General features: G+C 53.7%; 4 protein-coding genes across 6 annotated transcripts in view; 3 read left to right on the forward strand and 1 right to left on the reverse strand.

Annotated features, from left to right (window-relative positions):
* Positions 1-480, forward strand: part of Adssl1 (adenylosuccinate synthase like 1) — a 21933-nt gene extending 21453 nt beyond the window's left edge. Inside the window, exon 13 of the mRNA XM_021179118.2 lies at positions 82-480. Coding sequence (XP_021034777.1) covers positions 82-134 — 53 coding nt within the window. The 3' untranslated portion in view covers positions 135-480. The remainder of the gene's footprint in view (positions 1-81) is intronic.
* A 3329-nt stretch (positions 481-3809) lies between these two features.
* Positions 3810-8112, forward strand: Siva1 (SIVA1 apoptosis inducing factor). Its single transcript, XM_021179119.1, has 4 exons — positions 3810-4059; positions 5759-5953; positions 6771-6927; positions 7947-8112. Exons 1-4 carry the CDS (start codon positions 3942-3944, stop codon positions 8002-8004), a joined length of 528 nt encoding a protein of 175 aa, XP_021034778.1. The 5' UTR covers positions 3810-3941; the 3' UTR covers positions 8005-8112.
* A 4894-nt stretch (positions 8113-13006) lies between these two features.
* On the reverse strand, positions 13007-34060 carry Akt1 (AKT serine/threonine kinase 1). 3 transcript variants are annotated; one of them, XM_029484761.1, is made up of 14 exons: positions 33903-34060; positions 30710-30848; positions 22005-22133; positions 19044-19155; positions 18624-18771; positions 18041-18172; positions 17893-17958; positions 17123-17191; positions 16724-16849; positions 16522-16650; positions 16232-16446; positions 15957-16044; positions 14297-14399; positions 13007-13962 (listed from the first exon to the last, which is right to left on the reverse strand). In XM_029484761.1, the coding sequence occupies exons 2-14, from the start codon at positions 30753-30755 to the stop codon at positions 13883-13885; spliced, it is 1443 nt and encodes a 480-aa protein (XP_029340621.1). In that variant the 5' UTR covers positions 30756-30848; positions 33903-34060; the 3' UTR covers positions 13007-13882. The 3 variants fall into 3 exon arrangements, with proteins under 3 accessions (XP_029340621.1, XP_021034877.1, XP_021034879.1); XM_021179218.1 differs by lacking the exon at positions 33903-34060 and adding an exon at positions 33181-33457; XM_021179220.1 differs by lacking the exon at positions 33903-34060 and adding an exon at positions 33181-33457 and having other exon boundaries at positions 13012-13912.
* Positions 34061-37959: 3899 nt separating this feature from the next.
* Positions 37960-41934, forward strand: Zbtb42 (zinc finger and BTB domain containing 42). Its single transcript, XM_021179665.2, has 2 exons — positions 37960-38084; positions 38514-41934. Exon 2 carries the CDS (start codon positions 38531-38533, stop codon positions 39791-39793), a length of 1263 nt encoding a protein of 420 aa, XP_021035324.1. The 5' UTR covers positions 37960-38084; positions 38514-38530; the 3' UTR covers positions 39794-41934.
* The last annotated feature ends 27230 nt before the right edge of the window (positions 41935-69164 follow it).

The following is a 69164-nucleotide window of genomic DNA, read 5'->3' on the forward strand; positions in this document are numbered from 1 at the left end:
CGACTCCACCAGACTAGCATTCATGTTCATGGCCTCTCTCCTGCACTCATGGCCTCTCTTCTTTGCTTTGTTGCCTTTCAGTCAAATGGGTCGGCGTTGGGAAGTCCAGAGAGTCCATGATCCAGCTTTTTTAGATGCCAAGTAGAAGCCGGCAGGCCACACCGCAGTGTGCCACCGTGAGTGACAGCCGCAGCCGAGACCCTCAGCAGTACCACCAACATCTTCAACGAAACAGTCTGAAGCTATTTTCCATACTTTTATTTTTCTATGTATGTTTTCAGCTTGAAATTGTTGAACCCTACAACAATGTTACATGTGTGAAATCAACACTGTGTACATTTTAAAAAATCTGCTTTTAAAATGAGCCTAAGTGCTCATAACAGAGGCCTTCACTGACTGATTGTCACATGGTATGTGTTCAGTTGGAGCCATGTCATAATAAACATAGCCAGGGGCCACTGAGCCACCGAGAGGTCATTACACCTGTCTTGACTTCATCCTTGTTACTTTTAATCACGAATAACGACCTTTGCCAATGACCATGGTCTACCTGATGCCCTCCCAGAAAACAAAACCTCAGCAGCTGTCTGAGGAGTGTTGCCGCCAGCACAGGACCCATGAGAGAAAAATCAGAAGCAGACAGAACCAGACTGCACAAAGTGCAGCTTCCTCGGGGCTTATATACAGTGAAGCAGGAACCCATTTCCCAGGGTGAGAGAAAAAGGCTCACACAAAGTCAGACAAAAGTGGCTCCAGGTCATCTGAAAGGTGCCTGCCTTCAAAACAAAACACAATGATTGTCCAATCAGGCATTGGTGTGTGTGTCTTCACAATGTGGTGGCTGAGTGACACCATCCTCCAGAGCCTGAGAGAGTACCAGCATTTCCTGGTGGGCAATGTGCATGTTTGTTTGTTTGTTTGTTTGTTTTGAGACAGGGTTTCTCTGTGTAGCCCTAACTGTCCTGGAACTCACTCTGTAGACCAGGCTGGCCTCAAACTCAGAAATCTGCCTGCCTCTGCCTCTCAAGTGCTGGGATTAAAGGTGTGCGTCACCACGCCCAGCTGCTCAGCTGGACTCTTACATTTTTGGTGTCAGGGAGCTACGGTGTTATGCTTGCTCAGAAAACAATATCCAGCAAGCATATGCAAGACAGATTTGTATATTACAGGATTCCCAGAAGTGAGCATCTAAGCACACACATTTCTAGAGCTGCCAGGGTGTCCTTCTTGCCTCCAGGGACAGAGCAGCCCAGAGAGCCCCTCATCATCCTAGTCAGACACACTTGGTCACTGTCCCCAGGAGCTTCTCCAGACTGAACGAGACATGTCTTACTAGTACTGCCTCTGCTCCATGCTCGCTGCGACATCAAGAGGCCTCGAATGATGTGCCAGCATTTGGGGTCCATTAGGCCATCCCCACTCTGGAGACATATTGTGTTTTCACCTCCATGACAAAACATCTAAAAAAAAAAAAAAGGAAAGGATTTATTTTGGATCACTGTTTCACAGATTTTAGTCCATGGCCAGGCTGGCTCTGTTATTCGGGGTCTGTGGTGAGGCAGAAGCATCGTGGTGGGAGGTATGCCATCAGGAAGGAAGGAGAGAGACAGGACAGAGATGTGGTAAGGGACACTGTCAGACACACTCTCAGTGCGAGTGCGGCGTTTCCTCCAACCAGGTCTCACGTAGAAGCTGATTACCCAGGAACTCACTGACAGATTAACCCATTGAAGCTATGCCAGTGTCTTAGTTAGGGTCTTACTGCTGTGAACAGGCACCATGACCAAAGCAACTCTTTTTTCTTTTCTTTTTTTTTTCTCTTTCTTTCTTTCTTTCTTTTCTTTTTTTTTACATCTTTTCTTTTCTTTTCTTTTTTTCTTTTTTGGTTGTTTTCAAGACAGGGTTTCCCTGTGTAGCCCTGGCTGTCCTGTAGACCAGGCTGACCTCGAACTCAGAAATGTACCTGCTTCTGCCTCCCAAAGGCTGGGATTAAAAGCATGTGCCACCACCGCCCAGTCAACCACCAAGGCAACTCTTATAAAGATAACATTTAATTGGGGCTGGCTTCCAGGTTCAGAGGTTCAGTCCATTATTATCAAAGCAGGAACATGGCAGCGTCCAGGCAGGCATGGTGCAGGCAGAGCTGAGAGTTCTACATCTTCATTCAAAGGCAGAGAGGAGAAGATTGGCTTCTAGACAGTTAGGACTAGGGTAATAAAGCCCACACCCACAGTGACACACCTACTCGGACAAGGCCACACCTCCTAGTAGTGCCTCTCCCTGGGCCCAGCATATACAAACCACAGCCATCCTGACCTATTACCCTTCAAGCATGACGTCATCTGAGGACGGAGCCTTCAACACTTCACATTCATACTAGAACGGGAGTCAGGCCCAGTGGAACCCCATGGCGCGTGTACAGACTGCACTAGGAAGTGGGGATTCTGGGAGGAAAAAGTCCATTATCTTAACATGAACAACAGCCTTCTTAGTGGTGGTTCCTGAGCCAGTTCACTGGATTTAAGCCATGCAGTAGGGGGCAAACGCATGACTCCACACAGAGGTATCGTCCATTCTGTACAGTTCTACAACCGGGGGAAACCACCATTTGGGGGTGGGGGTGGGGAAGCACAGCAGTCAGTAGTCACTGGACCCTTGTTCTATTTAGAATTGTGCTCCCTCTTCATGTCGAAGGCCTAACTCCCAAGAGTCAGAGTGTAATTGTATCTGGATACAGTTTTTTGTTCGGTGTTTTGAGACTGGGTCTCTCTACCTAGCCCAGGCTGGCCTCCAACTCACAGAGATCAGCCTGCCTCTGCTTTCTGAGAGCTGGGATTAAAGGTGTGAGCCAACACACAGGGCTGGTGGATATAGTCTTAAAGAGTTAAAACAGGGTCCTTAGGGCAGAACTTAATTCAAAGTACTGGGTGTTATTATAAGATGAGGACACACACCCATCCAGTAAGAACAGGCAAGTTTTTATTTGTAGATTCTGGAAGACAAAAGCCTGCAGAGAATCCGACACTTTGATCTGAGACTTCCATTCTACAAAGTCTGGAGAATTAACGGGTGCTGTGTGTACACTCCGGGTCTCCTGTACTCCAAGATGAGCACAAAACTTAATGCACCCGAATAACTGACGTTCCGATTGTGTAGAAATAGAAGAACTGAGAAAACCCTCAGCATCACTGTTTTGCCTGTTCAACATGTTAGAAGACACCACAATATTTTTAAATCCTGACCAGCGGACCCGCAGGTGACGCCATAAACCCTCAGGCTCCCTGCCCAAGATCAGACCTCAGGGACACAAGAGGAACTCGTAGGGGAAGATGGGTGCCCCGATCCACTAAGATCAGGAGCTGGGATAAAGCCGCCACCCTACTGTTTGATACTGATATCTCACCTACCACCTATCACCGTTGCTTAGCGACAACAAAGCCTTGTGGCTTTTCTCGCGCTGAGCCCCGCCCTCGATCTCGTGCTGGTATGCAGAGTCCCTTAGCACACCAGGCCTGCCCACAATGTAGCCTCCCGCTAATCCCGCGCCCCACCCCAGAGCCCCGCCTCTTAGCTCCCGGCCTATCCTGAGCTGTGACATAAAGTAGCCCCGCCCCAACACAACCCCCCTCGGCCTATCCCGTGCCACGCCTTGCGCAGACCTCACCCCGCCGCGCCAGCGCCCTTGGCCTTTTCCCGCGCCCCTGCATTCCAGCCACTGCCTCCCTCAGCCTATCCCTCGCCGCTAACTGCGTAAGTCCCGCCCCCGATGTCTCTCCGGCCTATCCCGCGCAGCGGCCCGTTTGAGGCGAGCCCCCAGCCTTTCTCCGGCCTATCGGGCGCCGCGCCCTCGTCGGCTCGGGCCTCCGCCGCGGTCCGTGGGCGCCGTGACGTGTGTTCGGCGCGCTGCGCGCCGCTGAGGGCTGTGTCTGGTACCCGCTACCATGCCCAAGCGGAGCTGCCCGTTCGCAGACGCAGCCCCGCTCCAACTCAAAGTTCACGTGGGCCTGAAAGAGCTGAGCCACGGTGTGTTCGCCGAGCGTTACTCACGCGAGGTCTTCGGTGAGTGTGGACTTCCGTGGGTAGAGCGCGCCACGCCGCGCGGGGCAGCGGGAGACCCCGGGAGCGTCGCGAGCTCACGGTGGACGCTGCTTCAGGCGGCTCCTGGAGAAATCCGAGTCGGACCCGAGTCCTGCCGAGCGGACTAGCCTGGCGCGGGACCGGCGGGGGGACTGGGCTCGAGTGGGCGTGTGGCGTACGCTGCCCTGGGCCCTCGCAAGTGGCCTTTGTAGCGGATGGATGTTGCTGAGCATTGCCTTGCAGTGATGGCTTTCTGGGGCAGGTGTAACGCAGTGTACCGGAGCTTGGCGCAGTTTGCGGCTGTATAACTTTGAGCGGTGCCGCTGCGCCTTTGGAATGTGCGGGAAAACAAACTCCCTACGCAGCCTCGGTATTTGTCCTTTCCCTCTCTGTGCTCTGGGAACGCAAACTCAAGTGCTGAGACGCAGGGGCGATGCATGAAGCGAAAGGACTGAGCTGCAAAGAGTGTGCCCCCCCCCACGCCCCCCAGTCTAGACATGGCCGGGCGTCGTGGCTTGTTTTTTTTGACGCCAGCACTCAGAAGGGAAAGGCATGGGCTTTATAGTGAGATGTCTTAAAACAGCAATAACAGAATGCAAACACGGCCGCAATGCAAATGCAGCCGGTTAAAGTGCAGTCTATGCAAGCCTGGACGTGAGTCAGTTCCCAAGAACATACAGTAGGAGAGAATTCCTGAAAGTTGACTTCCAACCACACTCATAGTAACTAAATAGCCAAGTAAATTAATTTTTTTTTTTAATGTAAGCATGCAGTTGAAAAGAAGGCCTAAGTGTTCATTGGAACCTAACAGCCTGGCTCCACCCTTCTGAGGGCTTGTGTGTTGGAGCACTTGCCAGGCCACTCAGCCAGCCAGTCAGGAAGGGGTGCAGGGCTCTAGCGAGTTGTATAGTACACACAGTTCACCAAAACCCCAGCCCACACTCTGGACTCTGCTGGACCAGGAGTCCTTAAGGAGAATATTGCTCTCATCATGGAATTCTTCCCATTTCTTGTTTTTCAGACAGGCTTTCACCGTGTATCTTAGCCTGGCTTTGAACTTGAGTAATTCTGTCTTAAAGTGGGAGGCAACTGAGCTGGGAATAGCCACTCTTTTTGAATTTCTGTTTGCATCCAGTGTCACAGAGAGGTCCCTGGGTCGTGGGAGTATTTCTAGAACTCACAACAGTGTTTCCCTTTAGGGCTCCCTGGGCCTGAAGCCGGAAGGGAAGCAATCCACTATTATAGGTGTGAGCAGCCAGTTACCCAGGGTTGGTGGGTGGCAGGGCTGGAACATTCTGGGAGGTCTTTGTCAGGGGGTTGTTGTCATTGTCCCTTTAGTAAAGTTGTTCACTGGCCTGGCAATGGTTGTAGGTGCTGTTCTAAACCCGTGTCTGTTTTCTGCCTCCTTGGGACACTTGCCTTTGAGAATGAATGGTTCTGAGCCAGAGCTTTCTCTGGCACTGAGACAGGAGGAGGGCTAGGAGTGCAAAGAGGGCACCAACCCGGTGAAGTGAATAGCTGTGGCTGCTGACAATAGAATGATGGGAGGAGCACCAGAGTGGAGCACAGCCTGGTGGCTGGGAACAGGCAAAGGGGGCTCCAAGCCTTGTGGGCCATAGGATATCTGTGCAGCCGCTTTGCGGTTCGGAGAGTTATCTCAAGGAAGGATCTTCCTCCCCAGAAAGAACCAAGCAGCTCCTTTTCCAAGGGGCTTGGGCCTATAGAGATCACATATCGAGCGAAGATTGTTCCGTGAACCACCTGCGGGAGTCACTGAAGTCTGGTGTGGTGGGAGCCCCTCAACCTGAGAGGGGACAGATGTTGATTGGACCTGATGGCCGACTGACACGGTACCAAGCTCAGGCCTCAGAAGGTGGTGAGTGGCCGCTAGTGGGGCTGACTTGCTATTACACCTAGGGTAGATGGTGACAGTGTTCTGTTCAAGAGCCTTGACTACCTGGGCAAACAGGATCTACTTAGAGCAGTGGTTCTTAGCCTGTGGGTCACAACTCTTTGACAAATCTCTGTCTCTAAAAATATTTATGTTGCGAGATTCATGACAGTAGCAAAATTAGTTATGAAGTAGCAATGAAAATACTTTTATGGTTTCGGGTCACCACAACATGAGGAACTGTATATATTAAGGGGTCACAGACTTAGGAAGGTGGAGAACCACTGACTTAGAGCCTGGTAAGTGGAGCAAATGTTGCTGGGCAGTCTGCCCCTCACAGACATCCAGAGTGGAAGTCACCAGGTTCTAACTGTCATCTCAGAAGCTCTCCTGGCGTCCCATCTGCAGTAAGAAGATGCCAGTCCATTCCCTGTTGAGGGCTGGTTCTCGTGTGACTTGTGAAAAACAGGACTCTGCTTCAGCCCTGAAGCTTGTTGGGCCCCAGAGCAGCCCAGAAGCCTCTGGGCTGACCAGTGAAACAGTAAACCCCGTCTTGAGACCCAGACAGATACGGGGTTCTGATAGAGTACTCCAGGGAAGAGCGAGCCCGGCCATACTAGCAACAGGCAGGTGATCTGTCCTGGAGTCCTGTGACCAGTCCTGGGAATGCCTCGTTGTGAACCTTTAGTGCTCCAGGGGGTGATAGATAGGTTGCCAAAAGGACTCAGTTGCAGGGGAAGCAGGGTGCCTGTCACCCTCTTGTTCTTCCAGTGCTGACAGCCTCGGTGTTTTCTCCTCACAGGCCTTCCCAGGACAGCGCCCATCGCTTGTTCATCGTGCATGAGATCTGTGGATGGGAAAGCGGTCTGCAGCCAGTACGAGCAGGCCCTGTGTGGGCAGTGTGTATACACCTGCTGGGGCTGCGGTGCTTTGGCCTGTGTGCTGTGTGGCCTTGCAGAGTGAGTGCTTTGATCTGTGGGGGTGCAGACATCACGGTCCCTCTCCCTGTGAGGGCACAGGTGCTGGGTGGGTGACTCAGGGATCCTTTTGCAAGAAGTACATGCTTCCCAGTTGTCTGTGGCCTACTTAAAGCAGCTCCCTGGCTTACACAGCCTTGTGTCTGGTCTTCTGAGTCCTTATTAGGGCTCCAACAGTCCACACTGTTGTCTAGTTTCAGTTTCTGTCCAGTGTGCGTATCATTTGAGGATTGCCTCACACACGTCACTGGGTGTATGTGTGTACATTCAGGTCATGCCTGCCCCTGTGTGTTAACTGTGTATTAGCAGAATGGAATGGATGCTGCTTACCCATTGGCTGCAGCCAGATGAGTCAGCTACTTAGAAGTGCTCAGTGAGTGGGTGGACAGTGTAGAGCCCTGTCCCTTTGTTCCACACTGTAAGGACTTGTTCTACCAAATGAGTATGGGATCAGCACAGTGGACCTGGATAAGCTCAGCCCCAACATTCTCTAAAGCTAATGCGTCAGATGGAAAGCCACACTTCATATGGCGAATCCTCGCCACCAGGGTGCTCTTCAGTGGTTTGGAGAGATCAGGAGTGCTTGCAAGGGTACTCTGGGGAGAGTCTCAGGAACCTTAGGGCTGGTTCATGCTAAGGTGGGAGGGAGAGTTTCCCAGGCTGCCTCCAGGCTTGTGGTGACTGCTGTAGGTCCTCAGGTTTGTGTCAGTGGCCCTCTTGTTGCTATGTCTTCATGTCACTCCTGTGTGTCTCTTATGACATCTCACCCGTCTGGTAAACCACAAAGGACTGGAACCAAGATGCAAGACCCACAGGATGTTTGCATGCTAGGCCTCCTTCCAGAGACAGTGGTGTCCCCAAACTGACCCTGAAATGCCTATCACCTGAGTCTGTCTTCAAACAAGTTCCCATTCTGATGTGTGATGCGATTAGGGCTTCAGTGAGTGGGGATGCATTCAGCTACTTAGGTATCTTCTCTCTCTCTCCCACCAATTGTGCAGCTATGCCGATGATGGTGAGAAGACACTGTGCACCAGCTGTGCTATGTTTGAAGCCTGAGGTGGCCACAGACAGTACAAGATGTTCACACTAAAGAGAGAGAAGGTGGCTTTTTATATGTTATGTTTTATACCTAGTAACAANTGAATAAACCTCTTTATATTTGCACAAGGACTCCTTCCCTTCCATCTGTTAACCGTTCTTAGGGTGGCAGTGATGGCTGCAGGGGCAAGCCCTCGCAGCTGCTCAGCTGTCTTGGCATTGAGACCCCTGCTTATTACCCACATCTGACAGGCAAGCCAGACCCAGCAAGTTCCTTCCTGTCCTCCCTCATCTGTAAGAGGAAGAAGCAGCTGGACTCCAGGAGTCAGGCTGCAGAATGGTCACCTGCGTACTAGACCAGCTCAGGCACTGAATTGCCACTGTCAGTCACATAGCCAGCCATCAATACCTACACTGCTGGGTTCCAGGTGATTTAATGAGCCCTTGTCCTCTAGGGGTTTGGCCCTGTGGAATGTCCTGTGTGGCAGTCCTCACCATATCTTCAGAGGTAGTTTATGCAGGGCTCTAAGGAGTACACAGGAGGTAACATGGCCTGGAAGATAATGGTGGGCCAGTCACTGCAGCCACCTGGGTCTCCTACTTACAAGTGGTTGGCTGGGTAGATAGGGCAGAGGTCTCCTTGTCCTGACCTCTACGGTTGGTTCCCATACACATCGACGAGGTGCTGTCCTAGATAGGGTTGGTTTAAGTTTCCCTATACGACTGAAAAGTTGGCCCAGAGGCCCTACGTGGGCAGGAGGCTAGAGAGGGCTGAGGTGGGGAAAGGCCTTACGCACTTGGGAAGTTCCCTCATTGCTGTGGATAATGGGATAATGGGCTGGTTTTAAGTGTGGAAGCTGGTGGTCTGTAGGTAGTGACTAGGAGCTGGGCCCATTAGGGCCCAAGGTAGCAGTTAGCTGCTGTAGCTGTGCTGTGGGGGTGGGTGCTGGGGGGCGGGGCACCCAGATAGGCCAGCCACTGAGGCTCTGAAAATGGAATCTGGGGATCCTAACTGGAGTCTGTCTATTTGCCTATTTAATTTTCTTTGTGGCAAGGGCTCACTGTGTAGCCCTGGCTGTCCTTGAACTCAGAGATCCACCTGCCTCTGCCTCCTGAGTTCTGGAACTAAAGGCGTGCGCCACCACGCCTGACATCCCTCTGGATCTTAATTAGCTGGCTTGAAGCCACTAAGCCACTTGAGCTGGCTGTTGTTGGCCAAAGCAAACCCTGACCGTACCTCACACCCATCCCATGGCTTCTGGTGCTGTTTTATCCTGGCCTAGCATCTTTGTACTATGAGCTTCTGCTGTAGCTAGCCCATCTCTGTCACCAGTGGGGATCATTGCCCAGTCCCCAACACCTTCAGGCTGCCCTCTCTCATAAACCCCAGACTTTACCTCTCCTGCTTCCTGCCCCGCTAGGGGTTCAGTCTACCTCCCAGCATGCTCAACGTGCTTTCTTTCACCTTAGAGCTTCTTGGCTCCCTTCTTGGCTGGAGGCCCTTCCTCTGGGTGTTTGTTCATTTATGTCTCTCTGGGTTGGGCTCAGAAGCACCCTAGTCCTTACTGCACAGCCCTGTCAGCTTTTCTGATCCACCATAGGGAATACGGATGGATGCTTGCTATTCCTTCCAGCTGCCATGCAGATTCCTGAGAGCTGTGATGTGGCTTCAAATGACATCTTACATGTCACAGACCTGTAGTAATCTGCCCAGCATCCAGCCATGAGGTAGTGGGGAGTGTATTTGAGTGTGCAGGTCAGCGTGGGGTGCATGCATGAGTTTGCATGTGGAGCCAGCAATCTACTTGGTGTTGTTTGGGTTTTATTTGGTTTGTGGGTGGTTTGGCTTTTGAGGCTAGGCCCCATTTGGCCTGGAGCTCACTGATTAAGTTAAACTGTGGACAGCAAGCCTCAGCCCCCCCCCCCCCCCCCCCGCCCCGTGTCAGCCTCCCTAGCATTAGGAGTGTAAACAAATGCCACCACTGTGCTTTGTAAAATACATATTGTGGGGGCCAAACTTGGGGCATGTTTACATGGCAAGCATTTTGGCAACAGATGCCCCGGTTCCTATCCAACTTTAAAAAAAGAACAAAGTACTTAGATATTGGACAGCACCCAGTGTCAGATGATAACCCCAGAGGGCATGAGATGAACCCGGGTTCTGCTGAGAACCCTGCCTGCTGAGCATCCGCCTGTGGTGTGGGAGGAGATTGAGAGAGCTTGTGAAAAGGATTGAGAAGATTGGGGGATGAGAACTAGGGTAGCCAAAGTTTGCATAGCAGATTGTCAGTGGATCAGAGCATCCTTGATGGTGTTAATCATGTTGTTGAGAGCAAGGGAGGGAACAAGAAGCAGTCCACATTCCCAATAAAGAAGGGATATGGAAGACGGGTGGTGGTGGAGCACGCCTTTAATCCTAGCACTTGGGAGGCAGAGGCAGGTGGATTTCTGAGTTAGAGGCCAGCCTGGTCTACAGAGTTGAGTTCAAGGACAGCCAGGGCTACACAGAGAAACCCTGTCTTGAAAAACAAAACAAAACAAAACAAAAAAAAAAATGGGATTTGGGCAGGATCCTCACCACCATCTTCATGCTCCGTAGGTAGGCCTCCCTCTCCTAATGCAGACTGCCTGGCCTCTCCTTTGTGGTGAAAGCCATGCCTGACAAAGCCATTGTCACCATTACTGGTGTATAGCAGTTTTCCATCTTGGAGAGCTCTTTAAGACACAGGATGGTGGGCTGGAGAGATGGCTCAGTGGGTAAGAGCACCCGACTGCTCTTCCGAAGGTTCAGAGTTCAAATCCCAGCAACCACATGGTGGCTCACAACCATCCGCAACAAGATCTGGTGCCCTCTTCTGGAATGTCTGAAGACAGCTACAGTGTACTTACATATAATAATAAATAAATAAATCTTTAAAAAAAAAAAAAAAAAAAAGACAGGATGGTGAGGGTGGGGCATGGTAAAACACTCCTGCAGGGAAGCTCCTTATGCTCAGCAAGCAAACTTAAGGGCTTTAGGAAGTCCCTGAAACCGACCACATTCACTAGGGCTTCCCCTCCCAAACGTTCTCAGATCAGCTGAGCTGCCTCAGAGGCTCAGACCACTCTCTAGCCTGTTGAGCTGCCTGTAGTTTGTTTTGGGGTATGCTTTTGTGAGCTGTCACCCATGCCTTGGCAATGCAGCTGTCTTCTGAGTCATCTCTGTTCCTGTAAACAACCTATATTCTCATATGCCACCTCCGTCAAACTCACTGGTCCTCCAGGTCGGGCTTGGGTGATATCTGTACTCTGCTGTCATTGGTTCCTTAGCTGGGGTTAATAGGTGTTTGCTCACATCTCTCCAGTGCTACACTACAAACACTTAACTATATCCTAGAACAGAACTCAAAAGGTCTTGTTTCAACTCGGTTCCCATAAGACAAATAGTAAACTTTGCTCCCTCCTTTCTAGGCCTTAGTGTAGGTCATTTCCCTACATGGAAACTATAGTCATCAAGTGGCTACACACCTCATTCCCACCGGTCTCCACCCTAGCAAACACCATTCTACTTCCTGCCTTATGATTACTTACCTCATTTAAGCTTACCAGACCCTACCATGGCCACAGGGTCTATCCCCTATCTGCTCTGGTGGTTTGGGCTAGGCCAGGCCTGTCTTTGGAGAGAGGGTACCACTTCCCAAGAGCACTCCCTAGATGTCTGGCTCTCACCTACAATGATCATGTTGGGCAGCTTTCATGAGTAACAGTGGGCTCAGGAAGAGAGCTTTGCCCACCTCTGTGTTGCGGGCACAACTTCAGGGCCCCCTCCTCTGTACTAGAGACACGTCCCTGAGAGGTCTTGTGGAAAGAGCAGCCTGTAGCCGGCCCAGCCCTGGCTTTAGCTGTGTTTGTTTCTACGTTTCAGCCACTTTAGGTAAGATTTAGTGCTAAGTCTGAGGGCCACAGAAAGCACTACAGTCCTTATTTCCTTCCTCCCTCCTTCTCCCCCTCTCTCCCTCCTGACTGGATCTAGCTACACTGACCTGGCTGGCCTTGAACTCAAGTGCTAGAACTAAAGGTGTTTACCACCATCCAGATCCAGCCGATGTTTTTGTCTATAAATCTTACTTCAAAGTCAGTAGGTGCTGGGCAGTGGTGATACACACCTTTAATCCTAGCACTTGGGAGGCAGAGGCAGGCGGATTTCTGAGTTCGAGGCCAGCCTGGTCTACAGAGATTCAGGACAGCCAAAGCTATACAGAGAAACCCTGTCTCTAAACAAACAAACAAACAAAACCAAAGTAGGCAATGCTGTGTACTGTTCCAGGTCATCCAAAGAAAATCTTTGGCTGTTATAGAAGTGGATATTCTTATTTTCCAGAGGTCCAGATCATCACCCACCCTAACTTTGCAGGAGTCAGACACCATCCCAGCAAGGCCACCAGCCACTAGGCTCTCTGTACATGTGTAGTCCATACCTTCGGGGAGGCCATCTGGCTGGAGGCCTCTAAATGTTTTGCTGAGCAGTTGCTGTTGCTTGCTGCAGTTCCACCAGTAGTCACCAGGTGTCACCAGCAACATACTCAGTATATCTTGGTGGGGGCTTGGACTCAGGATCGCAGACACTCTAGAGTGACCTTGGCTCCTGTCACCTTCGTCCAAACCCAGAACAGTTCCCAGTTCTGTTCAGTCACAGATGTGCTATGTCACCTCAACCAAAGCCTCCTGAGCCTTTTTTTTGAACTGTATCGCCAGCGAGTTATCCTTCCTGGTATCAGGGCCTGGCTTATTGCTCTGCCAGACACAAGACAGCTGGGGCTGGCAGGTGTCTTGGATGGCCAGGGAGGGTCACTGCAAGAGTAGACTCCAGAGACGGTCAAGATTCTCCCACGTCTGTCAGGAGTGTCCTGCCATGGGGACGACATCCCCGGGAAGCCTCAGGGACCAGTTCCCAGGACCCACCCTGACGTGACCCCAGCCACACCCCTTCACCTCCCACCCACTAACAAGGCTGTGATGCTCCACACCAGAAAGCAAACCACAAGCTTGAAAAGCAATTTTTATTGAATTTGGAGGGACAGTTTCTTATTATAATAGTAAAAATGCTGAAGCTGAATGTTGTAAAAAACGACATGGTGCAGCAGTGGCCAGCGTCTGGCCGGGAGGGGACAGGCGAGGGTGACGGACAGCGGGAGAGGGAAAGCATCTAAAAGGACAAGTGCTAGGAGAAGGGCTCACGTGAGGCGGGCACTCCCAGGGTACCCGTCAAGAGCCACCACGCGGGAGCGGGTGCGGGAGAGCAGGGGCTCTCCTGTCACCAAGATTAAAATCCCCTAAATGTCTCTGAACAGCATGGGACACAGCAACAAACCGGATTCTTGTTCCTCTGTCCACCTCACTTGAGCCCTGGCCATCCCATCCACCCTAGGGCTGAAGCAGCTGTGACCTCTCCCCGCCCAGAGGGAGAGGGCCAGTTAGCATACCACAGGGAGGTGCTTCTGGTGCCTTCTCGCTGGACTTTGGCCCTGGACCCTAGAGACAGGTGGCGGCCAGGGTGGACAGGCCAATGGGGGCAGTGACGGGACCCACCCAGACCCATGAGCCCACATTGCACATGGTCGCGTCAGTCCTTAATAGTTTTCTACATGAATCTAATTGTTCTGGGCACTGAGGCCACATGTGTGGTCTCAAACTGGATGAAATAAATTAAGAAAAACCCCAGGATAGTTTTCCTCCTGACCTGGCTGGGAGGTAGGCTGCTGCCCACAGTAGAAACATCCTCCCCTGGTCCTGGAGGCTGGCAAGGTTCCTCCCCAGCGCATCCGAGAAACAAAACATCAGGTTCAGATGATCCATGCGGGGCTTCTGGACTCGGCAATGCAGAGGAGCGCGGAGCTGCCAGCCACTGCCCCAGGCCTCAGGCTGTGCCACTGGCTGAGTAGGAGAACTGGGGGAAGTGCGGCCTCCGCTCACTGTCCACACACTCCATGCTGTCATCTGTGGGCCACAGGAGGGCTCAGACCAGTCTCCAGAAACAACCCGCCCACCTGACACATGCCAGAGGATACAAGGGGGCCCTGCGAGGGGGCAGTGACTCTGGCCCTCAGAACACTCCCTCCCTCCCCTCCTGGCTGCTACCACCCTCCAAAGGGTTTATTTGATGTTTTTAGTTTGGGGGCTGAAGAGATAGCTTAGTGGTTAAGAGCACTGGCTGCTCCGGTAGAGGACCCAGGTTCAGTTCCAGTTCCCACGCGGCTGCTCACAACCAAAAAAAAAAAAAAGCAGGAGTGCAAGCCGGGCACTGAGGGGCCGTGGAGCAGGGTGGCCTCACCTTGATCAGGTGGCGTGATGGTGATCATCTGAGCTGTGAACTCCTCATCGAAATACCTGGTGTCAGTCTCAGAGGTGACCTGGGGCTTGAAAGGTGGGCTCAGCTGAGGAGCAACAGAAGGCCTGGTTATTACTGGGTTCCAGTCCCTCCATCCTCTCTGGGCAATACTGACCTCCTATCGGGTGGGCACTAGCACTAGGGAACAGCTCTAGGAGATGGAACTGGGCAGGGCAGGGGAGAGCAAGCCCAGAGATGCCCAAAGTGATGAGAGGGTAGTGACTGCCCACCTCCAGGCAGTGGGAACTCCTTTCTCTGGTTGTCATTTCCCTTCTGAGGTTTTTTTTTTTTTTCTTCCCTTTCCATTTTTTGAAACTGGAGTTCTGTGTAACCCCAGGGACTACCTCTGTAAACCAGGCTGGCCTCAAACTCAGGGATCCACCTGCTTCTGCCTCCCAGGTGCTGGGATTACTTGCACACAGTGGGACTACTTGCACACAGTGGGACCACTTGCACACGGTGGCACCACCACAGCTGTGGCAGGACTCGAAGCAGTCTTCAGGTGAGCTCACCTGCCTCACTGACAGCCCAGGAAGAAGATAAGCTGCAAAGTGGTGTATGCAGTGGAGGCTGCTAACATCCTTTTGGGTCTCACAGGCAAGGACCCTCAGTTGCCATCCCTCCCAAATCTAGTGTGAAGGCAATGCGGACTCTGACTCATGGGATCTCTAGTTGGGTGTGGGCAGGAAAGGCATGCCATCCACACCCCCACATGCTGCTGGCCCCGTGTTATCTAGAAGGTACAGGGCACCCAACACATCAAGGTATAGTGTTGAGACCACCTGCTGTGTCCCTCGTCAGCCTGGGCCGGGGTACTTAGGAGCTGGAGAGAATCACACTTAGGGGTGAGTACAAGGGGCTCTGCTCTCTGCAGTGGCCTACACTGTGCCAGAAGGGCAGGGGCTGTCCCAGAGTGGGATGAGGTTCACCCTAGAGTTGGAGACACCTAGACATTACCCTCCACCCTCAGCTAGCTTTCATCATAGGGCACATGAGGAGATCTCCAGGCAAAGGACAGGAGCAAGGAGCAGGTGTAGGCAACAGGGGCACAACTGAGGGCCTGGAGAGGCCAGGTGACTGTGCGAGGTATGCAGGGCTGCATACTACCCTCTACTGTGCGAGCGAGCGAGCAGTGAGGGAGGAGGGTGTGCACAACCCTGTGGCTCTGTGGGGGCATGTGACTACACAAGGCTGTGGGCCCAGCATGGGTGTCTGAGCCAGCAAAATATGGAGTGTTTGCATGTGTGCACACATGTGATTCAGAGATGGGCACAGTGGCCAGAGTGAGACAGTGTTTATATGTATGTACACACATATGTGATCCAGAGATGGGCACAGTGGCCAGAGTGAGACAGNGTGTTTATATGTATGTACACACATATGTGATCCAGAGATGGGCACAGTGGCCAGAGTGAGACAGTGTTTATATGTATGTACACACATATGTGATCTAGAGATGGGCACAGTGGCCAGAGTGAGACAGTGTTTATATGTATGTACACACACGTGTGATCCAGAGATGGGCACAGTGGCCAGAGTGAGAGTGTGTGCATGTGTGCAAACACGTGTGATCCAGAGATGGGCACGGTGGCCAGATGCACACCTTCTTCTCATACACATCCTGCCACACGATGTTGGCAAAGAACCGGTGCTGCATGATCTCCTTGGCGTCCTCGGAGCCCCCACCGAGCCTGTGGGTAGGAGACAGATCCAGGGCTCAGACACTGCATGCAAGGTGACAGGTCACAGGGATACTCGCAGGGTAGGGGTACCCCTAGCTGCCTGACCACCCCACCCGACATGTGACTAAGACTGTGGCGGGTACAGTGGGTAGCAGCACTGTCTAGAGGCTGAGCCTGAAGCCCCGGCAGCCCTTACCTCTGTGTAGGGTCCTTCTTGAGCAGCCCAGAGAGCAGGGACTTGGCCTCAGGGCCGAGTGTGCGTGGGAAGCGGATCTCCTCCATGAGGATCAGCTCGAACAGCTTCTCGTGGTCCTGGTTGTAGAAGGGCAGGCGACCACACATCATCTCGTACATGACCACGCCCAGCCCCCACCAGTCCACTGCACGGCCGTAGTCGTTGTCCTCCAGCACCTAGATGGGGGACTCTGTCAGCATGTGTCAGGGCGTGGGAGGGTGTGAGGGAACACACAGGAAGTAGCAGAGCACCTCAGGGGCCAGGTACTCCGGCGTTCCGCAGAATGTCTTCATAGTGGCACCGTCCTTGATCCCCTCTTTGCACAGCCCGAAGTCCGTTATCTTGATGTGCCCGTCCTTGTCCAGCATAAGGTTCTCCAGCTGTGTGGGAAGACGTTCAGTCAGTGAGGCCAGACCCCCCCCAGTCCCCACCCGCCCTGCTCCATGAGCACACCTTCAGGTCCCGGTACACCACGTTCTTCTCCGAGTGCAAGTAGTCCAGGGCAGACACAATTTCCGCACCATAGAAGCGGGCCCGGTCCTCGGAGAACACGCGCTCTCGAGACAGGTGGAAGAAGAGCTGTGGGGTGGAGCGCACCGAGGAGGACCTGTGTGAGGGCCCGCCAACCCTGACCCACAGGCAGAGGGAAGGTTAGGAACTAGCCCCCAAAGAGAACTGGAGACCGCGAGACTCCAACTCAGGAGAAATAAGACATCCCCAAACGAGCAGCTACAGGCTCACATGGCCAGGGCTGGCAGCACCAGTGATCTGTACTACAGAGAGGGTTCAAAGCTCTCAGAGGGACAAGTTCACCCATCAAGTGCCCAGGTCTGAAGCTGCCTGTGGCCCTACCTCACCCCCGTTGGCATACTCCATGACAAAGCAGAGGCGGTCGTGGGTCTGGAATGAGTACTTGAGGGCCTGGAATGGAAGGTAGGGCAAGCCTAAGCACAGTGACACTGCCCCCTGCCACCCCAAGATGGATCAGGGCACATCTTAGGTATCACCGTAGCCCAAGCTGGCCTAGAACTCAGCAGGGACTACAGATGCAGGCCACCATGCCAACTGGTAGATTTTTAAGATGAGAGACATGAGGTCTAGGTTCAACTGCAGGGCAAGATGGCTTAGAAGTTAACTATACCAAGTTCTGGGGTTCCCAAGAGCCTCCAGATGGGGAGGTTGACACAACAGCTTATAGTTTCTAGACCTGGCGCACTGAGCCACCCCGACAGCCTTTCCATCATGGACCACGGGTGGAATAAGCCCAAGACGCTGACCCTGGAACTCAATCAAGCCACTGTAGCTGAGCTTCACTAACAATCAACCTGCGGGACCAGCCTAGAAGACAGGTCTGAGAGGACTGCAGGGACGGAGAGCTGAGGCAACTCAAGGTCTCAGCAGAGTGAGAAGACCTGCCTCCTGCACACTACAGCTGTGGGCATGACTGTGCCTCACTCCTGCCTCCTGCACACTACAGCTGTGGGCATGACTGCAGCCCCACCCCTCCGTCAGCCCACCTGATGCCCATGAAGCCCTTGTCCATGTATGGGTGCAAAGGCAACAGTGTGGGAGTGACCCACTCTTCCCTATCCCACAGGGCCACACTGATGGCCACTGCTTACCGTAAGGAAGGGATGCCTAGAGTTCTGCAGGACACGGTTCTCAGTAAGCGTGTGGGCAACCTCATCCTGGAATGCAGAACCAAGTAAGCACCCATCTCCCCTGCATCCCACTCCTCTCAGCCTCCCTCCAAACCTGCCCTCCCTGCACCTTGGCGACGATGACCTCCTTCTTGAGGATCTTCATGGCATAGTAGCGGCCTGTGGCCTTCTCTTTCACCAGGATCACCTTCCCAAAGGTGCCCTTGCCCAGTAGCTTCAGGTACTCAAACTCGTTCATGGTCTGTGGGCAGTAGACAGAGCCCGGTTAGAGAGAGCCCTTGCTCACCACAACCAGCCTATGGTAATAAACCATATGCCACCGCCTTCAGCTTGACAGTGTCCAGAGTGAGCAAGCTTCCACCAAGTTAGCCGACAGCAAGAGAGCTGGCCACAAGCCAGGCCCATTCTCACATGTGCTGGCCTGCGCAGTCAGTGAAGGGCTCTGCACAGTCTAGTCAGAGCCCTGGGCCTTGGGAGTCAGCAGGCATCTTCATGTTACTTACTTTTAAGTACTGGGGTCTCATGTCTCATGCACGCTAGACAAGCACTCTGCCAACTGAGGTGTCCTCAGCCCATGTCCAGAGGAGCCAGGGGTACCCAGACCCATACAGGAAGCCAGGCAGGAATACCAGGACCTACCAGGTCCCTCCACAACCCCTGGCAGCCCCAGCAGAAGCAGAGCCCAGACTCACCACACGGTGCTTGGGCTTGGCCAGGGACACCTCCATCTCTTCAGCCCCTGAGTTGTCACTGGGTGAGCCTGATCGGAAGTCCATCGTCTCTTCTTCCTGCCTCTTGAGTCCGTCGGCCACAGTCTGAATGGCGGTGGTCCATTCTTCCCTGCAGCAGGTCAAGTGAGGCCTCAGGCACCAGGAGGAGCTGTTGCATGGCTTTCGCCAACCCGCTGCCTGGCTGCCTGGTCCTGAAGCTGCAGGCGACCACTCAGATCCGGGGTCTCCACACACTCAGAGTATCAGGAACATCAAGGTACCTGGGATGCTGATATTTCTCCCATTATGCCCCACTCATCCCACAAGTGCTCCAGTCTAGTTCTCCAGAATGGACTCAGCAGAGGCCTCAGGCTCTCAAGCAACCATACCCCGCCCACTCACCGCTCCTCAGGCGTTTCCACATGGAAGGTGCGCTCAATGACTGTGGTCCACTGCAGGCAGCGGATGATAAAGGTGTTGGGCCTTGGCCGCTCTGTCTTCATCAGCTGGCATTCTAAAGAAGTCAGGGGAGCATCTATCTGTTCCTCTGTGAAACTCCCCTTCGTAGTCCTCACCAGACAGAGCCCAACCCTGTCCCAGGAAGGTGAATCTCATCCTCACTTTAAAAATGTATTTGCCACGCCGGGCGTGGTGGCACACGCCTTTAATCCCAGCACTCGGGAGGCGGAGGCAGGTGGATTTCTGAGTTCGAGGCCAGCCTGGTCTACAAAGTGAGCTCCAGGACAGCCAGGGCTATACAGAGAAACCCTGTCTCGAAAAACCAAAAATAAATAAATAAATAAATAAATAAATAAATAAAAATTAATGCCACGCCGGGCGTGGTGGCGCACGCCTTTAATCCCAGCACTCGGGAGGCAGAGGCAGGCGGATTTCTGAGTTCGAGGCCAGCCTGGTCTACAAAGTGAGTGCCAGGACAGCCAGGGCTGCACAGAGAAACCCTGTCTCGAAAAACCAAAAAAAAAAAAAAAAAAATGTATTTGCCAGGTGTGGTGGTGAACACCTTTAATCCTAGCACAGGTGGATCTCTGTGACTTTGAGGCCAGCCTGGTTTACAGAGCAAGTTCCAGGACAGCCAGGGCTACAACAGAGAAACCCTGTCTCAAAAGGCAAGCAAACACACACATTGATTTCAGGGGCTGGAGCGATGGCTGGCTCATTGATTAGAAGTACAGCTGCTCTTCCAGAAGACTAGAGGTTCAATTCCTAGCACCCATGTGGCAACCCACAACCATCTGTAACTCCAGTTCCAGAGACCTAATGCCCTCTTCCTGTCTCTAAGAGCACCAGATCCACACATAAAACAAACAAACACCCTTCCTTACACACAAAACAATAAAATGTAAAAAGTTTTAAAGTTTTAAAGCTTTTTGTTTGTTTGATATAGGGTCTTTTGCTGTGCGGCCCTGGAAAACTCCACGTAGACCGGCGATCCTCCTGCCTCTGCCTCTCAAGTGCTGATTGACAGGCTCTAGCCACCACCGCTGGCATTTCTGTTTTCTTCCTATGTAATTCTGACTCACCTAGAACTCACTATGTAGTCTACACTGGTCTTGAACTTGAGGTAATCATGCCTCAGCCTCCTGAGGGCCAGGAATACAGCATGAGCCACCACACCCTGCTCCATCCCCTCTCCTTGCCCTAGTTCCTCTCAAAGAACTGAGACCCAAGACCTGCCACAGCTGAGATGCTCTGCTCTGAAGGTGAAGGAACCAGTCAGGCTAGATCAGTTAGCCCTACACCAAAACTATTCTGAAGTTCCTCTGTCCTTCAACTGCTGATCCCTACCTCATGTGGGGCCTCAGGGATCCAGCCCACACCCCTTTCTGGTACAGAAGTACCTTGCTGTTTTCCCAACAACATACAGAGTCTCTGGAAAAGTCACACATGTGCTCAGCACGCAAGCCTCACACTGGGAGCACACACAGGAACAAGGATACCCAGAACATGAACACCTGGTGGCCACACCTAGAATATGCACACCTTTAAGGGTGGATCATGGGAGCAGCCCAGGCCCTGAGGATATGTGTGCAGCAAGAGGGCTTCCCGGCAAAGCAGGCAGGAGGGACTGAGGGGCCTCCCACATTCCATCGTCTGGGTCCTGGCAATGTGAGGGGCCTCCAGGCTCCAATGAATGAGCAAGGGGCAGCCTGCCAAGCAAGGGGCCAAGAGGGGCTTGAGGCCCAGCCTTGGGAAAGGCCTATGTCAACATGGGGTGGGGGGAGGGGTGGAAAAATCACCCTGAGCCTTGTCTCCAGCACATCTGAGACAGCCTGTCAGGCAAGCAGATGAAAACTAGCACCAAGTGGGGGTCTTAACCCCTCCCTCCAGAACCCACCTCAGAGAAAAAGCCTGAACACAGCCCCACCCTGCTTTGTTCCCAGCTAGGCGTAAACTGTCTACCTCCTGAGGCCCAAGACCTGCTTGAAGGCCAAGCCCTGCCCACTGCCCAGCGGCCCTTGGCCAGTACATATACCTATGTGTCTGCTCTAGAGAGGCCCCTTTCCTTCCTCCTGCATAAGTAAGCTGGGATTCCTTTCCTATCCAGCTGTAGAGGCAGCAACCTGTGTTAAGCCCTAAGACTCTGGGGCAGACCTGGGGACTGGCCAAGTGCCCAGAGATGGAAGGCCCTAGGATCTGAGGCAGGTCAGACAGAGCTACCTGCAGGGCAGGAGCATCTCAAGAAGGCTGTGAGGATAAATGGAGACCCAGCTATGCTAGGCACATACTCTACACTCCAGACTGCAGCCCAAGGAGGACTCCAGAGTCCGCAGTTAGTAACTGCCCGGGCTTACTGCTGTCGCTTAACACTGTCAAACCTATCCTTGTCCAGCTCCAGGTAAAACTGGGCTGTGACAATGTGGCACAGAGATCAAAGACACTGCATCTGATCCCCAAGCTCTCAGACATTTTCACAGTGTCCCCAGCTCTATCACCCTCACCAGTCCTGGAGCAGGGCTGACTCCCATTGACCCTCCAGCAACAGGAACCACAAGACCCATAAGGCAAAGGGCTTCCGATGGCCACCTTCCCAGGGAGAATCACAGAGACGGTCCTTGGGATGTCATTCACTCCTAGAGCTGGGAGCCTCTCCTCCCGCTGTCTACCCAAGAGTTCCCAAGGAATGCCCTTGAGTGGCTGTTTAATCCACAGGGACCCTGGTCAACCCACCCACTAGACCAGGTCTGGCCACTCACCAGTTTTAGAGGAGGTGACTCAGAGCCAGTACTGCCCAGTACCCTAGGACTAACAGGAGGCTCTCCTCAGGTTTCTCAGTGGGCAGTTTCAGCCTCCCTGCTGGCCTGCCTAGCCACCCCATTCAACCCGCATGGCTAAGACACTTACGTGCCACTGAGAAGTTGTTGAGTGGGGACTCTCGCTGATCCACATCCTGAGGCCGTTCCTTGTAGCCAATAAAGGTGCCATCGTTCTTGAGGAGGAAGTAGCGTGGCCGCCAGGTTTTAATATATTCCCCTGCAGGGGATAGGAGACATAAGGAGCTGCATGGGAACTCCACTGTGAGGACCCAGATGCCTGGGAGGACCCAGGCACAGAAGATCCAAGGAGAGTATAGTGTGAGGTGGGGAAGAAGGGACCTGGGACACTTCCATCTTCCCAGCAAGCACTGGCACCAGGGCACAACTGGCAGTGCATGCAGCTGGGAGCATCATCTAGGGCTCTGCCTGCACAGCAGACCCAGGAGGTGCCACAGCTGGAACAGGGGTGCTATGCCCAGCTGAGTCCCACCCCGGTCACCCAGGTACACAGGAACACTGTTCCCTCCAGTTTTGCAACATCAGCCATACGCAGGCACCACACTCAGGAATCGGAGCAGATGTCCTCTGTGATCTCCCAGCGACTGTCATTTTTCATACTGACACCCGGAAAAAATGTTTAATTTACATTTTGCAGAGCAAGGAGTCTGAACAACAGGGAACTAACTAATTAGGCAACTTCTTCATCTGAGGGGACACTAGGTTGAGAATAGGAGGGGCAACCCACAGGGCTGGGGTCCCTTAGCTCTGTCTAGGATAAAGCCTGCCTGCTCCACTGGGCCCTAAACAAGGTCACCTGAGGGATGTGTGATGAGCGACTGCTTGTCTAGACCACCTACCACTAGGTGCTCCTGGGCACAGACCCAGTCACAAGGTCAAGCACCGTGGTCTTGGGCATAAGGCAGTGCCCCAATCGCAGTCCATAGCCCCAGGGAGGCTGGCCAGCTTTCCTTCTTTACCCTCTAACGGTGGTGTGTACCAAATCCAGGTATTCCCAGAGAACACTTCCCCGGGTGAGATACAGTCTGCTCAGTATAGTGTATCAGCTGGACCTGTCCATGCTCTCAGGACCTGCAGGGGCTCTGGGCAGCAAGCTGCAGGGCTCGACCCATGATCTACCTCCCACCATCTAGCCCCTTCCCATGCCCGGGAGTCCTTTCCAAACAGCAGCCTTGTTCTGCATGACCCTACACCCTGCACAAAGGGGGATGAGAGGGAACTGAAGTGATGGAGAGAGGCTGTTGGCGAGCCCGGGGAACACGTGAATAGAACCACTACCAGGCCAAGACTCCCACCCCAGCGGCGAGCAGCTCCAAGAGCTAGGGATCCCGTCTTCTTGTCATCGCTGCAGACCTCCTAGGTCTGACAAACCGATGCAGACCCTGGCCCCACAATGGAAAGCAAAGCAAGAAAGCCCTCCGGACTCTTGGCAAGTGCCCAGATGTGGCCGGGGCTCCTCCAGGGCATAGGCAAGTTTATTCTGATTCTCTTCAAGGGCCTACAGTCCGCATGCAACCTCTAGAGCACCTGTACACCCAACCCACCTCCCATCTTTAGCTCCCAGAAGCCCAGCTCTCCAGCACAGCCACCCCTTTGGGCACCAGCCCTGCTTCTGACCAGGTGGCACACACCTGCAGGTATTCACACACCCAGCAGCCCTGCGACAGCCCCTCCTCTGGCACAGGGCCTAGAGGGTGCCGTGGTAGGCAGGGGCTCTGAGTAATACAGCAGAGCACTGGGGGGTACACAGCCCACCCCCCATCCTGTTCCTTCCCAGGCCACCCGCCGTGTGTGCCCACCCGCCAGCACCAGTCTGGAGCTGTCGGCCCCTGATGGAGTACCCTCCCATCTCACCAGCTGCTGCTCCCCGGGACACTAACTGAATACGGAGGCTGATGAGCAGCGCACCCGCGCCCCAGAAATCCATCTTGATTTGCCAACTGCTGCCCATCCCACTGTGCCCAGTGCAGGCCCCAGCTCTGGCCCCCACACATAGACCACCACCATGACCCTGAATTTCCTATGGGCTCTAAGCCTACATGACCAGCCCCAAGGCCTGGCAGATTCCAGAATATAGACCTGGAGTTACAGACAGGGGGCACTCACCAGGCAGAGGACAAGGTAAGGACCCAGCCCCACATACACACAGAGGGCCTAGGTGCCCTTCCCCTCCCTGGCCACACAAAGCACACAAAGGCCACATGGCCAAGGAGAACTGTAAAGTGAAGTGGCCTCATGAGGACTTTCCCTTTCACAGTAAAGGGGGGCCACAGCTCTGACACACACACAGATCTCTTTCTCTAAATCCTGCCTCAAGGTCTAGCCAATTGGTCACTGGGGGTACCGGCTGAGCCAGCTGCAGCCTGGGCTGTGGCCCGCATGTTAATGAGTTCAGACCAGACAGACCCCAAACCTCACTCGACTGCAGAAACGGCCAATATGATAGACAAATACAAGAGGCGGCTGCCCTGGCCCTCTGGAGCTCCATGGTACCTAGGAGTACTCCTGCCTACCCTGGGGGGTCTCTTTTGGGAATACAAACATTGGCAGGTCTCCCTCAAGTCCTTCATAGTCCAGCAAGGAGTGACTGAGCCTGAGCCATTCTGGCCTCTGTGGAAGTGCTAGGCTCTGGCCCAACTGGGATCTTCTTGGCTCCCTTGACCCGTCTGGATGCTTGATACCCTGAACTCAGGGGAGTCCATCTGGGCAGCATGGCAGCATGGCAGCAGCCAGGGCCCTCCACCTGGCTACACAGCCCTGGGGATTCAGGTGCACACGGTCCACAAGATGTGCAGGCTCCTCCACCTGCAGGTGCCTTACCAGGCCCATGTTAACAAACACATGGACAGATGACAAATGACCAGGCACCACCTCCACAGTGCCATTCCTGTGGCTCTTGAGGGTAGAAGCCTGACAACAGCTTCTCAACGAGAAATAAAAACCAGCAGAACAGAAGACACCCAGGGCTAAGCCCGGCCTCACACCACAGTAAACCCAGCTCTCCACCATATACATCTGCAAGCCCATTCAGGAGGCGTCACAGCTGCTATGCAGAGAGGACAGCCGGTACCCACTCCACCCAAGGACCTGCTCCACCTTCTAGCAACAAGACCAGCACCTAGGAAGAGGCAAGGACTCCCCAACAACTTCAGGGCTCCCTCAGGCCCACCTCCACCTCCAGGACCAGATTCTGTCCAATCCTAGGGGAAAGGTACCCAGAGGTGCTACCCACTGGTGCCTCAAGGTCTAGGCCTTCCAGCATCTGTGTGGGTGAGCCTCCGAGTCCCTGCACCTAAATCACCACACTAGGAAGGAGGGAGGCAGGGCACACCTTTAATCCCAGCACTCAAGAGACCCAGGCACGACTGGCGTCCTCTCACACTGGCCTGGCCTGGGTCCTGACCACTGTGAACATTCTCTCCAAGTCCCCGGTTCTTGGGGAAACTGCTGGATAAACACTTTGCCGCAGTAGCAGTGGCGGTGGCAGGCGGCAGCTGGCAAGGCGCCAGGCGGCACCGAGCTGTTTCTCCACAGCAAAGTGAGCCCCAGCAGGCCTGGGGAGCAGGCGCCAGCTGACAGCAGCGACCAAACGTCCCCTACCACCAACACATCCATCGCACCGACAGCTGCCGGGCGCCCATTTACCTTCTCCAGCACATTGAGCAAGCGGTTTGCTGATGGCAGCCCATTGGGGCCATTAGCCCAGCTCTGGCTGCCTTCTGGGCAGTGGGTGGTCAGCAGGTGGCAAGGTCATCTCTAAGGCCAGCCTCCCAGGCCCCTTTGCAGATCCTCGGACCCATGTCACTTGACCCCAATAGACTCAATGACCAAGCGCTGGGCAAAGGCAGGGAGTGGAGGGGGTGTGCTGTCCACAGCAGGTGAAACCCCAGGTCTGGTGTTCTAGGGTACAGCCCAGGTGCAGCCTGTCTGAGAGGGGTGCTCATGTGGGTCTCACAGCGTGGGGTACCAATGGCCAGTGGCACTCCACTGGGCCTAGGTGTGTTTTTTGCCATAACCCACAAATGTAAAATCTCACCTAGCAAGAAGTAGGATGCACTGTACCCACCAGCTTTCTGGAGAAACCGAGGCTTTGAAAAGGGGACCCTAGCAGTCACAGAGAGGCAGGAAATAACCAGAGCTGAGGGCCAGCCAGGACACAAACTGCACAGGCAGGCCTCAGCTGAGAAGAGCCAAGATACAGCAAGCACGCGACTGCAATGCGTCCCAAGGTCTCTCAGGTTCCTGGAACCCACAGTGGGTGGCACACCTCTCCACTGCCACCTCCAGTCCAGTTTCCTGAGCCACGGGGAGTACTGGTCGAGACTTTAGCCTACCCACCCACATCTTACATTTGCCTACTGCCTCCACAGCAGTCCCCACCCTCCCCGTACCAGAAAGGAAGGCCGGCCCACAGCCCCACTCTGCCATACACACCATGCACCCCCAAGTCTCCCGTACCATTCAGGTCATCCTGTTCACCTTAGTCCCACAGTTTTGGGGCAAGCCACAGGGCCACTGTCCCACGCTGGCTTTTAGCCTCCCTACACCAGCCCAACCCTTCTCATTCGTCCTACTTCCCCAGACACAAGACAGCTCACAGACCCCACAACGTTCCTGTGCTGAGTCCCAGCACTGAAAAGGCCGAGGAAGGGAACTCACTTGAGTTCAGGACAATCTGGGCTACAAAGTAAGACCCTATCTCAAAAAACAACTAAATGGGGGAGAGGGGACAGCGGTTGGGGAAGGGGGGCACCGACACAAAAGCCACTCAGAGGCAAAAGATAGTGAGGCATGCAGCTACCTGCAGACAGGCCACCGGTACTAAGGGGCTCCTGGCTGCTCTGCTCACCAGCGTGGGCTAGAGTCTAGGTCTTGGCTAGGCAGACTCTTCTGGGGAAGTGCTGGGTGTGGGTAGATCACCAGCCATGGTGGGATGGCTGGGACAGCCACAGCTACTGTTACAGGGAGGGCCTAAGGCTTGGTGCTGGCTCTGGGCCTGGCTCGGGTGTGACTGGGCAGAGAGGATTGCCAGAGGACAGAACAGTTCTCCCCACTACCCCATGGCACTTCTAGGAATCAGCCTGATGCAAGCCCTCAAGCTACTCCTAGCAGCAACAGTAGGCCCGGGTTCTGGCCGTCCACACAGCACCCCACCCCCTTCCTGGTTTCAGTGCACTTGGCCACCCTGCAGAGCTGGCAGGACCAAGAGGCTGCCCCAGACCCAGCAGTTCAGTGGAGTCCCATGTCCCCACATTTTTCCTCACCTCCTGGTGACCTCCATGTGGCTCAGCCCCACTGGGGCAACTCTGTCTAGAAGATGGTCGTCAGGAAGCCGAGAGGACTGCTGCCCACTCTGGGGAGTCACCAGGCCAGGCCGGACTGACCCCCACACCCCAGGAGAAGGCCACCCAGCTTCCTCTTTTGTTGTTTGTTTTTAAGGGAGAACTCAACACGCTCACAAAACAGGAAACTCAGTCCCAGCACCAGCCAAGGCTCAGCGGCAGCCACACACCGCAGTGTACTGTCCCCTCCATGAATGGGCCCTGAGCATTCAGCTGCCATCTCTGTCCAGGTCTCCAGGAATGCCACATGCTTACCTCTCCCTCAGGATCAGTCACCATGCATGGCATTACTCCTGTCCCTAGATGTTGACCTGCCCGCTGGGCTCGGGACCCTTGACTCTCCCCAGAGACCATGAGCTCAGCACAAGCGGATCCACACCCAAAGCCAGAGAGCCCCATACTATATGCCAGCTTCCCTCTATCCTTGTCCAAACTGCGCCCACCTGCCAGGCGCTAACCCAGTGAGAACATCCTGGTCTCTCCTAGCCCGCTGGGTCCCTCAACTAAGTCTGCTGAGTGAACCTATGACGTGGCCCCACACAAGGTGGCCCTGCAATTGTCATGTGCCACCTACTCTTAAACGCATAGCCCTTCGTTCTCAGACCTTTCCATGTCTCAGGTCTAGCCACCTGCTGGGAGCTGGGAAGACACAGACATAGACAATGGCTACCCTGGCCAAGAAGGTGAGAAGAATCCCTGGCTCCAGTCTCTACCAGGGCAGCTCTCACGCATACAGCCCGGCAAATGTCAGGGATTTGAGGGAAGAACACAAAAGACTAACACAGATAGGCCTGTGGCCTCGGTACACAGCTCATTTGCAACCTGCAGGCTGAAATCAGAGGTCGCGCGGACAAGTTCAGCCACACCTGCAACTTAACCCCAGGCTGGCTGTTAAGAAGACATGGTTCATCGACCCCAAACCTCTGCATCTGGAGAGCAGCACTGAGGTTCATCAGACCAGCCACCTCTCATCTCTAGGAGCTCAAGCCCAGTCTCCCACGGGTCTATGTTGTTGGATGCATAGGGAAGCTAACGCCCAGTCACAGATCAATGCACAACTAGAATGTCTGCTCTTGTACTGGGCACTGGCTGGGCACCCCCTGACCCAGAGCACAAACAGAGCTCCTGGGAAGTGGCTTGGGGAATACTTCCTGAGAAGTAGGCACCTAACTCTCAAGGAGGAGGAGAAACCTGGCCCTGGGGTCTCTGTAGCCATGGAGTGAGGAACATCCTCTCTTCTTTGCCCAAATAGCCCTGAAGGCACGGTCAGCCCACGGGGAGCTTGGGGAGGAGCCAAGAACCAATGTGCTCCAAGCCCCTGGCTGGACATGGGAGACCTAGCAAAGATGGGTTCTGTTCCCAGTCTGCGGAGCTATAACCTACAAAAGCAACAGAGGGAGGGACATAAGGAATATCCAGGTGTCTGAAGGATCATGGGACATTAAGAGGCAACTGCAATAACCTTCCCTCCCTGCCTACCCCAGCCAAGTCATAATGGCCTCAGGGAAGAAGTCTAACATGGCAATCCAAGACAGGGAGAGGGCTGGAACCCCAAACTAGTGATGCACACAGGGCTCGTTGTGGTCAAATGTGTTGAGAGGTCCCACTCTCGTTGTGTTCAAGGGGGAAACAAGGACCGCCAAGACCTCGGCAAGCAGGAGCAGGCCAAGCATGGGTCTTGGCTGGGCCAGAGCAAGGCAGAATAGGAGGACCCGGCCCAGGAATGTGGCATAGATGCCATTGCGCACAGCAGAGCCCCTACTACCTAGGCTGGGGCTGGAGGAGGATGAAGGACCATGAGGACAGCATATCTCTCTGGCCTGAGGCTGGGAAGACCCCCACCCCAAAGACAGGCAGCCCTGTCAGTTCCACGGGGCAGGCAGGCAGGCGTTGTGTCCCCTTGCCATCCCACAGCTAACGCATGCTCTCACGTCTTTATCCACCACCATTTCCAGGGCATGCATGGGGAAAATCAAGGCCTAAAGAACTCAATGACCTTCTTCTCCTGGAGGGGGACAATGACAGAGCTGCCAAATCAGTTCAAGCACAGCCTCAGCATGTCCACAGGACCTAATGTCCTGTGCCACCTGGCCCCTTCAGAAAGCTCAGTCATAAGGAGCAATATGACACTCCCTAGGCCTCAGAAGGGTTCCTACCTGGGGAGAGAGGCCCAGCAATCTCTAGGTTGGCCCTAACTCTGACAGCCATACAATACACACATGTCCATGAAATAGACTGTTTATGGCCTAGGGTTGGGGAGAAGAGGGAGCCAAAGAGGCAGACAGCAGGGCATGACCCAGGAATCTGAGCTTAGGAGGCAGGACTCCTAGTGGGCTGGGGAAGGATGCCCTGGAGAACAAATGGGAAGTCAGGTGGGGGCAGGAGCCAAAGGTCACAGCCTCCTGGCAAAGCCCAGCACAGAATCTGCCCTGCAGCCACCCGAGTGGGACCTCTCAACACATTTGACCACATCTTCCACCCCTGCTTGAGCCCTCCTGGGTCCCAACCATCCTCCCCAACTTCCCGTAGCTCCTGTGCGCCACCCCCTCACCACCCAGTTCTGCCAGAGCTGTAGGTACTCGATAAAGCCCCAGGTCCTAACACCAACTTCTGTCCCCACCTCCCATCTTCTCTATCTGAGTCCTCCTCCCGACACCCAAAAGTACAATTCCCTGTCTAGAGAGCCAGGAAGGAGAGTGGGAGGAGAGGCTGGGACTGGCAAGGATCACCCTAGGGCTTCCGGAGGGAACAGGTCTACAGGAAGAGGAAGTCAGAAGGGGGTGAGATGCCTGCCCTGGGGCAAGAGCAAGTGACTATCCTGGGGGAACTGGCTTTGAAACTTACTCCTGGCAGGCTGGAGGAAGAATGGCGGGTAGGCTGGAGGTGAGGGGCCCCAGGCCTGGGAAGAGTCCATCTCAGTCAGCTTTTCAGTTCTGAGCCCCCTGACTTCAGGAATCCGGGCCTGAGGTGGGCAAAGGGCCCAGCCGAGCAACCCTGCCCTGCCCTGCCCTGCCTGCCCTCAGGAGCCCTTGGGCAGTGCCCAGGCTACTCGTCTGCCAGCCCTGGAACAGCAGCCACGTCCTTGCTGCCTTCCAGGAAAGCCAGGCGTGAGGCTGCTGCAGCTGGCCCCACCCCCAAGCCACTCATGGCAGGCCCCGCACAGGGCCTCAGCCTCTGGCCAAGAGGCCCCAGGAGGAGGCCGTGACCTCCATACTATGGGAAAAGCTGGGCCTGCACACTCCTGAAGCAGGCCTAGAGCCCCATGACGGGGAGGTGCCCCCTTCTGTCCGCTAGGCCTAGACACAGCAAGCACTTTATGATACAGTCTGCTGGGTCAGTAAAGACCCCACCACCACCATCTCCGCCCTAGTTCCACATTGAAGAGCTAGGCAGACCCAGGCCCGCCTGCTTCTCCTGTGGAGTGCGGACTTACCTCGTTTGTGCAGCCAGCCCTCCTTTACAATGGCTACGTCGTTCATGGTATCCGTGGCCCCCAGAGACAGGGGTAACCCAGGGATGATGCTCAGAGTCTCTTCTCAGTAGGCTGAGCCCAGCCGGCCTGGCCGCAGCGTCTAGAAGAAGTCAAGAAAGCACGTGAGACAGGCTCCCACTTGGGACTAGCTTTCGTGAGCCCCAGAGGGCCCACAATTACCCATATCCCCTCATGTGATCTACCCATCTCCGGTTCCCAGGTTCCCTCCTCACCCTTACTCCCTGCCAGCCTGCCTGACGTGTCTCCAAAGGTTGCTATAGAAGACCTCCCTCCAGTAGATGCTACACCCAGATCTAGGCCTGGTAGTCTGGGGTGCAAGGCTGTGGCCAACCCCCATCTTCCTGGTCTCTGCTGGAAACATTCATTTCCAGAAGGCTTTTCCTGTTAGGCAGCTAGTTCAATTTGCTACCCCAGCAGATAGGCCACCTCCTCCAGGCAGCCCTGACTGCTTCTGCTCTGCCTCGCACTAGTGAGGGGTGCTTACCACTGTCTCACCACCCCCTACAGTCTGGGAGGCCTACTGCAGGTCGCAGGGTCCCTACGGCTCACGTTAGGAACACGGGAAGGCCAACACTGAAGAGCACTGGTAGAACAGGAATGGTATGAAGCTGAGCCCAAAACCCTTCAGGACAAAACTAAAAACTCCTCAGGCAGAACCCCAGACCCCCTTGGGAACACAGCACCCTGCCTCTGGAGCTATCTCGTTCACTTGGTGAGTACACACTAGGCACGTATGGTTCTGTCGAGCCTTCACCCTATGCCTGAGACAGAGAGACTCTGAGACAGCCTGCTGGGAGTACCCAGAGCAGTGGTTACGACCCACAATTACAGTATCCGGGAGCCCACAAACAGGGCAGGTAACACACAAGACGAAGGGTCCTGCAGCGGCCAACCAGCTAGCCTGTGCAAAGCAAAGGGTGCCAGCTCACCTCGCAAAGATCCCCCGCCCCCCCATTGCTTCTCTTCCGGAGGGACACCTAGGTATCCTTCAAATATCCCAAGTCTGGGCATTCTGGGAAAGTGTGCCTGAACAGCCCTTGACCAGTAAGCCTGTGTTGTCCCTCCACCTGGAGTCCATGTGGACAATCCCCAGGGAAAGACTGGAAGGCCACCGTGGAGTAGATCCCAACTAGGGTCTACTACAGCTGACTGACAACCCCCTATGTCATCTCTCTAGCCCAGAAGACACAAGCTGGCACCCAGAGTCTCTCACTTTGCCTTGTATGAAGCTAAATGTGGAACAAAAGGAAGGCCGGCTGCTATGTGTCAAATGCCAAATGCCAAAGTAGGAAAGACCACACCTGGCCCAAGAAGGAAAGAGCCCTTCCCTCAGCAAGCAGGTGGCGACTAAAAGCCAGAACGAAAAAGATAAGCCAAGAAGAAATCCCAGCTCAGTGACTGTCAGAGTGGGTGTGGCCTGGAGGCAGAGGGCTGTACTGCAAGATCTCTCTCGGTGGATGTCCCCTACCCCCACCCAGCCCCAAGGTCTGCTGATGACAGTCAGCTGTCCAGAGCCGTGTAAAAATAAATTCATACACATGGAGTGAAGAAACACAGCAACATTAACGCTGATGCCCACATCAAGCCGCCTTAAGCATGGGACACTCTTCCCACCATGCCTTGCCGTAAGGGCATATGGTTGCCATTGTTAAGTCTTAAGAGTTCAGCCCCTCTGGGACATTGGCCCGTGAGCCACACGCCCAGCTGGGGCCCCACCAAGGCGACTCGCCCTTCACTTTAGTGATGGCTCTAGGCAGTCAAGGCTAGCCACCGGGAGCAAGACCAGGGGCCTGGGGGAAGGAGGAGTTTGGCCACACAGCAGAGGCCCAAGGTTCCACCACCGCCCAACTTAGAAACCCGTCCTCTTTAGACAATTCCATCAGCTCAGCCAGTATCCCGGATCCGGGAGACCAAGCCCACGCCGTCCTCAAGGCCCCGGCACCTCCAGAAACCTCCTAGTCCAGGAAGCAGCTTCCGGGCCCAGGAGGGCTAGCAGTCCTTTGTGGGCTAGCCTGGGCACTGTGCCACCGCGCACAACTTTCTGTCCGTGGGAAATGAGTTCTCCTTCCCAGGGCCCTCCCACCGCACGCAGGCCGCGGGGCGAGCCTTTCTCCTACCCTCGCTGGCCGAGTGCCCGGGCAGCCCCAGGCCCCAGGGCGCACCGGCCCCCACTGCGCACAGCAACAGCGCCCCTCTCCCGCGACCTGGCCCCGCGGAGCGGCCACCCAAGGTCACGCAGCGGCCGCCCGCACCCTCGCCGGCGTGGGCCTCCAGCGCGACCAGTCCGGCCCCGCGCGCTCCCCGCCCAGGCCTCCGCTCGGCCACTTCCTGCTCCTGCTCCGAGGCGCGGCGCGGCCGGGAACAAAGCGGGGTGGCCGCGGCCCGGAACAGGGCGCGGCGCGGGCACTCACCGGGCCGCCGCGTGCGGGCGACGGGGCCTAGCCGGGCCGCGGCCTCGGGCGCCCGCCGCTCCGCATCCCGCGGGCGGGCGCTGGGCGGGGCCGGCTGAAGGCAGCGGCGTCCGGGCGCGCGCTGCTGGCCGGATCTGGGCCGCCGCGGTGCCGGCCGCAGGACGCTGCTCGGTCCGCTCCGCTGGTCCCGGACTCGCGTGCGCTGCCGCGCTGGGCCGGCCGCCCGCCGCCTCGGTGCTGCCGCCGCCGCCGCCGGCCCGCCTTCTCCCCGCCCCGCGCCCGCGCCGCCCGCCCACATCCGCCTCCGCCGCCCCGGGCGCCCCCGGCGCGGCCCGCGGCCAGGGCGAGGCACCCCGTGAGCGCGAGCGCGGCCCCACAGGCGCCGCCCTCGGGTGGCCCCGAGCCAGGGCCACGCGGGTAACGGAGCCCCGCCGCAGATCCAGAGCTCCAGCTCTGGTCTGGGTTTCCCGGTTTGTGGGACCTGGCCCTTCCCGGCCTAGCTCTCCAGATCCCAAGGAGGGAGGCCAGCGTGCGGAGTGAATCAGTTTGACTCTCAAGAGGCCCAACTGTCCCCATCTTGGGAGCCGGGAGAGACTGGTCACCGATGTCCTAAAGGCCAGCCTACACAAGAAGGAAGGCTATTGAGGGCTCATCCAACCCAGTACTCCCTGCCACAGCAACTGATAGGGACTCTCCAGGTGACAGGGAGGACGGGAGCACACCTGGACACCCAGAGGGGGCAGATTCAGGGGTAGGACTCAGTCAGCCAAGACCTTGCAGTGGACTCAGATGGGTGAGGCTTGGGGGGCGGTTCCTTATGGTGTCCCGGAATTGAAGAGTCAAGGTGGTTCCTGCCTCTTATCCATCCTCAGTCCTTCCCCCTTCGGCCAGCCTCAGCAGTTCCTGCGCAGGGCCCCTCCCTCATCCCAGAAGCCCGACTTGATAGTAACCCTTTTGTGAATTTACCTTCATGTGTTTGGTATTTTTAACCAGGGGACATTTTTTGTTTTTCATACAAGGGTCAGAGTTCACCAGGAGTGTAAACAAGAGGGTAGATTTAGTAGTCCACACTATCGCCCAGGATGGAAATCGGAACTCCTTCTCGGGCTCCTGGGGCTGACCTGGGGGAAGCACGCCCCACTCCCGGAGAAGAACTCACTCTCCTCTCAGCCACGCCCCATATTCATCAGACGGGGATGGGGATGGGGGGCTCTGTTCTGCGCCCTGTCTGCTGCACAGCTGCCCCAGCTCAGAGAGCCTCCAGGGCGCTAAGTCAGAGGCTCAGCAGCAGTTCTGTTCTGCTCCAGCTGTATCCCTGACCCTGAGGGTGACCTTCAGAGGCTGAGAGTCACACAAATATCCATCACTCACCCAGCAAACCTTCACCCCAGGCCCCCAACTCCTCCTCTCCTACTTCCCCCATCCCGTTGCTACACAGGTCTGGGCAGTTAGAGCCAGCAGGGCGCCCTCTTGTGGAACACATAGCAATTTCTGGCTGTTCTCCAGTGACCCGTCTCACTCGGATGCTCTTCCTGGAAGCCACTGTTGGAGACAGCTCCTACCTGTAGTGAGCCCTGTTTCAATGCAGTACCCAGTTCCGCCTCCCTTCTTTGTGTCTCTATCTTCCCCTGAGTCCGGAGGGGGTTGGGGGATAGGCGACTCCTTCTGGGTCCACACTTTAGCAACACCTCTTTGGGCCTCCTAGACAGAGCCACAAGGTGAGTAAGGTCTGCCTTACTGAGACTTGCCACTGGCCTGCTCTGCAGCCATGCTCTCCAACAAAAACTGTGGTCCCGGGGGCTGGCGAGATGGCTCAGCGGGTAAGGTGACTGCTCTTCCGAAGGTCCTGAGTTCAAATCCCAGCAACCACGTGGTGGCTCACAACCACCTGTAATGAGATCTGACGCCCCCTTCTGGTGCGTCTGAAGACAGCTACAGTACTTATGTATAATAATAATAAATAAATCTTTAAAAAAAAAAAACCAACCAAATCTGTGGTTCCTGACCCTCTTCCCCCCTCTCTCACAGAGGTCTTCCCCCCTCTCATCCCTGGCAGCTTGGTAGGATGCAGGCACTATCCTGAGCTAAGAGGTCTGGGCATCAGCTACATAATGAGATATGCTCTTGAGACAGCTCCCAGGTTAGATGGCACCCGAAATCTAGAGAGGTTCTGCCTGTACCAGCCGGACTGTGGCTCTGTGATAGCCTCTGTCATCTATTTGCCAGTAGAGAGGGATTTTGGAGTGGCAGGTGTCAGGGTTCTCAGCACAGATGGTGGATCAGTCTGAGGAATGTCGAGCGACCCTGCAGGTGTGGCTGGTCCTGCAGGGAGCAGTTTCACTGTCTTTGTACCTCACAGGTTCTCTGCCCTAAGACCTATGGTAAGTGAGAGGCTAGGCTGTGGAGGCATTGCCCAACATGGAGGAAGAGGGAAAAGGGGGGCTGGTTGGTGTCAGCCTTCAACATCCAACCATCATTTTCTCTAGAACCGTTCTGTGGCAGGCTTAGGCACACAAGCGTGGCCTGCTAAAGGAACAGGGACGCACCTTGATGGACAACCTGGGACTCTGCACAGGTCCGTGCAGGATGCGTTGCAGGTCAAGAGGGGTCAGGGAGGAAACTCACTAAAGAGGTGACCTTCAAGCAAAGACAGGAATAAAGAGGAGAGACAGTGACCGGGACTTTGGAAAGAACATCCCAGGACCACAGACACATCACCTTACGGTAGGCCTCAAAGTTAATTTTCACAGGTCCCTAGAATATGCTCTGATTTCCATGGTGCTAATCCCCAGTAGCAAAGGTATTATTAAGGGGAGAGGGCAGTGGTTCTCAACCTGTGGGTCATGACCCACTGGGGATAAAATGACCCTTTCATAGAGGTCGCCTAAGATCATCTGCGATGGTTCCCATGACGATTCGTAAAAGTGGCAAGATTAAATTTATGAAGTAGTGACAAAAATAACTTTATAGTTAGGAGTCACCACAACATGAAGAACTGTATTATTAAAAGGTCGAAGCATTAGAAAGGTTGAGAGCCACGGGATTGGGGCTCAGAAGAGGCAGGCTCCAGAGAGGTAGGATCTGGGCTTACCCTGAACATAGGATGTGGGCCATTCCTACACAGGTAGAGTGGTGGTAAATACTTGGACAGTCAGAGGGAACTGGCCCTCCCCGGGCTGCCGGGCTCCTATGTTGGGGGCAGCCAAGCTCTGCCCCTCAGCCGTGCAGTGCCTGGATACTCTAGGTGACTCTAGGCTTCTTACTGCAGGTGCCAGACGTAGAAAATATAGTCAAATGTGCATTTCAGACACATACATTTCTTTTCTAGGGCAGGAAGTTGAGACTGGGCCTTGGTATGTAGCTCAGGCTGGTCTAGAACTTGAAATATCCCTGCTTCAGTCTCCGTTTAGTACAACACTGGTTTTCTTCCCTGTAGAATCTAGGTTCTCCAGGAACCCTGGGAGCCCCCTTTAGGCTTCCAATACGACTTTGAACAGGCCCCCTGGAGCTGTCCCCAACAGCCAGAAAGCCCCACTTCACAACTGGGTACTCTGTTCTGAGTGTCTAATGAGCCGGGTAGGGAGTTGGGGGGAGAGACAGGACTCAGCGGCTGCTTCTACCCAGAATGCCTTTGGATATTCTACCCAAACCCCTGTAATTCCTGTGCAAGACCTCCTTCCTACTTACCCTCTAGCTCTCTATGTGGTGCCCACCCAACATTATTGGTCCCTGGACTTCTAACAAATGCAAGGTGAAAATTCGGAACGGGCCTAGCCCCATAGGAACTCTGGCCCTGCAATTTGGTACTGCGTGGCCCCTCCCTCACGCTAGAACTGTAAATGAGAGTGTCTAATTGACAAGCTTAATGAAGCTCAACGTGAGCGATGTCTCAAGCAACTTCAAGTCCCCTCAGCTAAGAATACCCCTCCGCCTGCACCCTTGGCAGCCATTGGTGTAGCCCATGCCAAGGGACCTCCACTCCTCTAAACCCGGAGCTCTATTGTCACGTCCTCTCCCCAGAAGAAGCAGGAGTCTCCTCAAACCCTGCTGACCCTGATTCCCCTGGAACACTGTGCCCAGGGTGCCAGCCCTGGCCTCTCTCCATATCACTCCTCCTACATACTGTGTGTGACCTGTCTGCCTAACTCCGGAGGTCTCCTGCCACTTCTCTGTGATTGTGTCTTTAATCCATCCCACCACATCTGCCCTATCCAGTGCCCTCTGTCACAGATCTTAGTGTGCTTGACTGTCAGCCCAGGGTCTGCAGAGGGCGGTAATTCTCTGTTTGAGACCCCAGCTCCACGGCCTGTCCCAGATGTGTTAACGTGAATTCAAGAGAAATCTTCCTAGGACGAAGTGAATTTCTTTTTGACATTTGTGGTCTCTCATTGGCGCCCTGACCCATCTGAAGGACTGTCTTCCAACGGGTCCGAGGCCATTGTCCCGGCTACGCTGTCCGTGACTGCCGGTGCATTAGTCCACGGAGAAGCAACTGCCCCTTTGTCCACCAGGGCAGTCGGGACCCCATGGAGGACACAGAGGCCCAGGAGACAAGTATCGCGAGAGGGTCCCGCACCCCCTCCCGTCACAGAGTGCGGCGGGCTAGCTTCTAGCGGGACTGACCGGGTGGGGCGGACAGAGAAGGGGTAGCGAGGTGACCTCAGCGGTTCGGCCGCTCCGGGAAGTCGCCCGGCCCGCCCCCTCCAGCTCCAGCCGGGAGTTTCGCTCTTCGGGGCGGGGCAAGCAGCAGGCGTTGCCCCGCCGGCCAAGTTAGTGAGCGCCCCGCCCGGCGCCGTCCGGGTCCCCGCGCCCTCCCGGCCGGGGCGCGCCGCCCCTAGCTCGGTGCGGTCCGAGCTGCACGGGAAAGCTTGCAGAACGAGCGGAGAGCCGCGCGTGCGGCGAAGGTGAGCACAGGGGCGGGTACTCGGCTCCGCCTGCCTAGCCGGCCGCTCCCCACGGCCGCGCTGCCATAAATGGGGCCGACGGCAGCGGTGGCAGCTGGCGGCGGTGCGGGCGGGCGGCGACTCCGGCGTCGGGGGGCGCGGCAGGCGGGAGAGGGGGGGCGGGCGAGGCAGCCTGAAGTCCTGACTTCTGTCCGCGCGGCTCGGCCCCTCCGCTGCGCCCCGAGCCCCGCCCCGGCGGCAGAGCGGCTTCTGTTTACTTTCGATCGAGTTTTTCCTGCTCCGGGCAGGTGCCGGGCAGCTCAGGGCTGGCGGTTGCGCGCGTCACTCCCGCGCCTCTCTGTGGGCTGCCTGCACCCGGGAAGGGCGCGTCGGGGCGAGCGGGGACCGCGGCATCCCCGGCGTGTTGACAGGCGTCCCGTTTGTGCCCAGGTGATGACTGCGGCGGCATGGAGTTCCCGGAGCACGGCGTACGGCTGCTGGGCCGCCTGAGGCAGCAGCGCGAGCTGGGGTTCCTGTGCGACTGCACTGTTCTGGTGGGCGACGCGCGCTTCCCTGCGCACCGCGCTGTACTGGCCGCGTGCAGTGTCTACTTCCATCTCTTCTACAGGGATCAGCCCGCGAGCAGCCGCGACACGGTGCGGCTCAACGGCGACATCGTCACGGTACCCGCCTTCAGCCGCCTGCTGGACTTCATGTACGAGGGCCGCTTGGACCTGCACAGCCTACCTGTCGAGGACGTCCTGGCTGCCGCCAGCTACCTGCACATGTATGACATCGTCAAGGTCTGCAAGGGCAGACTCAGAAAGAAGGACCCAGATCTGGAGACCCGTACGCTGGGGACAGAGCTTCCTGGGCAGCCACCACACCCCCTGCCTTCCTGGTCCCCTGCCTTCTGCCAAGCCGCACCAAAGGCCAAACCCCCATCTCTAGGGGTCAAGGCTACCCATCCCCTGCCAACATTTGGACCTCCGTCTTGGCAGGTTGCAGAGGAGTCAAGTGGGGCCCTGGACCTGTCACTGAAGCCTAGCCCAAGACCGGAGCAGGTCCACCCACCCTGTCTCCTCCAGACATCCCTCTGCAGCTCCATACAGCAAGTGGCCCAGCCTCTGGTGAAGGCTGAGCAAGATTCGTTCTCAGAACAAGATAGCAGCAGCCCGCAGAGCGCGGACCAATCCCCACCACCAGTCTGTGCTTCTGCAGCCCAGGGCCTGGCAGTGGACTTGGAGCCACTGCACATCGAAGGGACGGGCAGCCAGCAGCTTGGGCTGCCTGCAGAGCCAGTGCTGGACAGTGAAGAGCTGGGTCCCAGCAGGCACCTTTGCATTTGCCCGCTGTGCTGCAAGCTGTTCCCTAGCACCCACGCACTGCAGCTGCATCTCAGCGCCCACTTCCGGGAGCGGGACAGTGTCCGTGCCAGGCTCTCCCCCGAGGGGGCCGTGCCCACGTGCCCACTCTGCAGCAAGACCTTCTCCTGCACATACACCCTGAAGAGGCATGAACGGACACACTCTGGGGAGAAGCCTTATACCTGCGTGCAGTGTGGCAAGAGCTTCCAGTACTCACACAACTTAAGCCGGCATGCTGTGGTCCACACGCGGGAGAAGCCCCATGCCTGCCGCTGGTGTGAGCGCCGATTCACACAGTCCGGTGACCTGTACCGCCATGTTCGCAAGTTCCACTATGGCCTAGTCAAGCCCTTGCTTGTGTGAAGTGTTTTTCTGTATCCCCACAAGGTGGAGGGAGAAAAGGGGCAGGGTCTCCTGGGTGGGACTCTGGGGCAGAGGACAAAAGCACAGGCAGGTGGTAGCTCTACCCCAAGACTAGAAGGTTGCACCAGCCAACCTGAATGAATGCTGCTGCTTCTTGGATGGGTTGCCGCCTCCTCCCCTTCTCCCCACCTCACCCCTGAGGCTGTACCCTGCCCAGTTAGGGACACTTTCTTCCTCACTGTCCTCTCTAGCAAGGTTCTAGAGTGCCTGGCCTGCCCGCACACTGGGCAGTGAGAGGTAACTCAGTTTTCCTGCCCTGGAGCTTCCCTGTCCTGCTGGGATACTTGAGTGTCCTGGTTTGCCTAATGCCACGATAGAATGACTCAACTTGTCAAGAAAGTCATTAATGCAAGTGTCTTAACAGGGTGCACTGAGTGAGCAGGCCATTCCTGGTGAGTGACAGCAGGAGCCCCTGTTGAGAAGGCCTCAGGCACAACAAGTACCAGCAGGGGCCATAGAGATGCAGCTGGCCTTTCAGGAGGCATAGCTCCAGCGGGGACGCCTAGCATCATGAGGAGGGCGGCTGAAGCTGGGTGTCCCTGGAGTGGCTGTTACTAGGGTGGAACGGAGTGGGACTTTGGACAATGAAGGAGAATTTGGAAATGGATTGTCCTTATATCTGGAACCTCCCAAGGCCACTATGTGTCCCCTACTGGTTGAGGACCCTGCAAGTGTCCCCTATTGGCTTCATGGGGCTGGTGATGGCAGATTTTGCCATGAACCAAGCTTTGCATGTTGAAGCTGATGCTGTGTTCCAGCAGGCCTGACCCTGGGAGTCGCTCTGCTGCTTTCTGAGGGTCTCCCTGGAGCCGTGGTCATTCCCAGGCACCACACACACAAGGCCAGAGCTCGGCCAGCTTTAACAGGAGCAATGTTTGCCGCACCACCTCCTGCCGAGGGGCATGGGTAGGAGCAGCTGTCACAGGGAGAAGGGAGGCAGATTGTCCCTTCATCTACAGCCCTGGAAGGAAGGCTGGTGCCCTTGAAATGTGAAGGACTTCACCCTCTGCCTCTGCCGTGGATATGGGCCACCTTACTTTAACGACCTGCACCCCAAGCAAGCCTTGGTCATTTCAGGAAGGGGGTGGGGCAGGATGGGGGTTGGCCTCAGCAAGTGGTAGCGCTGCCTGAAACAACCTGCCCTCTCCCCAACAGGGCTGTCTCTGCTGATTGCAAGTGGCCCAGAGGCCAGTTGGGCAAGTCTAAGTCATGTGTCTTCTGCTAACACTTGATGTATTTATTTGTTTGCTTGGTCTTGGAGTGAAGTGACAGTTGGTCTCCCCAAGGTGGACAGATCCACTGTTCATCTCCTAACCATCTCTGTGCTCGCCTACTATGTCCATGGCTGCCCTGGGAAGCTGATTCTGATCAGTGATGCTCCAAGACTGGAGGCCCAGGACAGGCTGCAGTGCAGAGCTGGAGAAGAGGCAGTGCTGTCCTGGCTTCTGACTCCACCTCTGGAGAGGCTGGTAGGACCCTGTGACTTATGATCTGAGTGATCGCTCGCTCACTCCCTCCCTCACCCAACAGCGTGTGTGTGTGTGTGTGTGTGTGTGTGTGTGTGTGTGTGTGTGTGTGTGTGTAGTACTACACATATGCAGGCAGAACACCCCTGTGTTGGTTTTTCCTCTAGTGCTTGCTTTCCCAGGGCAGGTTGCCTACCCTCAGTCAACACTGGACTCTTGTTGTCTTTGGTGCACAGTTACTGTGAAATTAACAAAGAATGGTGACTGGTTATACGTTTATAACTGGCATGGTTCAGTTGTGTGTATGTATATGTCTGATATGCTACCTGTGTGGAGAGCACAGGACAGCTGTAGAAGGGGTCCAGGTGCTTTCTGCTGTGTGGGGTTCCCGGAGCCAACCCAGCTACTGTTCCTGCCTGTGGTCTCACTGCTGCTCCGCCCCTGGAGGGACCACTGGGAAATGACTCCACAGGACAGTTCTGCCCAGGTTTGGCTGGGATGTTTGCACAGCCCTGCTTGCGGTCAGCTGCACCGTTCCTAGAAATGAGCGCCGTCTTCCTATTCCACACACTCTGTTGGTCACGATGGCAGTGTAATAAAGCCAACCGCAGGTGATGATGGCTGTGATGATTCTGGGGGTTGGGAAAAGTGGGGTTTGCTAGGCTGGGAGTGGGGGTGGTGGGTGACCTGGGGACTCAGTCCAAGAGGTGCTCACGCCCAGTGGGGTAAGTGGACTGGGCCTAGTGCCGGGCAGCCTCTTCCCCCTGGTGCGGGAGATTGGGAGAGGAAACCCAGAGAGGCAGGATGATGCGAGGAGGGGCAGGGTCTTGGATCTAAGATTGATTCTGTGGTTGTGGTTCTCTGCCTCTTCCAAACCGTCCAGGCAAACCCCAGACTGTGTGTGTTCTTTGCTCTCTCATCTCCCCCTCCACATTACTTCACACTTCTTTCAGGGTGCAGCTGGACCAGAGGCTTTGCTGTTTTCCCCCTCACTCCCTCTTAGCCCGTTGTAGTGGGTGGCTGGGCTCCAGGCTGATGGTTAGGAGCCTAGGTGAGTTCCCCTTCACCTCCCTGTGCTGGCCATTGCATAGGGGTGCAGATGTCCCATGAGCCCTCCAGGCTTTGTCCACCGTCTTACCAGGCCTTCTGGCAGATGGAGTAGAATGGCCTCAGCATGTGCATGTCCCATTCTGCTTGGGCCAAGTTCGGGGCAGGGGGAGCCCTGGCCACCCTAAGCTGGTATCGGAAGGGCCTGACAGTTCTTGGGCCAATTCCTGTGGCTTTCCCAGTTCTGGCTTCAGATGTAAGTCCTGGGAGGAGGTGCCCAGCCCTCCCCTGTCCCACACTGGCCGTGCCTCCCACGAAGCCTGGATGGAAGCCACTGTCCTGCAGGAGGCCCTGTCATGTTCCCAGATGAGCCCATGACTCAGCCCAAGCTTCCCAGTCCGGGAGGAGGAGAAGGCAGCTGTTGCCATACCAATGGTGATGAGAAGAAGGGGATTCTGAGCCCTGGGAGGGGAGGCTTCCTGGGGCCCCTCTGGTCTGTGGACTCCTCCCCGCTGGGCTTTACTAAGCCTCCAGCTCCATTCCTAGACGGCACGGGCCTCTTGGCACCCTCCCTGGAAATGTCCATCTTGACCTGTTGGCCAGATGGTAAACTGAGGCGTGTACAAAGTCTTGGCAGTACCTCAAAATCTCAGCCAATGGGCAACAAGTCTAGGACTTGCCTGCTTCCCGGGAGTGTTGGGTGGGTGCCTCCGCTGTGTGGCAGAGTGAGCAGCACAGACCCTGGTGGCCAGAGGCCTGAGCACTCAGCAGAAGAGCAGGGCAGAGCTGGGGGTGGGGGGTGAGTGCAGGGGAGTCCAGACTCCTCCCTAGATACTGCAGCTTCCCAGGAGCCTCCAAGTGGACCACAGAGCAGGGTGCATAGGATAAGATGGCCGGCATGTGAGAGGAAGTGGGTGAGGGGTGGTCGAGGCCATAAGAAGCAAGTGCAGCAGGGGCAGATGCTGCCTCCCTGACTCCCTAGCCCTTGGCCTCAGGGAAGCCGTGCACCACATAGCATCCTTTTGCTCCACACCTTTCTGATATTCATAAACAGCACAGGGAGTTTGTGTAGACAACCTCATGGAAGGAAGAGGAACACTCACTGTAGCTATTGCTCCACACTTGACCTTCATGGGAGTGGAGGGGATGAGCATCAAGCTCCCCTGTGCCTGTGCCCTGGTCTTCTCTATCTACTCCCAACTCACTCCCATCTCTGCAGACAGCCCAGCTTGTAGAGTCGTCGCTATTACAGCCACCGCCGTGTCCCCCATCTTCTCGATGCCATCTGCGCTGCTTCTACATACCACCACCTCCACTGTCCTCATCGCCACTGAGACAGAGATTTCACCACCAGTGTCCATCTCTGTCACCTCCACCTTGACCACTGCTTGTCAGTGCCCCAAGCTCCATTGCCTCCACCAACTGAAGCCCTGCCACGAGCCTACCACGAGTACCATCTCTGAACTGCCATCTGCCTCTGCACGATCTCTACGACTTCCATTATGATTCCCACACCCACCATCATCTCTACCACCTCCATCACCACCACCACCCCCTCCTCCACCACCGCCGCCATCATGGTCCTCCATTATCACCTCCATCACCACCTCCATTACCAACTCCATCACCACCACCTCCATCACCTCCTCCACCACCACCTCCATCACCACCTTCATCACCACCACCTCCATCATCACCTCAATCACTTCCACCTCCATCACCTGCACCACCACCATCACCACCTCCATCATCTACACCACCATCACCTCCATCACCACCTCCACTACCACCTCCATCACCTGCACCACTATCATGGTCCTCCATCATCACCTCCATCACTTCCACCTCGTCACCTGCACCACCATCATGGTCCTCCATCATCACCTCCATCACCTGCACCACCATCACCTCCATCACCTGCACCACCACCATCACCTCTATCACCTGCACCACCATCATCACCTCCACCATCACCATCACTGCTCCCTTCTCCAGCTCTACCACCGCCATCACTGCCACCATTACCATGTTTTCTATTGACCAATTCTATCACATTCAGTAACACCAGCATCACTTCCACCTCACCATCACCCCCACACCCATCACTCCTCCCCCTCCCTTCATCTCTATCTCCACCTTCATCTCTGCCACCAGTACTTCTGTCACCACCTCCCTCTGTGTCACCTTTGGTGTCATCCAACAACATCACGACCCAGCTTATGTCACCTCTGTCATCATGATCATCACATCCACCATCACCATCACCCTCACCCTCACCCTCACCACCCCCACTCCTCCATGACATCTGTCGTCATGCCCACAACCTCTGCAGCCTCTGCCAGCATGCCCTTTATTAGGCCAGCAGCCTGAGTTCTCTGTAAGCTGAGAGGCAGCCAGAGGACAGGGCAGTCTCCATCCTACGTGGGGCGTTTGTTTTACTCCTCTGTCCTCCATGTTTTCTCTGTTTCCCTGAATCTCCTGTGAAGGAGGCCTGCACTTCTCCCTGCCAGTGCTTACTAGAACTCCTGGTACATGCGTGGACAGAGGCCTCTGACAGTCATGGTGGCTTCTGTTCTGCACAGGGACTCCGGTTCTATCCTGTCAGGCTCTGTCCTGCCCCCCGCCTCCTCTCTTCTGCCTCAGTGTTTCACTTGCAACACTGGAATAGAGTGAAGGTGGCTGCCTGTGTGTGTTGTCTAGAACGGCAGTGAACCGTCAGGGGCTGCTGCAGGTCAGAACAGCCCAGGCTAAGGACACTGGCACTCAGACCTGAGGCACGCCAGGCCAGCCACAGCATTGGGTGTCCCAGGACCTGTGTTGACATTAATGTGAGGATCATTGTAGCTCTGGACTTAGCTACTCTGTGGATTCTTTTGCCCAGGTTTCACCTCCTAGCACTAGATAGGAGAGAAAGAAGGATAGAGGGAGAGAGATGTAGAAGTCCTTGAACCTGATTTCCTTCTTTTTGTTTCTCCTTTGAACATAATTTTCTAACAAACCACAGCCCCCCACCCCCAACACACACACACAACCAACAACTACCAACAATGCCTATGGGACTCCAGCATTTATATACCCTTGGGGAAAATCCCAGAATTCCAAATGCCACACAATTGCAGAAACTATTCCCAGCTGGCAAAACCCTGCCTCTGCTAGAGCACGACGCAAATCATAGTCACCTGCTACAAAGCACACCTAGGATTTAAATGAAAACATATTCTTATAATATTTGTATTTTTTTTTAAAGAAACCAAAATTCCGGAATTCTCACTACAGATCACTGCTGTTGAGCATGGCTTGGTTAGGTCTACATCTGTGAAAGCCACCTCGTTGGTTCCTGCTTCTTTCTCTCCCTCCCCCCTTGGGCAGCTGTAGCATGTCATGGGGTAACAGGTAGCTATAGTTGCGGCTCAAAGGCTACAAAGTTGCTTGAAGTAGAGGCAGTTGTAGGCTCTAGGTTGGACAGAGGGAGGTGGTCCAGGTGCCCTGCAGCCACTGAGGACACGGGGACAAAAGCTGTGGTGCTCACACAGCTCCAGGTGTGGTACTAAGTGACCCCTCAGATAAGCCAGTGGCTCTCCAGGCCCATGGACTCTCACCTTCCTGAGCAGGATCCTACAGAATGGGAAAACTTAGGGAGGTGCTGGACTGGCATTCTGTTTTTGCCTTGGCTCTGCTCACTGGCCCGGGTTATCATGTCAGTCCAACAGACAGGGACTGAACAACAGACATGTCTTGTGGTTCCAGGGGCCAGAAGTCCTAGCGCAGGGACAGTAAGTAGATGAGCCCCTGAGACCCCTCTCTGTGTGTAGACTGGGTCTTCTGTGTCCTCAGTGCATTCTGAAGTACATGTCCTTTCTTAGAAGGACACAATCACACTGAACTAGAACCCTCCCTACTTACCTCTTTCACAGGCCTGTCTCCAAAACCAGGTGCCTCATTTCCTTGGCGGCTAGGACTTTGGTATGAGTTTGGTGGGGGTGGGGAAGACACAACTCTGCACACTGGTGTTTCAGATGTGTGTGGGAGGCTGAGAATATGGGCCAGGCCCTTCCTGGCCCCATTGGCCTGGTCCTCAGTGAGAACTATTGGTATTTTGCAGCATGCCAGGAGTGTCCACAGGCCAACAGGCACGAAAGGGAGGTGGGATATTTACTCCCTCCCAAGGGATCCCAGATCCGACCTCTCTGTCTGCCCATCCCACTGATGGCTCACCATGTCCTGCCTCTCAGGGCAGGTGACCGGTGTATGTGGCATGGATGAAGCCTGGCATGGCTCCTTCTCCCTACTGGACAGACTGGGTTTCCTCTTCAGCTTCTACCTGCCTCCAGGAGCCAGAGTAGGAAGGTAGGGGAGCACTCCCAGTCTGCACTGCTCCCCGTCTCTGCCCTTTGTTTTCTCTGCACACGCTCCTGTTAACAGTCCCATCCTCCTCAGCTGATGAAGGGCCTGGCTCTGAGCTCTCCATCCCTCGATTCTCCCAACCTATCAGTCTCCCTCTCAGCCCCTGCAGCCACTAATCACTTGAACGGACCCTCCTTTTGAAGGCGAGGTCTGAGCACCCTTTACTCCCAACACCCGTGGCCTGGTGCTAGTTTGTTGATCTTACCACCTTTGCCACCTCTCGGTCCCCTCTCCCCCTCCTTATGTGAGGTGCCACCACGACCCTGCTCCAGTTTGCCTCCCGGTTGCATGTCTTCCTCTGCTGTGACACATAACTTGGCCAATCTGAAGTTCTAGGTGGTCTCAACCTTTTCTCCAGGGTGCATTTCAGGCAGAAGGGATTCAAATACATCCAGGCAAAGACAGGGCTCTGCCTCATTCATACTAAATATAGTAGAAGAAATGTTAAGATTAGTCCTTTCGAGGAGCTCGCGATTCTGGAACAGCGTGTTGAAATAACCCCCTGGATAAAATGATAAATTTGAGACAAAAATACACATGACAAAACATGACTTGAAAACACTGGCGAAACATGACGGCAGTGGGCAGGGAAGAACACAGCACTGGGCACAGAGACCGGCCACGGGGTTGTGTGTCAGTAGCCACAGGTCTAATAGATGCCGACACTACCTGGTGTGACTTCCTTGGGAGTGTCCTTGGCAGTGACTTCTGCTTCCCCTTTACTGTCGGCAACCTCCGTTTTAGAAAGGCCACAAACTGCACCTACGTGATTAAGGTCTCACTGCTAAATAACCTTGCCCAGAGTCACAGAAGCCAGATTATCAGGTGACCTTCTGATAACATCGAGTGCGACACCCTGTTTCAACTTTGATCCTGCGCATCACCCAGCACTAAGCACACAGACTGCCATGAGGAAGACACACACCTCCGATGAGGAAGTCCTCGCTGGGTATACAGTAATCTGACACTGTCCCCCTGTACAGCTCATGCTCCAGAGTTCCCCCAAATAAGGCTTTGAGGGCAACACCCCACTTCATCTTCTTGGGAGATTAGACTTAGATCCAGCAAGTTACAAGAATAGCTAATAAGGCTGGGGAGGGGGGAGGGGGAGGGCGCATTCCATTTTCTCACTACCAGGAAATGCAAATTAGCAGAATGAGGTACCACCACACACATTCTAAGATGAAAAGATAGCATGGCAAAAAGCTGTGCGATGATGGGAAAGCCTTCATGATGCCCATCACTGCCTCCTGCCAGGACTCTGGAAAAGGCATGCAGCCCATGCTGGCTTTGAATTCATGAATCTCCTGTCTTGGCTTCCTGAGTACTGGGATTATATGCAGGTGCTACCATGCCCAGCAGGGACTGGCAATTTATAATGAAGTTAAATCCTCCACCTGTCATCGGACCCAACAATTCTTCTAGTGATGTGTTAAAGAGATAAATATGTACCCTCAAAAAGATTTACACTCAAGCCAGGCGTGGTGGCTCATGCCTTTAATCCCAGCACTCGGGAGGCAGAGGCAGGCGGATTTCTGAGTTCGAGGCCAGCCTGGTCTACAAAGTGAGTGCCAGGACAGCCGGGGCTACCCAGAAAAACCCTGTTTTGAAAAACCAAAAAAAAAAAAAAAAAAAAGATTTACACTCAAATGAACAGTAAGTAGCTCTGGTCATTATTGTCAAAAACTGGAAAGTACCAGCATAGCCATCAACAGAAGGCAGGATGGGTACAGGAACTTCATGGAGTGAAAAAATCACGTGGTGGTGAAAACTGATACACAAGGAAGTGCATGGACCCTGCAGCAGAGAAGAGAGCCAAGCCACATACAGACAGGGTGGGGGTGGGGTGGGCTTGAGCATGAGTGGGGGCCGAACAACAGGGGCAACAGGTGCTGGGGCAGAAGCTGAGTACCCACTGGAGTCTGTGGGCTCCTCCTGAGCTGATGTGATTTGGGTCTTACAGGAATGTTACATGGGTATATCCATTGATTAACATGTGCACAGTGAGGCGGGTTCCAGTGCAGTAGGGTACGGCAGGTCGGCGGTGGGAATGTGATCTCTCTGCACTTAAAACTCTGGATAGTTTGAAGCTTATTGTAAATAATTTAGGAAACACAGAAAGATAACATTTTGCAGATTAAGAGAGAGAAAGCATTGTGCCCCACGTGGTCTGCTGAGAGACATCAAGCAGGAGCCAAGAACAAGCAGCTCTCATGGTCTTCCGAGGGCAGCTTTCTGCGACCTCACATGGCAGAGAACGCTAGCTCACCTCCTCTCCTCACAAGAATACTAATCCCATCACAGGGACACCACACCCACGGACCTAAGCTTAACCCCCTTTTCAGAGCCCAGCTGTAAACACCATCAGACTCAGACAGGGACTCAGATTTGGGGCATACAGATACACAGTCTGGAATTTTGGGATATGTTTTTTGATACTTGGGGCAACAGCACTCTTTGGGGGAAATTTGAGCACAGCCACCTATATTACAACTTGCACGGGTGTCTTCCTCCAGCAGTCCAGGGTATCAGTCCCATGGATGAGTGTGCAGAGAATGAAGTGACTTTGAAATAAGGTCATTAGGACACTTTTCAATACAGGAACATTGAAGAAGACCTAACTATCCACTGGAAGGAGAGCTGCTACCCTTCCATTGCATAGAATACAGTACCACCATCAAAAACAACGTGCCAGGCAGGCGACTTGGCTAAGTGCTTAAGAACACTGGCTACTCTTCTAGAAGACCCAGGTTTGATTCCCAGCATCCACCATGGCAGCTCACGAATGTCTTAACTGGACCCAATTCCAGGGAATCTGATGCCCTCTTCTTTCCATTGCTTTGCATGTTCAGACATACATGCAGGCAAAATAGACCCATAAAATTAAACCTAAAACAAAAAAGTGAACTGCGATAACGAAAATATTGCCAAGTGAAAATGACTATGCTGTCCTCCCTTCTTGATGTGATAAATTATATGATGGAGTTATATGCTCACGAATATGCATTTATACGCAAAGTATTTCTGGACAGGTATTGAGAACATTTTGGTTGTATTACAGAGAACTTAGCTCCTGGAAGACAGTCAGCTCTGTAAAGCTCCGCATCATACTACCAATTGTCTTCTAACATTTTGATGAACTGGATTAAAACCTAACATTCCCTTCATCCGGATTCCACCTCCAGTTCTCTGCTGTAAGCAGCAGGGTTTCCCCATGACTGACCAGTTGTGTGCTTTGTATTTCCTTCCCCTATTGTGACCTTGTCTTAGCACTTCTATTGCTGTCATAAAACACCATGACAAAACCAACTTGGAGGGAAACCGTTTATTCTGGCTTATAGCTTCAGATCACAGTCATCACTGAGGGAAGTCAGGGCAAGAACTCACACATGGCAGAAACTTGGAGGCAAGAGCTGATGCAGAGGCCACGGAGGATCAATGCTGATGGCCTGCTCCTCATAGCTTGCTGTTCCTACTTTTTTATGCCACCCAGGACCCAGGGGTTCTACCATTCACAGTAAGCTGCCATCCAATCACTGATCAAAACAATAACCCACAGACCTGCCTACAGGAGGCATTTTTCTCAATTAAGATTCTCTTTCCTGCCTCATGGTGGTGGTGCATACCTTTAATCCCAGTACTTGGGAGCCAGGACAGAGGTGGGCAGATTTCTGAGTTCAAGGCCAGCTGGTCTACAGGACAAGTTCCAAGACAGCTAGGGCTATACAGAGAAACCCTGTCTGGGAAAGCAAAACAAAAGATTCCCTCTTGCCAGTTGCCTCTGCTTTGTGTAGAGGTTGGCATGAAGCTGGCCAGCACAGGCTTACAGAACTCCCTCAGTGCCACACCCAAAGGTGGCACATCATCAGATGTGCTATGAGCACCTTGCTTTTCTTTCACACAAACGATCCCTTGTCCCTGTGTATGTGTGCACATGTGGAGGCCAGTCACCTCAAGGTGACCCCCCCCCCCAGCCATCCCTCCTTGTTTTACTGCTGTTTGTGATGTGGGCACTCTCTAGCCTGGGGCTTCCGGTAGGCTAGGCTGGCTGTCAAACTCTGGGACCCACCTGTCTTTATCTCCTCGATGCTAGATCACAGTGTGTCACTGTGCCTGCTTTGTTTTGTTTTAAGTTCTGACTGAATCCGGGCCATCGCTGTTATAAGGCAAGCACTTTACCTCAGAGCTCTCTCTCCACCCCAGTCCTTTCATTTTCCCACTCCTGTAGCATGTCACAGTGGGCTTATTCCAGCACACATTTATCAAGTTATCACGTCTCTTGGTGCTGGGCATCTGGGCAGCTTCTAGTTCTGACTGTAAGCAACTGTAACAAAAATTCTTAAATGGCACTGAAGCATTATGGGTACCCAACTCCCAAAAGTAGGATGGCTGGCCTAAGGAGAAGGCACTTACAATTCCCTCAGAGGGTGCCAAACTGCCTACGCAAGGGGCATTCTCTGTTTCCCTGCAGCCCTGACTACATTTAACAAATCAGGAAATTTTTAAATATGATAGTTCGCCACTGTGGTCATTTCTCTCAGCATGTGAGCATCTTTTTTCTAGGTTCACGGATCATTTGTATTTTGTCTGGATCAACTTGGTTCAGCTCTTACAACCACTTTCTTACTGAGTTTTTAAAGAACTTCTTAGTTCTTTGGGTTTTTAAAGGGCTTCTTAGGTTCTCTAATCCTTTGGTGTGAGATGGTAGGTGGTCAAGGTACAGCCCTAGCTATGACCATTGGGATGAGCAATGTCACGTGTTAGAATGCACACATCATCTAACAACCCTTGTGTGCAAATCTGTGTGGCGGTGTTGGGTGCTCTCCTGGTTCTGCACCCTCCTGTGGCCAGGCTGGCCATGATGAGTGGATGAGTGGCTGTAACAGATTCCCTGCCCCACGCCCCCCACAAGCAGGGCTGGCTGTACTCATTCCGTTTTGCTTTGGGTTCTCCTGGCTGCTTCCAACCCATTCTCCAGGTGGCCTCAGGTATCCGTGTCTGGAACATGGAGTAAAGCTACTCTGGGCTCTGCTCTACTTCAAGATGGCTTCTCCCAAGCTCCAGCAGACCCACTCCAGAACCAGCACTCTGTCACCCAGTGAAGCAGACCCTCCCTCACTCTTCTCAGGCTCCTTGGTTTCTTCCCACCAACCAGCAGTTACTCCTGGTACTTCAATCTATTCAGTCTCCTCTCTCATAGGCATCCCTGGGCCTCAGACCTGGCTCTCTGGGGGCCGGCTCTGACTCTTCTTAGGGACACCCATTCTTCCCTTGCGACAAGTTCCACCCTTCCTCTAGGGGTGCTCCGAAATGGACCTCTCAAAGTTCCAAGGGGAGCAGGGAGCCTTCACCTTTGCACTGTCTTATTCTCTCGAAGGAACTCTCCTCTCGACTGTTCATAGCCTGTCTTAGGGCTTGGAAGCTGTAGGCCTGAGTCCTTATGGCTTGGGATATTGAGAAGCTGGGGGTTTGGGGACCTTAAGGACTGAGAGTCTGGGAAGCTGGAGGCCAGATACTCTGAGACTTAGATTCTAGGCAGCCAGCGATCTTAGAGTTTTAGGGTCTGAGAAACTGGGGTCTAGGAAAGTAGTTAGGACTTGGGGATCTGGGGAGCTTGGGACCAGAGGAGCTTTAGGAGTCTGGGACCCCGGAACCAGGGCCCTTATAGGGGAACAATCACCCGCGAAGCGCAGCCCTATGCCCCTGCCCTTCGGCACTCAGACGTGGGTCCTTGTCTCTCCTGACGGACGAATCAGAGGAAGATGGATCAAGGGAGCAGTCTCGGCTGACACCAGAGCCAGTTGTGACCAAAGGACGCTCGTTCGTACCGACCGGCAATTTCCGCCGGACAGAGCCGGCGCAGCACTCGCCAGGACACCGTGGCGACAGCGGCAGAGTTCCACCTCACGACCCTGAACACTCCCGGCCTTCTGCACACTCGCTGCGCACGCGCAGCCCCTTCGCGCAGGCGCACTCCTCACGCCCCGCGTTCCGGCGTCACGCGGCCTCCGGGCAGTGTGGCCGCCAGGAATGCCGGGTGGAAGCGCGAGCCTTGGAGAAGCTGGTTCCTGCTCGACCCGTGCCTCCTTTAGTCACTCGTGCCTTGGAGCGTCCGCGAGGGCGGGGGCCTCGTGGGATGTGTTCAGCTTTGTGTCTGCAGAGTTGTCGGGAGGGCCTGACACCTCGTTGTGCGTAGCTGTGGAAATGAGGGAGGGAGGAGGGAGGGAGGCGATCCGTAGGATTAATGGTTGCTTCCCTGTCGATGGGATGCTGAGACCACCATTGTGACAGCAGAACCTAAGACAGAGGAGCTGCTGTTGACCTACCAGGTCCTCACCATGATGTTGCAGACAGCAGGCAGGAAGTTCAGGAGCATGTGGCTTCTCCACAGTAAGAAGATTGCTGTGGAAAAGAATTCTGATCCCCAGAGGCAAAAGCACATGTGGTCTAGGAGAAAAGCTATGCGCCTTTTGAGCTCCGTGACAGCTAGTCGTGGACTGAGAGATCCTGAAAAGCATCGCATCCCCAGATACCACGTCTGACAGTCAACACCTCCCTAACATCTCTGCAACCAGTTCCTTCAGCTCTATACCCACAGCTGCATCCAGAGTCCCTATGCCTCTTCTTTCTCCAGTTCTTTCCAAACAGTAAATTTAACCATGTCGCACATTTGCCTTCAGTCGGTTAACTATAGGATATGAATGAAAGTTCAGTGGGTAGGTGGGTGGGTGGATAGGTGTACTGACGAGCGGTGGGTGCATGGAGGCACACGTAGGTGTGTGAGTGAGTAGGTGTATAACGGGTTTTACATAGCGTTTTGAATCAGTGCATTGGTTTGAGGCTGGTGTGTCTGATGGGACCTCAACAGTCCAGCTGCAGCAGCATGGTGTGTAGCTATTTTCTCCAAATTGAAACATCCCTACACACATACACACACACACACACACACACACACACACACACACACACACGGAGGAAGGAGACTCCTAAGCTAATGAAACATACAAGACTCATAAAATTTTAAGACTCAAAAGGCCTCCTCCTCCTGGTTATGTAAACTATGAGTAATTTCTGGGGAAAGAGGACTCTTGATGGAGTCGTGTGCAGGTTGGGCAGGAAGCTCCTGGGATGAAGGTGTTGGAGTGGTCACCCATGCTTTGCTGGGCTGTCTTGATTATTCAGCTGCCTTTAATTTACCCATATTCCTATAAGTAACTCCTCTAAAATGAATTGACTTACCAACCTGGATGTGGGTGGAATGGTTTCCGAGGTCTGTTGGTGTCCTGTCTGTAGTGAATAGATACGTTTTGTGGATTTGGTTTATTGCTTGTATTGTGTTCATTGGGTTCCCAAAATATTACATGAGGATCCCACATGTAAGACGCTTCAGTTCCCTGCCCCCAGTTGGTTCTAATTGGTAAACAAGGTTGCTGGTGGCCAATGACTGGGCAGGGAGACAAAGGCAGGACGTTAGTTTTCCCAGGCAAGGGAATCAAGGGCAGAAGGATTTAGTACTACCATGGTGGGGAAACAGAAAGATCAGGCTTGAAAGCTGCAAAAGAGAGCAGCGTACAATCATGTAAGAGCCGGGAAGAGCGGCCCCAAACCCCCTCCCCCCTCAACTGGGTCTAAGGCAGCAAAGATGGAATATAGATTTTAATAAGTAATAACTCAGGAGTGTCAGAGGGGAGGCTTTAGCAATGCGGAAGTTTGGGAGTGGCCCAGATTAAGGCTTATTAAGTATAAGGCTGTGGGGCTGGTGAGATGGCTCAGTGGGTAAGAGTACCCGACTGCTCTTCCGAAGGTCTGGAGTTCAAATCCCAGCAACCACATGATGGCTCACAACCATCCGTAACGAGTTCTGACTCCCTCTTCTGGAGTGTCTGAAGACAGCTACAGTGTACTTACATATAATAAATAAATAAAATTTTTTTTTTTAAAGTATAAGGCTGTGTTCATGCGTGTGTGTGCATGTGTTTCTGTGTGTTTCTCATTCGAGAATCCACAATGTTGGAGCAGTAGTGAGGAACTCCAGCTGCCACTGCTGGGGGATTCGAGCAGATTAATCAACAACAGCAGCAGATATGTGCTCACACATCTGTAGGAAAAGTCACAATGCAGGGCTTGCTGGCATCTTCACTGTGCTATGGGTTTTCTCCTGTGACCGCCAGCAGGTTGCTACTGCTCTAAGCATCAGGCATCCCCTACATCCAGTGCCTAGAACTAGCTAAACTAGTGGAGCAACAGTGTTAATGCCCCTGCCCACCACCTTTGGATGACGTGGTCTGTGATCTCCTTTCCACTCACGCACGCAAGACTATATGAGTAGACTGACAAGATCAGTTTGAGGAAGGAGGGCTCTGTTTGGCTCTCAGCTTAAGGGTCTGGAGACACCTGTGACAGAGCAGAAGTGTGTCGGTATGCACTGGTGTAGCTGTTGCTGCAGGAGTCAGGGGCAGCTGGTCACATTGCACCCTCAGTCAGGAAGCAGAAACGGGTGAGTGCTGGCTGAACGCTCACGGTCTCACTTTATGCAGTCTGATTCTTGCCTGTGGGATGGTGCCACCTTAGCGAAGACCCTCACAGGTTTTCCCAAAGGTTTGTCGACTAAGGGATTCCAAATCCAGCCAAGCAGACAATGAAGATTCGCTATCACAGCCTCCCAGCTACTTGGCTTGTTTTTCTGCAAGAGGCTGGTACCAGGGCATCAGTGAATAATGAGACAACTTTTCCTGCTGCTGTACCTTATCCCGGTCAAACCAGGCAATGTATCTCTGCAATTGGTGGTGGCATCTGGGGATGATGGGGCAGCTGACCTATCACCAGGGCCAGGGCTGGCAGGGCCCTGGACATTGCTCGTGGAAGCCTAGCCTGGTCCATGAGCTATCCCACAAATCCTGAGAAGTCACTTTCTGTTTACCTAGGGGGGATTCTGTCTTTTGTGACTCCTGTGAGTTAAGCTGTGTCTCCAGAAATTCTGCGGAAGTCTTAGCCCCAGCACCATACTTGTGACCTGGTTTTGAACTATGAACTATGATCTTCACACTGAGATGACCAAGTTATGAGCTGCTTTGTAGTTGTTGTTTTCGAGACAGGGTTTCTGTGTAGCCCTGGCTGTCCTGGAACTCACTTTGTAGACCAGGCTGGCCTTGAACTCAGAAATCCGCCTGCCTCTGCCTCCCGAGTGCTGGGATTAAAAGCGTGCGCCACCACGTATGAGCTGCTTTTGCAGAGGGTCTGAGTTTGGTTCTAACACACATCTGTAACTCTGCTCCAGGGGTTCCAACACCACTGATCTCTGAGGGTCCCACACTTTTGCAACATGCCCACGTAAAGACATGTATGGAATTAAAAGTAAAATTTCAAAAAGGACATCTTGACACAGACAGATAAGCCCTGACTTCCAGACAAACAGAAGCAGTGGGCTGGAGAGGGAGCTAAGAGATGTGGTCTTTTACATGCATTGGCCCATGTGAGTGTGGAGGCCGCGAAGTCCCACACCCTGCTGTCTGCAAGCTAGAAAGGAAAAGCCTGGTATGGGTCAGTCAGTCTGCAAGCTCAAGTGCTGGGAGCAGAATTATAATGTCCTAGGTCCAGAGCTGACAGGTCTCTCTTAGTTCACACAGAGGCCTGCTATCCTTTCTCTCTGTCCAGGGCCTCCTAGATTGGATGGCGTCAACCACATGGATAAGGAGATCTCTCTGGTTCAATGCCAGCTTCTCAGCATCACCATATTCTGACAGCCAATAGGGCATCGCCGAGCCCAGCAGATGGGCACGGTGACAACTGAGGCAGAGACTCGGGCACTGTGGTAAGCTGAGGACTGCAGGATTGGTTGGCTGGGAAGTAGGAAGGATCCTTGGAGCCTGTGGCTACAGGACTTCACTCCTCCTGTTTATAGAACTGCAGAAGAGAGTGCCCTTTTGTTGTTTGAAGCCCAGGATATGAACAGGAAATCGAGCCCAGCCCAACCCAAGTGATTGTGACCAGAAGAGGAAAGGTGGTGGTGGATTTTGCTTCGTGCTTAAGGGTCCCAAATATAAATACTCCGGATACTACAGAGTATCCAGGCCCCTCAGTCAGCCTTTGCTTCTACAGCCTCGTGCTCCCCACCACCCAGCCCACTCCTCCCCGAGCCTACCTTCCCTGCCGAGTCTGAGGAAGGGGAGAGATGGCAAAGACTGTAGCAGTTAGGGTAGAGGCTGTGTCCTCTCCATCCTGAACCCAGTGTTGGAAATGCTGGCAGCACTGGAAACAGGTCTTAGGGGCTGCTCTTGTGACACTAGGTATGTCCTGTAGGGCCCATGACCCCTTCTTTCCCCAGCGTTCCTGAGAATGGAGGTTCCTAGAGTGGCAAGCACTCAAGGGATGGGGATGTGTTCAGCAACAGCCTTGAGGTACAGCAAAGAACATCTCAGGGTTTCCATTCCTGCACAAAACCTCACGACCGAGAAGCAAGCTGGGGAGGAAAGGGTGTATTCAGCTTACACTTTCCACACTGTTGTTCATCACCAAAGGAAGTCAGGACTGGAACTCAAGCAGGTCAGGAAGCAGGAGCTGATGCTGAGGCCATGGAGGGATGTTTCTTACTGGCTTGCTTCCCCTGGCTTGCTCAGATTGCTTTCTTATAGAACCCAAGACCACCAGCCCAGGGATGGCACCACCCACAGTGGGCCCTCCCCCCTTGATCACTAATTGAGAAAATGCCTTACAGCTGGATCTCACGGAGGCGCTTCCTCAAGGGAGGCTCCTTTCTCTGTGATAACTCCAGCCTGTGTCAAGTTGACACACAAAACCAGCCAGTACAAGGAGCCTGACAGAATTAGTTCCCACGGCTGTTTCCAGAAAGGTCACTGATAGATACAATGAGGTTGAGAGGAGTGCCGAGCTCACAAGGCTAATCGCCATGGGTGACCATAAGCTTAGCAGCCATGAGTCCCAGCCTGAAGAGCAAGGGAAAAGGTGGGTCAGGGAGACTATGCCACCAGCAGTGTGCCCGTCCAGTGCCCTGCTCAGCACACCTCACCTCTCATGGCTCATTCCATTCGGTCCATGGTCTCCTGAGGAAGGACCAGCGTCATCGAACCTGAGTAACCATCTCTCCACTGAAAAAGCCTTTATTGTGATTCTTAGGAGATGGGCCCAAAGAAGGTATGTCACCAGCTCAGTAAGCAGCGCCACAGGGCAGGCAGACTGGGGACTGGGGACCCCTAGTGTGGGTACTATACTTGCCAATAGAAGAGCCTGGTGGGTTGGTCCTCGGTGTGGACCACAGTCTATGCACAGTGCCAGTCTGCTTTCCTGCTTCAGAGCATGTCATGGGGAGGTGGGTAAGAGCAGTTCCTGTGTTCCCTGCTAGGACAGCAGCAACGAAGGCATGGGCCAGGGTGCTCACCGGGCAGGGAAGAGCCTGCCGTCCAAGCAGGGCCCTTGATTTCCTGGCTTGTCCCAGGCTCCTCTCCCACCTTCTGTGCTTGCTCACACTTTGACCTCCATTGCTGGTGAGACGTTGTGCCAGAGCTCAGCCTTCATCCTCACAGCATCCCCTCTGTGCTGTCAGTCTCCATTTTCATGAGGCACTTGGAATGAGAGCTCACCTGATGCCACTGTACCAACTGCGTTCCCAGGTAAGATCACAGTCTAAGACAGTAAGGCTAGGACTTTAATATCAGAATGGTGTGTGTGTGTGTGTGTGTGTATGTGTGTGAGATCATCCTCTCAACAGCTCCCCAAGGTGGTCTGTGGCTTGACTGTCCACCACACTTATATGGTTGGCATTTCTTATTACATGTGTGGCCCACACCCTATTTTGCAGTCTCTAAGCCCTTGGGTTCTGTCTTTGTGGGTGCCACAGCATGACACGTACCTTTGAACTCCAGAACATCAGGCACACCCTAGCATCCCTGGGCTTTTGACACCGTGAGGCCCCAGTTCCAGCTGTGAGGCTGCAGTCATTTACCTGGCTGGTGCAGAAGTGCCTTCTCCAACTACCACATCTGCAGCAGCAGAAGATCTGAGCAGTGAAGGCTGCATGGGCTCCAGGGCAGGAAAACACTTCCCGGAGCACCACACTGTCGAAGTGGGGAGCACCACGCTGTCGAAGTGGGAAGAAGAACCCTCTGTGGTGGCCCCGAGTCTGAGTGCATCTCTTCTCTTGTTCTGAGGAGGGAAGTATAGTCCTCCATCAATCCCCCCTGCAGGAAGCACGTCACCATGAAGATGAAGCCTCCCAGCAGGTCCTTGCAGGAGCCTCTGAAGACTCATCGCCCTGTTCCATCACACCAGTCCTGCATTTAAGCACAGACTCTGAGCTCAAAACATGAGCTGCTTCCACTTGATTGCCTCTTGAATGACCCCTGGCTGCAAATGACGTTTGTGGAAAGATTTCTGTGAGGCTGTCAGGGAGGGGGACCCAGTGTGCTCTCTCACAGGGGACAGAGCTTTGCTGCGAATGAAGTGAGCTTGGTGCCACTAGAAGAGTGGGGAGTGGCCTCCTTAAGGGTGCCATGTTTGCTGCCTTGGCCATCTTGTGTGAAGACTGCATAGCTTGTGGATGAGCCACTATGTGTCCTTTTTGTCCACCCAGAGGCCCTCTGCAGGTGATGTCTTTGATGGCATTTCCCCTAAAGATAAATGCCCCACTGCACACCTCCAGGGCTCTGTAAACCTGTCTCCCAGCTGTCTCCCATCTTCCCTCGTATGGGCTACACCTTACCAGCCCTTGTAAAAGCCTCTTCTGGAAGATAAAGCAGACTAACAAAGAACCTTCTGGATGTTTCCTCCGTGCCAGGGGTTGCTCTCCGCCATGGTCTCCAAGCATCCCCAGACACCGTTGCTCTACTGGGGCTGTGGTACCAGTTTCCCTCAGACCTTGCCTAGACCAGTTCAGGGTTTTATTTTGCTCCTTTGTTAACCAGCCAAATGGGTGCCCCATGGGGCCGCACACATACTGAGGGAGTCGAGGGAGTCGAGGGTAAGCAGCAGGCATCAACACCAGGAGAGAGAGCATCTGCCACTGCACTGCTGTGCCTTCCGGACCCGCTCGGGCCTGGCTCGTATTCACAGTTTCCCTTTAACGACAGGAATGCTGCTGTGCGTGTTTAATTTTATGTTTGTGCAGATCAAATATCACCCTGTGAGCCACGAGGAGCTCACAGGGGCAGCTGATGTTTGGGGACAAGTCAGAGCTCGATTCAAATGGGTGACATTTGAGCAGAACAGCTCGCCACCCTTCTAGCATCTTCCCGTAGGTCTACCGTTAGGACAACACCCAGAATCGGCGTCCTTTCCTGCTGCTGACCCTCCTCTAGGTCTCTGGGCTCTTGTGGCAGCAGCCTGGGTACCGGCCCGGAACCACAGTAAAGCTTGTTCTTGCTCCGTTCCTGCCGCATCCAGAAGATTTGTGTACTGCTCCGGAGTGAGCTGGAGCCGGGCAACCTCCCAGACCCACGCTCGCACCACACACTGCATTGTTTCTCTCGGGAGGGGGCATGTATTGAGGCCATTTGTCTTTTACTTTGAGGGGAGGCATAAGGGGAAGCCTAGCTGCATCTCCACCTGGGAAGTCTGTCTGTCTCTCACACTCTGGTGCAGTCTGTCTAAGGGGTTTAATGGCTTGTCACCTCCCCAGGATCAGGTCCAAGTGGAGTGACACAGTAAAGGAGGGGACTCCAGAGACATGAGGGTAGTAAAGGCTCTGTAACTGTTCTGACAGAAGACAAGAGGTGACCCGATCCTGAGATAAGGTCACCAGGGTGGGGGTAATGCCACGTAGAGGGAGGGAATGCTTTTTTCTGATTGGCCATATTAATTGAGACTGAGGGAAAAGCAAACGTTAGTAACTTCATACCAGGCTTCAAAGGAGTGGTGGTTCACTCCAAAAAGATCACACACCCCACCCACATGATCTCACCTGTACTGCCAGCACCCAGGAGGCTATGGCAGGGGGCTCTTGAGTTTGAGACCAGCCCGGGCCTTGTTTATAAATAAACCAGGATGAGCATCTAGAACAGCTGCCATTTTTGATGGTCTATGATGGTCTACTGCCACATCAGGCCCACCCACCTGTGCATCACAGGCCCACCCACCTGTGCATCACAGGCAGAATCACATAGCAGCAAAGGGGTGTCTATGAGTTTCCTACTGCTACCAAAACAAACCGCCACAAACCCAGTCACTACAAATGACCACTTCATTCTCTTCTTCTGGAGACCAGAAGACTTGAGTCAATGGGTTGTAGGGTTGGTCCTGCTGGAGGCTGTGGAGAAAATCTGTTTCCCTCCTTCCTAGAGGCTCCTTCCCAGGCCCTTCTTATAGATCACAGAGACAAGCATGGACTTCATGCCAGCTGTCACATATGTCCAACTTCAACACACTTTAGATCCACGGACTTAACCACAGGACATGCCCAAGAGTCACTTGAACCCTGTGAGAGGACTTGAGCCTTCTGTCACTTGATGTTCATGGTCTGTGATCTTAGAAACATGATGAGCCCCAGGGATTAAAGAGCGTCAATTTATGACTAGTATATAATAACCCCAGAAAGCCAGGCTGTTCTCCCCCGGTCCACCTGGATAGTCGTCCATTGGTCCTGGGGGAGGCTTGGAAGGATGCCCACAGAGGACAGCAGTGACTTCATAACTGTATCCCTTTCCTCAAGTCCAGCCTCTATGGTGGTTAAAGGGCTTTGTGTCTGTTCTAGTTTACATTGCTGTGATAAACACCATGACTAAAACCAACTCAGCTTACACTTCCAGGTCACAATCCACCCTTGAAAGAAGTCAGGGCAGTAACTCAAGCAGAAACCACAGACAAACGCTGCTTCCTGGCTTGCTCACTCGCTGACTCATACCTAGCTGGCTTCCGCATGCAACGTATACCCACCTGTCTTGGGATAGTGCTGCCAACGGTGGTTCTCCTTATATCTACCAGCCAAGCAAACTTCTTAGTGGTAAAGCTTGATCCATGTCCACACAGGCACTCCAATGGGTATGTAGTGACAATTTTGGAATTTTGGTTTCTTTCAAAACACAAAAATATTCTAAGAATCTAAGAATTTTCATATCCCAGGTGTGGGGACATGGGCTGCTTCAGGTTATCCACAGCCGCTGACTGATTTGCGGCGTGTTCTAGCAGGGGCGTGATTTTGCCTGCTAAGGATAGTTTTTGCAATTGTGTGACATTTGAAACTTTGGGGACATTTAAGAGGGTATATAAATGAGTCCCAAGAGGCAGTGTGGGTTGTTGGTTGGTTGTTGGTGGTCACTGTTTGTTAAGTAGTCATAGAAGAGGAGGAGGAGGGGGAGGGGGAGGAGGAGGAGGAGGAGGAAGAAGAGGAGGAAATTAGATATCCAGATGGTGAAGATCAAACTTCCCCGACTCCCCCCAGGAACTTGGTGTCTTTAATCAAACCAGCAGGAAGTATTCCAATGATAACACTGCCTCCTTTCCCCTCCATTCTTTTTTTCTCTCTTATCTAGTGATAGGGGATTGGGAGGGTGGAAGAAAAGGTTGCAAGAAAGAAGAACCCACAAAGTAGCCTCACAGGTGCTACACAGTGGCTACATGGGCTTACAAGAACATCCAGCCTCTGCAGCGACCATCTCCCCTTAGTTTGACTTTACAAGAACCTGATTCACAGGCTCCAACCAGCACAGAGCAGCAGACTCATGTGTCTATGAGCACTTGGCTCATAGAGACTCTGCTCGTGGGAGGCTGAGACCCTCATGTGGGGCAAGTGGAACCATGCCACCAGACAGAAGAACTGGTAAGGTCAAAGCAGATTTAAAAAACAAAAAACAAAACAAAAAAAAACCCAGTAAATCTCAAAATTGAGAACAGCAGGCATTAGAGTCAACTCCTGGCCAGACTATTGGTCCTGAAACATGTGACCACGACACCCCACTAAGAGGACCATGACAACAGTCACCTAGCACAAAAAAACTAGAGTTCTCCATGCTAATGAGGTGTCTAGATAGGCCCGAGTGTTTAGGCAACGAGCTTCCCTTCCTGGGCATCCCTTCCTGCAAAAGGTGTTCAATCTCTGGTCCACCCTGAGTAAGACCTATGCATTTTCATCTGCCATGAATAATAGTTTGGATAAGCAAGGATCGTCTCCTTCATCAAAGACTGGGGAGGTCTTTATCATGAAGAGCTGCACCCAGACCTCCCATAGACGGCCTCTCTTCCAGCCCCTCAGTACTTCTGGCACTCACTCGGAGATAAACCAGATTCCACCCCATGGACCCCTGTTCCCAACTCCGTGAGGTCCCAGCAATGTCTGTGTGCACAGGAGGATGGGAACCCCTTTCTCAACTCCTCGAGTTTCCCACTGGCTCTGGGTACACAGGAGTTTAAGAAACACAGCACCCATCCCAGATTCCGCTGTTTCTCAGCCAGAACAACGTGGACTGGGACCCCTATCCTAGACTGCACTCTGCCTTCCCAGAGTGACATTCAGGCAGTGCTCTGGCTCCCAGCATCACGGCAGACATGTGGCCTATCGCCCCAGCACTCTGCCTTCTCAGGGCGGCACATCAGAGGTGTTCGGACACTCACTGTTGGCTGAGAGGTAGCAGAGGCTCTCTGGGCCTACAGAAAGCAGGTGTGCACAGCCGCAATCCAAGGGAAGGCCAGACACATCACAAGGCTGCGTCCCACGGTCAAGGCCACTATAGTTACTGATGCAGAGCTATGATCCGATATCTGACAGAAGCCACTTAGTAGAGGAAAGTTTGACTTTGGCTCACAGATATGGAGGGTTCAGTCCCTGAGATAGTGAAGGCATGATGGGGCAGATTAGATCATGATGGAGGTAGGGGTCGAAGAGGCTGCTCCCATTAAGGGCTATGGAGCAGAGGACAGGACGTACAACCTCCAGGATCCGCCCCCCCCCCGGTGTCCTGTTGTTCTCAACCTGTGGGTTGCAGGGGAAAGGGGGAACGAACAACCCCTTCACAAGGGTTGATCACATATCTGATAGCCTGCCTATCAGATATTTACATTACAATTCACAACAGTAGCAAATTTACAGTTATGAAGTAGCAACAACAAAAATAACTTTATGGTTGGGGGTCACCTCAGCATGAGGAACTGTATTAAAGAGTCACACAGCATTGGGAAGGTTGAGATCTACTGCTCTGTCAGACCTCAGTTCCACAGCCTCATGAACGGTCCAAGTCCGTGGGGAGCACCTCCAGATCAAATGATAACATTGGCACTATGTGTACCTGGGGGCTGAAAGCTGATAGTGTCATGCATGTCCCCTAATGCCCCGATTCCTTCTCAGGAAGTCCCCTGGCCTTGGCCTTGGGACTTGCTCAAACAATGCAAAAGCCAGCTGCACAGTTGTACCCAGCCTGCATCTCTTACCTAGGACACGAGGGACAAAGGGTTATCACCACTATGGGGGTGAACAGCAACAGCTTCGCTACCCAGCTGCCCCTGAATTCTCAAGCCTGCCTTTTAGTACGTTCTGCCACCTCTGAAGGAACAAGTACCTTTACTGTCACACACAGTGACTGTCTGTGCCCCACTGTCCCTTCAGCAAGTTCACTGGTCCACCACCAGATGTTAACAACCCAGTCCCCGGGGCTGGAGAGATGGCTCAGCAGTTAAGAGCACTGGCTGCTCTTCCAGAGGTCCTGAGTTCAATTCCCAGCAACCACATGGTAGCTTACAACCATCTGTAACGGGGATTCGATGCCCTCTTCTCATGTGTACTCACATACATGAAATAAATAAATCTTAAAAAAAAAAAAAGCCAACCCAGTCCCCCAAACCTATTCAGAAGATCTTTCTCCTGGGGCTCCTTCTGCACCCCAGGGCTGGCCAATGGGTACTTCTGGGAAGCAGTGCCCACCACAGACACTGGGGGCATTGTAGAGCTGTACTGCCTGGAGGTGTGAGTAGATGGGTGAATGGAAGAGTGGATGGACAGAGGGTAGATGAATGGATGGGCGGGAGAATGGGAAGAAGCATTCATTACCCAATGGCCCATTTTGCCTGTTCGCTACACAGTTTGCTAATCAATGAAACTAGGAGTTTTGCAAAATAGTAACAGTTTATTCCTGAGTTGGCCAGACATGCTGCAGAGAGACTTCCCAGGTGACAGATCAAGGTTCCTTCAGTGGAATCACTTGTAGTCACCTAAAAGCAAGTAAGTAAGACTGGAAGGTGGCTCATGGTCAGGAGCACTGCCTGCTCTTACAGAGAACTAGCTAGAATTCTGTTCCTAGCACCCACGTGGTAATTCACAACCACCTGGAACTCACCCTGGACCCTTCTGCAAGCACCATGCATGTCCGTGGTCCACATACATACATACACATGGGCAAACATTCACACACATGAATAAGTATTAAGAAATAGTAATGAGGGCTGGAGAGATGGCTCAGTGGTTAAGAGCACCGACTGTTCTTCTTCCGAAGGTCCTGAGCTCAAATCCCAGCAACCACATGGTGGCTTACAACCATCCATGATGAGATCTGATGCCCTCTTCTGGTGTATCTGAAGACAGCTACAGTGTACTTAAATATATTAATAAATAAATATAAAAAAAAAGAAAAGAAAAGAAATAGTAATGAAAGCAAGCAACTAGCAGGTGCCATTGGGGTCGCTTGGGGAGCAAGAGCGGGTGGCTTCCATCTCCAAAGGAAGAGAGGGAAGGCTGCCAAGGTGGCTTCGTAGGTGGATGTCAGGGGTTGGTCATATGAAAAGATACTCTTGGGACTGGGGACTGGCTAGGGATGCTGCTGGAGCACAGAATGTGGGAGACTTGGGTGGGATAGGCTGTCCAGACAATGTGGGTAAGGAGGTTTTGTCCCTGTGGGTTGGAGCCGCGACTGCTGTGTTGACAGAGGTGTTTAAGGACCTGTCCTAGGTGTCTTGCCAAGTGTGTTTGGAGTATATTGGAGTAGCTCATTTGGGGACTGAATAATTCCAGAAGGCCCTGGGCCCTGCTAGATAGGACTCATGAAGCAAGCAGATTTCTCTGATCTAATTAAAAGTCAACGTTGTGTCAGCTGCTAACGGTGAGAGCATAGAGGGATAGTGTGGCTCCTGGGGACTTTCCAGCAAAGGGCCACAGACATGAATCCTGTCTGTGTGGTTTGATGTTGGCACAGCACAGCAAGGTGGCCACATCCTCAAAGTGGCAGGGTCTCACCAGGCTTCTAATCTCCTACTGCCTGGAGAACATGGGCCAGCCAGAAGGCTCTCGAGGGGGCGTGGCCGCCTTGCAGGACTTCGCAAAAGGGGAGGTGCTATGGTCAAGGTTCGCCGTGAGCAAAAGGTTTTGTCCAGTTATGCGCCTGGGACATTGGATGGGATACCAGTTTATCTCAGTCCTGTCCAGTCGAAGTTCTAGCCAGGATCCTAACACAGAAAACTCTCTGCAGACCTAGCACATCCCTGCTCCGCGCCTTGCCCAAGAGTCCCCATGGCCAGCGCGACCCCTGGCGGCGATACTGTGCAATTGCGCTACGCCCAGAGCTCCTTTTCTTTCTTTTGGATGATGCTCCCCCTAGCTCCCTACAGTCTCCTCTCCAGTACTTCTCATGCACCCCTCCTGTCTCGAGGGCTGCACTCTAGGGAGAATGTAGCCCTTCCACACCACGAACGCCAATGAAATCTGCATTGGTCTGACGGCTTCAGAGACCCTGAGCACCCCGGACTCCGAAAGTGATAAGTTAGAACAGCAGCAGATGCCTGAGAGGGGGGTTGCGGAAGCTGAGGGGCTCGGAGCAGAGAGAAGTCCTCACCTGAGGGGGATAACAGCATTGGCCAAGATCTGCTCTGCAGCAAGGAACCAAAGGGAGGGGACCGGATGAGGGACTGGAGGGAAGGGGGTCACCTAGAAGGTGGGAGCATCTTTATATTTCAAGTAGGACTGAGACTCAGCGAGGCTTTGCTTCAGAGAAGATGCTTTCTACCTTCTGTAGAGAATGTGAATCAGAGAGCAGGAGGCTGAGGAGTGCCTGGCCTGGTACTCCTCCCAGTGAAAGCCAGTGGCTATGGAAGGGAGGGCTGCTGTCAGGTGGCACGTGGTGATCCTGTGTGGAGGGGGAGGGTACAGTAGGGAGAGAAGATGTCAGAGGGGAGGAACAGGAATTAACCTCGGACCAGCTCCCTGGTGGGAGATAAGGAACAGAGAGGGATCTGGGTAGGGTCTTGAGTTCAGGAGCTGTAAGTATAGACTGGAATGTGGGGCTACAGGTCATACTGCTTCTTATTTTAAAATTGCATTTGTTTGTTTGTTGGTTTGTTGTTTTATTTGTAGGGGTGGGGTGGGTGTGCTGCGGCATATGTGTGAAGTTGGTCACCAGCACCCTTACACACTGACTGAGCTATCTTGCTGGACTGTCTTAGTTACTGTCGGATGCTGAAAAGACACCACGGCTAAGGAAACCTATAAAAGAAAACACTTAATTTGAGGCTTTCTCAGTTTCAGAGGGTGAGTCCATGATGGTCTTGGAGGGAAGCAGGCAGGCAGGCAGGGTGCTAGAGAAATAGCTAAGAGCTTACATCCTGATCCGAAGTCGGAGGTGAAGAGATGAAGACTGGGCCTTGAACCGACTTTTGAAACTCAAAGCCCACTCCCAGTGACACACCTCTTTCAACAAGGCCACACCTCTCAATCCTTCCCCAGACAATTCTACCAACTAGGAACCAATTTTTCAAATATACCAGCCCGGGGGGGCAGGGAGGAGGCAGCATTTTCATTCATACTAACACACTGATCCATGCTCGATGCTTGCTCTTTCTTCCTTCCTTCTTTCTTCCTTCCTTCATTCCTTCCTTCCTTCCTTTCTAACTCCTTCTCCTCCCCTTCTCCTCCTCCTCCTTCTCTTCTTCTTCTTCTTCTTCTTCTTCTTCTTCTTCTTCTTCTTCTTCTTCTTCTTCTCCTTCTCCTTCTCCTTCTCCTTCTCCTTCTCCTTCTCCTTCTCCTTCTCCTTCTCCTTCTCCTTCTCCTTCTCCTTCACAGGGTTTCTCTGTGTAACCCTGGCTGTCCTGGAACTCACGCTGTCGACCAGGCTGGCCTCAAACTCAGAGATCTGCCTGTTTCTGCCTCTTGAGTGCTAGGATTACAGACGTGTTCTACCACTCCTTGGAGTATACTGGTTCTTTGGAATATGGTTTTTGTTTTTTGGGGTTTTTTTTGTTTGTTTGTTTTGTTTTGTTTTTCAAGACAGGGTTTCTCTGTGTAGCCCTGGCTGTCCTGGAACTCACTTTGTAGGCCAGGCTGGCCTTGAACTCAGAAATCTGCCTGCCTCTGTGGAATATGTTTCTTAATAGCACACAGACTGTGCTCAAACATTAAGCAGTACATAGCATCAGACACTTGTAGCTCTAGATCCTAAGGGAACTAGAACTGGAAGATCACTTGAGCCTAGGGATTCAGGGCTAGCCCCATGATTTTTAAAAGGTATCTTAGGAGCTAGGGTGATGGTTCAGCAAGTGTGTGCTTGCCACAGGAGCATCAGCACTGGGGGTCCGATCCCCAGCACCTACATAAAAGCTGAGTGGGTGTGGCAGCCCACCTGTGCACTGTAGACAACGACTGAGGATCCCAGAAGCAGAGAATGACTAGACTAGCCAAATCAGAGCATTCTGGGTTCAAGTGAGAGACTCAGCCTCAGTATATGGAAGCAACTGAGGAAGACACCCAACAAACCAGGGGCCACACACACACATTCAAACACACATATACATGTACTCACACCACATACGCATACTAGAAAAAAGTATCTTAAGCTACATATGGTAGTACACACATGTAATCCCAGCACTCAAGAGGCAGACAAAAGAGGGCATGGTGACACTCACCTCTAGCCTCAGCACTGGGGAGGCAGAAGCAAGTGGGTCTCTGTGATTTCAAGGCCAGACTGGTATACACTGAGACCTCATCTCAAAACAAAACATTTAAAAATTGTTGTTTCAATTAAAAAAAAAAAATCCCTGGTCCTTGTTTTTTGTTCTCAAAAAAAGTAATGTTTTCAAACTGGCTGGGAAGTTGGCTTAGCAGTTAAGAGCACTGGCTGCTCAGGATCCAAGTTCAGTTCCCAACACCCTGTGCTGGCTGGCAGTGTCCTGTAACTCCTGCTCCAGGAGATCTGACACCCTCTTCTGGTCTCTAAGGAGACTTGCACATATGTGGCATATTAGACAGACAAGCAGGCACACATATGCACAAAATGTTTTAAGCAAAATGCGAGGAGGGCAGAGGCTTGTCCCTACTCTTCTGGTGTCTGCCATCTTTATCCTGATAATAAATGAGAAACTCTCTTTTCCTTGAACTCTCTGTTGACTCACTTCAGATTGTGGCAGAGAACTGTTCTGTGAGTGTCAAACCTCCATAGTGGAGCGGAGGGCACCCTAGAATCCAGACAAAGAGA

Source organism: Mus caroli, chromosome 12 (assembly GCF_900094665.2).
Source record: "Mus caroli chromosome 12, CAROLI_EIJ_v1.1, whole genome shotgun sequence".
In the NCBI taxonomy this organism is placed as follows: Eukaryota; Metazoa; Chordata; class Mammalia; order Rodentia; family Muridae; genus Mus; species Mus caroli.

What these genes read in the sequence shown, in the direction of transcription:
- Siva1 (XM_021179119.1), top strand. Translation starts at nt 3,942, where the DNA reads ATGCCCAAGCGGAGCTGCCCGTTCGCAGACGCAGCCCCGCTCCAACTC. An exon ending in AGCTCAGGCCTCAGAAGGTG is followed by an intron (nt 5,954 to 6,770) that starts GTGAGTGGCCGC and finishes TTCTCCTCACAG; the next exon opens with GCCTTCCCAGGACAGCGCCC. An exon ending in GTGCTGTGTGGCCTTGCAGA is followed by an intron (nt 6,928 to 7,946) that starts GTGAGTGCTTTG and finishes CCAATTGTGCAG; the next exon opens with CTATGCCGATGATGGTGAGA.
- Akt1 (XM_021179220.1), bottom strand. Translation starts at nt 30,755, where the DNA reads ATGAACGACGTAGCCATTGTAAAGGAGGGCTGGCTGCACAAACGAG. An exon ending in AGGAGGTCATCGTCGCCAAG is followed by an intron (nt 17,959 to 18,040) that starts GTGCAGGGAGGG and finishes TCTGCATTCCAG; the next exon opens with GATGAGGTTGCCCACACGCT. An exon ending in CATCACGCCACCTGATCAAG is followed by an intron (nt 13,913 to 14,296) that starts GTGAGGCCACCC and finishes CACTTCCCCCAG; the next exon opens with TTCTCCTACTCAGCCAGTGG.
- Zbtb42 (XM_021179665.2), top strand. Translation starts at nt 38,531, where the DNA reads ATGGAGTTCCCGGAGCACGGCGTACGGCTGCTGGGCCGCCTGAGGCAG.